Here is a 72089-nt window from a genome sequence, read left to right on the forward strand (position 1 = left end):
ATGAAGGGCTGAGATGTGGAGATGAAGGGCTGAGTTGTGGAGATGAAGGGCTGAGATGTGGAGATGAAGGGCTGAGATGTGGAGATGAAGGGCTGAGAGGTGGAGATGAAGGACTGAGTGGTGGAGATGAAGGGCTGTGGTGTGCAGATGAAGGTGCTGAGGTGTGGAGATGAAGGTGATGAGATGTGGAGATGAAGGGCTGAGATGTGGAGATGATGGTGCTGAGATGTGGAGATGAAGGGCTGAGAGGTGGAGATGAAGGGCTGAGAGGTGGAGATGAAGGGCTGTGATGTGGAGATGAAGGTGCTGAGGTGTGGAGATGAAGGTGATGAGATGTGGAGATGAAGGGCTGAGAGGTGGAGATGAAGGGCTGAGATGTGGAGATGAAGGGCTGTGATGTGGAGATGAAGGGCTGAGATGTAGAGATGAAGGGCTGAGATGTGGAGATGAAGGTGCTGAGATGTGGGGATGAAGGGCTGTGATGTGGAGATGAAGGGCTGATAGGTTGAGATGAAGGGCTGAGATGTGGAGATGAAGGGCTGAGATGTGGAGATGAAGGTGCTGAGATGTGGAGATGAAGGTTCTGAGATGTGGAGATGAAGGGGTGAGATGTGGAGATGAAGGGCTGAGATGTGGAGATGAAGGGCTGAGATGTGGAGATGAAGGGGTGAGATGTGGAGATGAAGGGCTGAGATGTGGAGATGAAGGGCTGAGATGTGGAGATGAAGGGCTGAGATGTGGGGATGAAGGGCTGAGATGTGGAGATGAAGGGCTGAGATGTGGAAATGAAGGGCTGAGAGGTGGAGATGAAGGGCTGAGAGGTGGAGATGAAGGGCTGAGATGTGGAGATGAAGGGCTGAGATGTGGAGATGAAGGTGCTGAGATGTGGAGATGAAGGGCTGAGATGTGGAGATGAAGGGCTGAGATGTGGAGATGAAGGTGTTGAGATGTGGAGATGAAGGGCTGAGATGTGGAGATGAAGGGCTGAGATGTGGAGATGAAGGGCTGAGATGTGGAGATGAAGGTGTTGAGATGTGGAGATGAAGGTGCTGAGATGTGGAGATGAAGGGCTGAGATGTGGAGATGAAGGGCTGAAATGTGGAGATGAAGGGCTGAGATGTGGAGATGAGGTGCTGAGGTGTGGAGATGAAGGTGATGAGATGTGGAGATGAAGGGCTGAGATGTGGAGATGATGGTGCTGAGATGTGGAGATGAAGGGCTGAGAGGTGGAGATGAAGGGCTGAGAGGTGGAGATGAAGGGCTGTGATGTGGAGATGAAGGTGTTGAGGTGTGGAGATGAAGGTGATGAGATGTGGAGATGAAGGGCTGAGAGGTGGAGATGAAGGGCTGAGATGTGGAGATGAAGGGCTGAGATGTGGAGATGAAGGGCTGAGATGTGGAGATGAAGGGCTGAGATGTGGAGATGAAGGGCTGTGATGTGGAGATGAAGGGCTGAGATGTAGAGATGAAGGGCTGAGAGGTGGAGATGAAGGTTCTGAGATGTGGAGATGAAGGGCTGAGATGTGGAGATGAAGGGCTGAGATGTGGAGATGAAGGTGCTGAGATGTGGGGATGAAGGGCTGTGATGTGGAGATGAAGGGCTGAGAGGTGGAGATGAAGGGCTGAGATGTGGAGATGAAGGGCTGAGATGTGGAGATGAAGGTGCTGAGATGTGGAGATGAAGGTTCTGAGATGTGGAGATGAAGGGCTGAGATGTAGAGATGAAGGGCTGAGATGTGGAGATGAAGGTGTTGAGATGTGGAGATGAATGGCTGAGATGTGGAGATGAAGGGCTGAGATGTGGAGATGAAGGGCTGAGATGTGGAGATGAAGGGCTGAGATGTGGAGATGAAGGGCTGAGATGTGGAGATGAAGGGCTGAGAGGTGGAGATGAAGGGCTGAGAGGTGGAGATGAAGGGCTGAGATGTGGAGATGAAGGCCTGAGAGGTGGAGATGAAGGGCTGAGATGTGGAGATGAAGGGCTGAGAGGTGGAGATGAAGGGCTGAGAGGTGGAGACTCTAATGCAGGTCAACAGGAACTCAGATCTCCCCTTTCTAACTTGCCCTCTCCAATCTCTGCTCAGATGATTGTTATGGGAGGAAGCTACCATATGAGTAAAGTAACCCCAACTCCTGGCCATTATTCAGCTTTCCAGGGTGGGCAAGAAACCCACTGGAGGTTAGTAAAGTTCTCCCCTTCAGGAGTTTTACAGGGGAAACAGTGGGACTGGTCTCTTCTGGGTGGTGGTGGAGCCCACGTCGACGCATGGCCCCACTGCTGACAGAGGAAGTGTCTAGAAGCACTGGAGGCTGGGCGAGAAGTGACGTCTTCCCTGGGTCAGTTGCGTCTTGTCCAGGCTGACTCTGAGGCCCAGCCCCGGTCCTCCCCTTCCTGTTGCAGACCCGTGTCTGTGCTGTGCTCTGTGGGGATCCATTCCTGCCTAGCTTAATGAAAGGAGCACCTTCTGAGAGATGTGGCATCTGAAGGCCCCCCCTGTGTGAACGCCAGAGTGTGCTCATGCTAAGAGGACCAGTGGTCACGAGGTGGCATCATCCTTCGGGACCACCCATGTGCATGCAGCCCATCCTTGGTCTGGTCACCATGCAGCTGTGTTGGAACATCGGAGCTCAGCTGAGGCACAGGCTTTGCCCAGTGGGACCGTGGGTGGTCTGGATCTCACAGAACCTCGGAGCTCACGGCACTGTGGGTGGGGTGTTGGCCTGGAAGGTGGAGGAAGCCATACGTCCACCCACGGCTACTGTTGCCGCTGTTTATATCCACCCAGCCTGCCATCTTCACCAATGGTCACCCTGAGAGGAGGCATGGAAAGATCCCTGGACCATTTCCAGGGCAAGGATGCTAATGGTCGGAAACTGCCAGAAGTAGATGTGGAGCTGGCCCAGGAGACCAGCGTCCTGCCTGGATGAGGAAAGGGAGCCAAGAGCCGGGAAGCAACTGGGCCCAGGAACACTAAGGGGACACTGAAAAACTGTCCAGGCTGCAGCCTTCTTGGACCTGAGAAGCAGGGATTTTGCAAAACAAGTGGACTTTCCAAAGGAGCAGGTTTGAAAGACCCTTATTGAAGATCTCCAGGGAGAAGCCCCAGAAGGAAGAGGACCCTCTCCAATGAAGGGGGTGAGGGACGTGGGGCTGGAGACAGTGTCACCTCTGTGAGACAGGAAGGGGTGAGGGACGTGGGGTTGTGACCATGTCACCAATGTGAGAAAGGCAGGACGCCACCACTTGGTGTCAGTCTGCCCGCAGGCCAGCAGGGTACAGGAGCAGAATGGTGGCCCTCTCCCATGCTGTCCAAGCCCTTCTCTGTGTCCCATGCACCTGGTGCAAAGGCAGACCTTGCTGGTGACTACATGGGTTCTCAGGAAGTGGAATGTGTGTGTGTGTGTGTGTGTGTGTGTGCGTGTGTGTGTGTGTGTGAGAGAGAGAGAGAGAGAGATACAGCGTGTGGTGTCTGTGGCATGAGGTGTGTGGTGTGCCCAGTGCATCCACCTGTGTGTGCGTGACCGTGGTGCAGTGCTGGTTGCGCTGTGTGGTGTGTGACAGTGTGTGTGGTCCTGGGAACTCAGTCCTCACCTGACCCATGGAGGTGGAGCCATCCTCTGTCAGCGACTGCAGCAGGGTGTGTGGGAAGATTCAGGGGCACAGACTGAGCCTCAGTTGGCCTCCTGAGGGTTCCCCACAGTGGCAGTTCCAGAAAGGGGCATTCTGGTGGCCATGGTCTCAGGAATCCTTTTCACTACGCGTTAGAAAATGTACGGTTCGCATTCCACCATTTTCTGCTCCCGTCCCACAGATGAGGACTTGGGGAGGCATGGTGAGGTGCCGACAGTCGCCATCAACTCACGGTGGCTCTGTGCCAGAGAAAGGAACGCAAGCTTGTCTATGGTCCCTCCCGTAACCTCGCTGTGCTACGTCCAGTTGCTGTGAAGAAAGATGGTGCAATGAAGGGAAGACCCCAGGCTCTCCCTGCAGCAAGTGAACGCCCTTGACCTGCAGGTGCTGTGGCATCTCCAAACACACGGGGCTCTAATGAGTGGTGTGTCCTGGGCCCCTGCAAGGGTGTTTTGAGACAAGGCTAACTGTCACCTAGTGCCACAGGATTATGACATGGAGCCCAATGCTCACATTCTAAGTTCCCGTCTATATTAACTAGGGATGTGATGGCCTTGTGGTACTGCCCAGTCACCGCTGTACTCAGTGACCAAGGGTTGTGCCTTGTGCACTGCAGTCTTCCGTGCCTCTTATTTCCCCTCTGATGGCTATCCCTGGTGTCCTGTCCACAAGTGGGTGAGGACAGCAGGCAACAGAACCAGAACACAGGGTGCTGTTCTCTTCTGCAGCAGCTCCTGGGGATGGTGTGAGAGGACACGAGCCCACTGGCTGAGATGGCCTTTTAAGGTTACCTTGATTTGTTTCTCCATGTTTCCTTCCTCTCTTCCACCCCAGCCTTCCTCACGCCCAGCCACAGCACAAAGGCACGCACACATACACACATGCACACACACACACACACACCTACCACATACAGGCACATACACACATGAGCACACACACACACACGCACACACATGCACATGCCCACCCACTGCATGCAGGTGCATGTACACACACATGCACACACACCACATGCAGGTGCACATACACAACCATGCCACCCAGGCACACATACGCATGCACACACACACACACATGCACACACACACACCACACACTCCCTTGCAAGGCACACTGAGGGCAGGTTCGATTCTCCAGGATCCCTTTAAGACGTAGAGAAATCTTGGAGAACAGCACCACACACACCCTCCAGCTCAGAGTGTGCCCTGCATCCACCACTAACCAGAAGTTTGGCCTTGGATATGTGACTCGTTGCCTCTGCGCCTCACTTTTCTCCCGTGAGTGGAGGTTGGCTTGCTGCCTGCTTGATTTTCCTTCCAACTCTGTGGAGCCCCTAGGAGCAATGAGTCCTGCGCCTGCAGGGCGTGAGGAGTACTCCTCCGAAGCTCACGCTCCAGCAGCTGGAGATGATTAGTCACAAATATTAGAAAGGTCTGCGGCCAAGCTTTTGGGATGAGATTCTGGCCACGGTATTTCCATGAGCACCGCCAGGCTGATCCACCGTGGAAAAGGCCGATGACTCACCAGAGCCACCCAAGGCTGGGCTGGAGGCCGTGCACGGAGAGGCCAGGACCTCCCCGGGGAAGGGGCATGTGTTTACCATGAAGGACCTGGGACCCCGGGCACAAGTTTCCTGGAAAAGTCAGCCAAGGTGTGAGCCACTCACTAAGCTCAATGCTCAGGATTGGATCTGAAGTTTCACCAGATGCTTTTCAATCAGTTACGTGAGTTACTCAGACACGTGCAGGTCTTGGCTGTCTTCCCAGTTCCCAGCAGTGAGGGGGCCTTCTGATCCACACCCGGGGACAGCCATGAAACAGGCGCAGGCAAGGACAGCAGCCGTGTTGAGGGCCCAGCAGGGGACAGTCCGTCCTGAAAGAAGAGAAACACCCTTTGGATTTGGATTCTTTCCAGCAGTCATTGTTCTTAGATCCCTGGCAGGGGGCAGGGATGTTTCCCCAACTAGGGGGGAATGCCCTCTAACCTGGGTGCCGTGGGAGCTCCCCCCGACACCCTCTAACCCGAGTGTCTCCTCTCAGCTTATCTTGGACTGTATTTATACTAGTAAAAATAGGGAAAAAAATACGAGGCATTCTTTAAGTACACAGGCATCAACTTCTTGCTGTACACCTCTGTTCAACCAAATAGTTCACACTTTTGATGAAAGTATCACATAATATAGGGAGGACATGTGTACGTGTGTGTGCAAGTGCTTCTTTGAGGCTTTGAACATTCTAGTCCCTCCAAAATTCATTTTGACACTTAATGGCCATTGCAATAGACTACAAGATGGGACTTGGGGTGATTAAGTAATGAGGACTTCACCCTAATGAATAGGATCTGTGCACTTCAGAGTCTTCAGAGAGCATGTGGCCCTCCCAGCTCCGCTGCCACACACAGACACCAAGAAAGACATCCTCCGCAAGGGTGGGGGTGGGTCCTCTCCCAACACCCCCCTGCCGGCACCTTGACTGGGGCCTGCAGCCTCAGAACCCACCGAAATGACTTCTTCCCCTAAACACGCTGCCCAGCCTCAGGGGTTTTCTAGGGGCAGCCAAAATGGACGGAGGTGTTTGCATGCATTTTTCTTGAGGAAAGTGAGGAGGGAAAGGGAAGAAGCTGTGTTTGATTACGAATGGCTTTCTGTATCCTAAATAAAGATCTAGATTTTTTTGTGTTAGTTGATTGTCCATAAATTCCATCCCTTAAAGAACAAAAAGAAGTACATCCTAATTTCAGAAATGACTTTTTAGTTCAGTTATGCAATTCTGTGTTGAAAATGCAAAAACATTGTTTCCAATATTCTTTACTTGAGCACAAGCCCGTGATTTTGATACCAAGGAGTCTGCAATAATCATTGGCACCGATTCTTTAGCTTTGGTAAAGAGGGAGCAGCTGGGTAAAGAGCTGGCACGGGTCACATGGTAGCTTGACTTGGTGCCCTTTTCTTGGCAGAAGAGACGTGGCTAATTAAGAGTGTGTCTGCCAGCTTCCTGCAGATCTGGGACGCTTATCAAACCCTTAAATCAACTTCTGAAGGTCTGACTTCTTCGCCGTTGGCTCCATTTTGCTCAGAGAGAGCTCTCCTTCATTAAGGCTACAACCCGGTGTTTGAGCTTCTTCCTTCCAGTTCAATGGCCAACTTCACAGATGTTTCTCTCTAGCCAGGGTATCCCCTGGTTCCTTTTTGGGGGTTGAGTACTGTGGATTGAACCCAGGGGACTTAATCTCTGAGCCACATTCCCAGCCCTTTTTACTTTTTATTTCGAGACAGGGTCTCGCTAAGTTGCTCAGGTCCTCACTAACTTTCTGAGGCTGGCTTTGAACTTGTGATCCTTCTGCCCCAGCCTCCCAAATCGCTGAAATTACAGATGTGTGCTACCATGCCCAACCATTCTAGAAATATCCCATGCCCAAATTGTTGATCTGCCACACACGAGTTGCTGACAAACTGACGTCAGCTGGAATCCCTTTCTCGGGTGGGGAATGAATTCCTACTAACACCTGCCCCCGGCTGGCATCTGGTAGACCATGTTGGCCGTTTGTCCTTGCACAACTGTGAAGTCACCTGACTGGGGCCCGGCCACAGCGTTCCTCTGACACAATGAAGCCGCACTAATGATGTGCTGATATGAACTCTGTTCCCTAAAGCTTTTCTATTCTGTTCTTGCTGTGGGTTATTAGGATGGAGCAGGAAGGGCCCTTGTCAAGTTCTGGCCCCTTGATACTGGACTTCCCAGCCCCAGAACTATGGGTCAATGAGTGATCTTTATAACAGGTGCTACTCCGGGACCAAAACGCTCAGCTATACCAAGTCACCGAGAGCAAACTCAAAGTCTTCACGGTGGCCCTTCAAGAGCACATAAAATTTATGAGATACAAAGAGTCCTAATTTTATAAATACACAAACACACAATTGCAACACCAATGTGTGTTCTCACAGCATCTATTCCAGAATTTAACAGCTATGTTAAAATCATATGACCTCTAACACAGGATAACTGGAAACTCCCCAAATACTTATAGTTAAAGGACACTCCTTCAGGAAACTTGTGTCAAAGTGGAGGTCTCCAGAGAAATCAGAAATCATTTTAACTGAATAAAATGTTCCTTTCTCTTTTCTTTTTAAAGCAATTGTGACAGGATTTTCTCTTTAAATGCTTGGTACTCCTGCAATGATTTCCATCTAGAGTTTTGTTTTTCCTAAGGATTTTTGGCTGCAAACTTGATTGGCAGGTACAAGACTAGTCAGGTTGTCTATTTCATCCTGGGCGAACTTTACTGTGTTCATTGTTTACTTTTTCTACCTTCTCAGAAATGGCTCCTTTCCCCTAGATGTGAAATTCCTTGTAGACAGTTGCTGTCAGTGTTTTACCAACCCCCCTCCCTCGGGGTCAAGAACAATTTTAGAGGAGGAAAAGTTTATTAGGGACTCAGTTTCAGAGGCCTGACTCCACAGATGGCCAGCTCCATTTTTCTGGGCCCGAGGGAGGCAGCATCATGGCAGAAGTGTGTGGACAGAGGAAAGTGTCTAAGGACATGGCACAGGAACCAGAGAGAGTGCTCCACTCAGCAGGGACCAAATAGACACCTCAAAGGCACAGCTGCAGGGACCCACCTCCTCAGCCACACCCTACCTGCCTAGAGCTACCACCAGGTTAATCCATTCAAGTGGATTAGCTCATTGATTAGGTTGAGGCTCTCAGTTCACCTCTGAAATTTCTTTCATTGTCTCACACATGGGCATTTGGGGGACACCCAATATCTAAACCATATCAGTTAATATATTTTGGGGGGGGCAGTGCTGGGGATCTAACCCAGGACCTCGCACCTGCTAGGCCAGCACTCCAGTACCGAGCCGTACCCCAGCCAGTACCCCGGTTCTTATGCCTGTGAGTTTCTCCTGATATTCCCTCTTCACTTCTTGATAGTAGTCGTTTGTTCCATTTCTTTCTTTATTTGTGACTCTGACCAGAAGCTTATCAACTTTATTAATCTTTCAAGAATCAAGGATTTTTTTTTCTGTTTTTCTGTTTTCAAATTCATTCATGATCTTATTTGTATTATTATAACATTGAGATGATTCTTTTTTTTCTGTGAGTTTTGGAGTGTTTTCTCTCTTCTTCTTCTTCTGGCTTCTTGATGCAGAAGTTTAAGATGTGAGTTTGAAATCTTTCTTCTTTTCTCCTGAAACTGTCAAGTGCCATAATCTTCCCCAGGCACTGCTTTACCTAAGTCCCATAAGTTTTGGAAATTTTCCGTTTTATTCAGTTCAAGTATTTTCTACTTCCCCTTGAGACTTCCTCTTTGACCCATGGATTTAGGGGAAGGTTGTCGCTATCCTCCAAGTATGTGGAGATTTTCGGTGATCGCTCTGTTGGAGTCCATACGATTTCAACATAATTGCTGACTTTCTGAACGGCCCCGTGGGAACCCCATGTTCCTCTGAGCTCCGAAGTCCAGTAGTCATACTGTATCCCATTCAATGTCAGCTTTCTGGTCTCAGAGAATCAGAGCCTTCTGGTCTTCGTGAGCACCATTTCTGAACTCAGCCACCCCTGGTCCCTCCAGTGTTTTCTGTGTAAGATTCAACACCTCTGCTGGTTATTTGATGCTGTGCCAAGTTCTGGTATAGCTACTGCTCCCAATTTACTTCATATTCCTTCCTACTAAGGCCTCTGCTCTGTGTGAAATGTCCCTCCGTTCCCCAAAAACAACAGCTCAAAGCAGGAGCCTTGGCCTCTTAGCTATCACACAGGGACTGTGAGCCACCTGGCCTGATGCTCCTTCTCCTGGATCCTCCCTTGCCTGAAACCTACCACTTTTTCAGTGAGTGGTTAATTTTTCCTCTTCCCTTCTGAACTCCTTTTGGCTGTTCATGACCACTCCCCAGTGGAAAATTTAATGGTGCTAAACCAAAGTAAAATTTCCAGTCTACTCAGATGGTATGTTGTCAGCTGCTTGACGATCGTCCATTCTGCATCAGACCGTTCATGATGGTAAGAGAGTTGATGGTCACACATTGTGCATCAGACCATCTGGGAAGAGAGTTCACTGCATGTAGCTCCCCCCTCCCTCCCCAACCCCCATGAAAGCTTCTGCCCTTTTGGCTCTTCTCTGCTCTTGATTTAGTGAGTATTTCCCAGAAAATCTGACATAGCTGGTTCTTTAGCCGGAGTCTTTGTTGGGTAAGAGAGGAGCCTTTCCCAGTTGTGTGTGTGGTGTGCGCACCAGAGTGCAGTTCCAACGGGGAGAAAGGGCCCTGTCTTCTGAAGGTTGGGAGACCACATGCCCTGGCGGCTCCTACCCACCCTTGGGGAGGGCGGATTCCCCACCTGAAGCCCAGGGGTGACCACACCCAGCCCTGCCGTTGGACAGGAGAGACAGAACTTCACAGGACCCACTGCTGGGGTGGAGCACTGCACACTACACAGGACCCCAGGACCGCTGCACCCGAGCAGAGCTGTGGCAATAGGGAGGGGCCTGTCCTGTGGGAGGGTGTGACCGGCTCAGTCACCCTGGAGGGTGGGACCACAGCCAGGGGAGCTCTCCTGTGAGGACGGCATAAGGCCTGGGGCAAGGCTCTGGGCCCTTGGATGCTCCAAGACCCATCAGCCCTGAGTCTGAGAAATGAAGTGGATCAGCTTCATCCACTGCAGGACTTGGCGAGCCCCTGAGGTGACCCCAGGAGGGGACAATGGCACAGCTTCCACAGACAGTTTGTGCACTAGGGTTTAAGGAAGCTGTGGAAATGCTGCCTCAGAAGACAGACATGCAACATGGGGGCTAAAATGGTCACTCACGGCTGCAGGGACGCCCGTTTAGTTCAACGTTGTCATTGGAAGTTTTGTGACGTAACCAAATGCTGTCTGCTTAGACTCAAGGTCTGTTTTCAGAAATGTACCTTCTCTATTAAATGATATGGATGACACGAATACTGTAGGGACAATTTTCTGAGATCACGCTTCACGTATTTCAATTGGATACAACCTGCAAGTAAAATTATGGGGTCCGTTAGAGGAACGAAGACCGTGAGCGTGAAGCTTGGCAGTGACTTCACTGATCTCCTCGCTCACCCAGAGGAAAACCACGCTGATTGCAAGACTCTGCAAGTGTTCAGGGTAACTGGGGCCATCGTCATGTAGAAAACGGCTCATCCACCCCACGGGGCTGTCAGTTTGAGTGATCTTAACACACACAGGGGTTGCCCACCGACCCCATGAAGCCGTGTGGCACCTTTATTCTGCCCTCACGCTGAACAGGTGCACATCATGGGGGAAAGGACCTATGGGGCACAGAATCCGCGAAGGCTCTCACGGCTGGCGGATCCTTCGCTGGCTCCTTCCTGTGTCCCTTCTCGCTGCCTCGCTCCTTCCTGCCTTTGCAAGTCAGCTCCTCCACATCCGCCCCAGGCCACCTCTCTCCCCTTTTAGGACCGCTGGGTCCTGGCCTGGCCCCTTGGTCCTGGCCTGCTTTAAGGCGCCAGTCCTAGTTTCCTTTGTCCATACAGTTTCTGGGCACTTCAGAGAGATCCTCAGCAACATTCTACGGCAGACTGAAACACATCCTTCTTTCTGCTGAGAATTTTGTTTCAGAAACTCACTTGTGGAATATAATTGCAGCCAATAGTATATCAGTTAGTGTATGGATATTAGGCACCTGTGTGTCAGATGAAACAGTTCATGGGTTAAAAAACGAGCACACAAACAACTGGAGTCTACAGCCATTGGTGAGCTTCGGGACTCACAAGAGCATCTTGCTTTATCATGCCTTTTCCATAATTGTTGTAGGGACAAACGAGGCAAGGCACCGAAGACAGCAGGAAACAGTTTTATTTGGCTGCAGCCAGGTTCAGAGGGTACAGCCTTTGCTGTAATCAATCAGTTCTCTGAGTTTTATACCCAGCATGTAAGGGGAGGGGCTCAGAAGTTCATAGTCTGCAGAAGTTCATATAAAAGCAGCTTTTTCTTTTCTTCATTTCTTCAAAGTACTATACTGGATACGTTTGTGAAAACTAGTAAGGGGTGTCCAGCACCTGGAGTGCAGGTATCTTCTCGGCCAGTGGCCAAGTAGAATAGGGGACATGAAAATAGGAAGTTTATCTACAATGGACTCTTTTGCTGACAGTCCCAAAATCAGCCATGGTGAAGAGGGCTTTTCTGTGGAGAAAGAGGGTACCCACTTCATAATAAGGTCATGGAATTTGCCAGAACTGAAATCCACTTAGTATCTTAGTTGATGATAAAGAAGAGGCCAAAATTATTTTTCCTTTAATAAAGTTATTTGATGCCTCAAGCCACAAACAGTAAATTACTATCTTATGACTTAAAAAATTAATATGAACTTAACCCACATTAGGAAAACATGGACATCCCAGCAGAACTGGGACCACCCTGCGGAGCCAGAGCAGGAGGGCGGGGCGGGAGGAAAGAGCAGGACGAGGTGTTGGGAACCCGGGGTGGATCTAGAGGCAGACGCGCCCGGTGAGTCATGCTGGCCGTGTCTGGGCCCTGGGAGACCCTCCTGGCCTCCTGGACTCTCCCAGGAACTTGGCAGAAGCTCCACTCTGTCTGAGGGAGTCTCCAGTCCCTGACCACAGGCAGGAGAGCACACACCATCCGAGGAACAGGCCAGTGGGAAGCCCTGGACCAGGACAGACAGATCAGGGTTCTCAGAACCTCCAGCCCTGCTGCCCAAAGCTGTGCAGAGGACACCTCTGGCCACAGGTGGGCCTCAGTGCTGCCCCAGTGGAGATGGACCCGGGGGCCCACGAGTCGCTCCAGACAAGCTGTCCCTGTGCCAGGTCCCACCCGCTGACCTCCAAGCAGGTGCCTGACCGTCCTGCTTCTTGTTCTTCACTGTTAGACGGGTCACAGATGTGGGAGGGACATGGAAGCCATTACCTGGACCACAGGACACACGCCATGGGTCCCCTCCAGTTGTCTCAGTACCTAGTACTCATCCCGTCCCCAAGCCCCTTGAGGCACTGCTGGGATGGGATGAAAGGGTGTGGACAGGGAGCCAGGCCCTGGAGGAGCCTGCCCATGTCCAGGGAGGAGAGACCCCAGGGGCTCTGCTCTTCTTCACCTTCACTGAGGTGATTCGTGACAACATTCAGCCCCACTAAACATTTTTAGGGTAGAATTGTTTGTTCTAATTGTGTATTAAAATGACTTTGTATCAGGATTAGGCTGTGGAATCATTTTAGAGTTAGTTTTCCCTAAAAACTAAAAACTAGGTTTTGCTTAGAAAGACATTAGAGCAATTGGAAAATCTCCTGAGGTTGCAGCCAAGTCAGCCTCAGGTATATCTGCATCAAGATGCGGGCCTTGACCTGAGCCTCCACGGTCCCTGGTCACATGGAGCCTGATGTTTTATGGTAGAGCAATGAGACTCGGTGCCCTTTCCTTCCTGAAAGAAGGACGTGTGATGTATCCAACATTTAAGATGAGTCTTGTCTCCTTGATGGTGGGGTGAACTGTGAAAGCCTGTTTTCTTTAAATTCTTCTATGTTAAAATAGACGTTACTTTTTGATTTCTTTCTGTGATTTTTTTCCTCATATATCTCAACACATGAGCAGCTTCTGTGTTTAAACGGTAGAACAGAGTTGTTTTAGTATTATTCTACAAATAAAACCTTGTGTTTATGAAGTACGTGAAACACTTCATATCAGAATCTCATCATTTTAATTTTGACAGCTACATGTAGCCAGTTGCTGCCAATTTTCTTTTAGAACTAGAAACAACATGGAACCCCACACACTTAGAAGGACAAAAAAAGTCCATCTAAGTTGAGACTCATGAAGCTTTTTACAGTGGATTTCAAAATCTAGGCATTGGACAACGTAAGTTTATATGCCTATTATAATATGACTTGAAAAGAACGAGAATATGAATTCAAGTTGTTAGATGAGTAACCTCAACAGGCATTCTGAAGAATAGCCATCTGCCATTTTTAACCTTTTTCTGTCATTTAGGAGCCTGAAATTCAATTTTTTGTTTTTCTTTCAATACAATATTTTATTTCACTGCATTGACTTTGGAAAAGCATTTGCTTATTCATTTGCCTGTTTGTCTACTTATTTATATTTTTAAAAACCACTTATAAGTACAGTGGCTTCTGTGGGTGAGCGTTGTGTCAGGGGCTTTGGCCACCAAGGTTCTCAGCCCTGTAGAAAACTGCAGAGGAAGGGGGACGGGACCGAGACAGAAGCAGGACAACCACCAACAGCAGGTGGACCCCAGGACTGCCAGACTTTGCAGTGCCATCCCCAGATTAAGTGAAGCCACTTTTACAGCTGCTTTCTTGACACTTTTCTGATCTTTAAATTTTAAAATTCTTGGGATTGTGTTTAAGCATTTGCTGTCATTATATACCTACCTCTGTGTTTTCCAGAATCAATAGGATGGAAATAGGGTGGGTGTGTGTATGTGTGGGTGTGTGTATGTGTGCACATGTGTGTATGCATGTGTGTGTGTGTATATGCTCATGTGTGTGGGCATGAGTGTGTGTGCGTGCATGAGTGTGTGTGTGTGCATGCATGTGTGATTGCTGCTGGTTCCTGGAAGCCATGCATGGTGTGGGAATGGAGACCATGCCAACATGGAGATCCAGGCAGAGCAAGAGAAGAAAGGATTCTGGGTGGGGGGACGAGAACTTAAGTGCCTCACAATCGGTTCCCCAGGACCTGAGACTACTCAATGCTTGCACAGGGCTGTACAAAACTCCAGGTCCTCCTGTCTTCATAAAGCTCAATGAATTCTCACTAAGTTGTGGTTCTCTCATGTCCCTGACACAATCAGAACATTCGTTCAAGCTAGAAAAAAATGTTTTTAAAAACCAAGTGTGTGAACTTTCAATCCTCGCCCGAGGTCTCCCAGGGCTGACTCCCGTGATGTCCACAGTGCAGAATCCTACAGCTGTTAAATGCCCGGGGCTTCGCCAAAGTCCATGTGAACTTGTACAACTGTGGATAGTTTCTGCCAATAGATAGTTTCTACCTATAGAACAGTGAGCTTCACAATTACTAATTATGATTATTTTCTAGCTAAGCGTTCTTATCCTTTTGTAAACAGCATGGTTCTAGCATGTTCTTTCAGTGTTCGTCATGCACACAGGTTCCCTTTTCACTGAGGTCACATTTTGGTGTGCCACTATGACATATACATTGGTGGTGGTGGGGATCGAACCTGGAGCCTTGTGCATACGAGGTGGGTGCTCTACCAACTGAGCTACATCCTGCCCATACATTCTTACCTTTGCACCCAAGTCTAATGCTGCTCTTTGAAAACCTACCCTTCAGCTCTCAGAGGCTCACAGGACCCCAGGCAGGCTTACCAGAGTCAAGTGAGGCTGCTTCAGTGTGGCCTCAGTCCCCAAAGTGAACCTCAGCATGGCCTCTGTCTGTGGCCTGAACTTCAGTGTACCCTCCGTCTGTGGCTTGAACCTCAGTGTGGCCTCCGTCTGTGGCCAGAATGGCCTCCATCTATGGCCTGAACCTCAGCATGGCCTCCATCTATAGTCTGAACCTCAGCTTAGTCTCCATCAGGATGTGAACCTCCTCTTGTTTCTCAGGTTATCGAGAAGTAGAGTAGCTGAGCCTTGCTTGGCTTTTCAGAACATAAAATTTTGTTTAGAAAAATGAGATTGGAGTGGATATAGACAGTTGTAAATGATTTGAAGAAGGACAATTTTCTTGTGCTTCAAGTCAAGTCTCAATGATTCAATCAAACACATCACAATTTTGTAAAAAATTTGCTCATTTTTTTTAAAAAAAAGATGTAACTTTTTAAAATGTATTTTTAATTTGTTGATGGACCTTTGATTTATTTATATGCAGTGCTGATAATTGAACCCAAGGCCTTACACATGCCAGGCAGGTGCTCTACCACTGAGCCATAGCCACAGTGCCATTTTTGATGCATTTATTTGTAGGAAAGGGAATATTCTTGTGAAACTTACTACCAAATATTTTTATATTAAAACATGTGTCAGGGTTTTTAGTCCTCATTCCCTCCTGACCTGCGGGAGAGATGGGGAGAGCACGCCCCAACTAGGACGAGCCAAGAAAGGAGAGGGCCAACTGACCGCCCGCACCCAGCACTCCCTCGCAGGAGGACAATCAGATGCTTCAGGGAGACCAGTCAAGGCAGGAGCTCGTTCTTTGAGGAAGAACACACAGCTAATATAATGTACAGGAGCCAATCAGGATAAAGGTCAGCAGCATGGGGAGAGTTCACATGTACACCCATTCTACAGGCCGCCATGGGAGACATGAGCTGTCCACGAGGGTGGAAGGGTTCTGAGCCTCTCCTAGAGGTGGTCCGATTTTTTGTCACAACCCACGGTAACACCTTCTGGCTGATCGCTAGGCGCTATCTTAGCCATGTGTGGCCTCAAGACCAGGAAGTGAGCATCAGTCTGCAAGTCAGGTTCCCTTTTCTCTATCATAGGTTTCTATTTCTCTGATGTGACGTGCCCTACAAACATGAACTTGGCTTTTTCTCTGCTGAGATGATAAATTTATCTTAGAATTCTTAAGAGGTAAGATAAATTTTTTTCTTTTCTTTTTCTTTTTTTTTTTTTTTTACCTTTTCTGTCCTGGTTGACAGGAGAGATTCTATGCTTTATTGGAGTAATTGTCCCTTGGTGGCCCTTTGAGGCATTGACCAGTTTTGTGTCTAAGAAGGACCCCTATCCTACTATAAATGCTGTGGCTTCTCAAGTGCTTTTCAGATGGTTCATGGCATCTCACTGACTCCCTCTTTCATTAATGAGAAATAAAACCTTTGATGACGCATGCTCATTTCGCATTTGCCTGAGACCCCTGGATTTCCCATTTTTGAAGGCTGTACGTTAACATTTTATGGCTAATGAAGAATTGATGCGTTGACTGAGAAGGAATTACATTCTGGATTTCCTGCATTCGAAGCAGGTCCCAGCCTGAGCCAGGTTCAGATCATGCCCTGCACTGGGCAAAGGGCAGGTGGGAAGACGGTCCAGCAGCCTGAGCAGCAGGGCCACCCAGCCTCTGCTGTGGCCATACAAAGGGGGACGACAGCCATGGAAGCCACGGGTGGCACCTTGTGCAGAACACAGGTCACTCATCAAGTGACAGGAGACATTGTGAGTGAGGTCACATCATATACTCTCAGGACTGCCAGACACACTCAAATGAATTTTATGGGGCTGGAAGTTTCCTAAGGGTGTGTGAAGGTGGACCAGACAAATGCTGCTTCTAAAATGTACTCCTAGATTGATGAACTCAAAAAGGGATTAGAGGGAGCAAGATTTTGTAATCAATCCCTTGACATGAATTATAGCAAAATGTGCCAAGTGTCCCCTCAGGGGCACTGACGTAAGAATTGGGACCTGGTCGTAGGGTGCCTCTTGGCTGGAAGGTGTGTGGAATCTCTGCAGAGACGGGGTATTCCCATGGGTTTGGTTTACCCCCGGCAAGTCTTTCTCACTCACTGAATGACTGTAAGGCTTTCGCAGTACTCTGAGATCCAGCTTCTCATCTGTGCAAGATGGAGCCAACTTCCCAGGATTTTACAGGATCCCACAAATACCCACGAGCTTGTCCCATGCCACCTGAAACGTGGTGGTAGCCAGTGCTGACTTCTCACTTACAACAAGCTCGGGACTGTTGTAGGTGTTCTTTACGCACAACCTGCTCAATCCTCATGACAGCCGTGAGGATGTGACGGTCTCCTCTCCGTGTTGGAGACGAGGGGACTCACCTGAAGTCCTGCCCTTCTTTCCTGGTGAACCAGGATCTGAACTGTCAACCTGTCTGCAGGTCCTGCAGTTCCACATCTCACTGTGCTGCGATGACAGGACTGCCCCTCAGCACCTCCTGACGACCTCTGAGACATAACGGTGCTATTTCTGCTGGTGTCCTGTCCACAAGGGAATATGGTGGGGACAGTAGATATTGCTATCTGAGGGACAGCAGAGTCACGCTTGGCTCTCGGAGCTAGGACCTCATCAAGAGGGTTTTGTGATCTTAAACCTTCTGCCATTGGGATTATGTCAGTAGGCTTTACAGCGTTCCCTGATATAAAGCTGCATAAAATTGAATGGGGCCTTTTTTTTAACAAAAATTGCACATATTTATTATACAAATGGTGGGCTTCACTGTGCCTTGGCGCAGTCTCCCCACTGACGTACATTTGCTTTATAATCTTGTGCACGCAGTGGGAGGTGTGGAAGCCTGATCCCATATTTCGTGGATTTAGAAAAATACTTCTCCTGAATTCCTATCTTAACATGGGCATTTTCTTTTGGAGCGAGGGATCCAGTTTGGGGATCACAGGGTGACTTAGTCGAAGGGCCTATCACATGACTGCCAAATGTTGGAGTCACAGCCCTCGGTCCAGCTGCCCAGCGTAGAGCTCAGGAATGTGTGTGGGTCTGGCTGCGTTGGCCTGGGGAGCCTCAGAATGGAGGCGGGAGTCGGTCCCTGCTTTCCTGCTAAGGAACGTGTGTGCCTCCAGCAGCTGAGGTGAGTGGGGTGCGTTGGCCCAGGTGAGCTGGCCTTTGGCATGTCACCACACAGGACTAATGCAAGAAGCATCATCTGAAGGGGACACAAGAAGCCACAGGGCTGCAGTTCTCCTGACCTCAGAACTCACTTCTAATTTAGCTTATGCCACTTAGGAGCCACAAGGGCACTCTATCCCCATCATCTGCTGAGGGCAATACGTAGAAATTATAAGGGGAAAGGAGATGCTGAGGCAGAGGGGAGCAGGCTCTACAGAGTTGCCCTTGGTGCATCAGAAGCACCCTCCTGTCAGACGTGTGCATGCAGCAGATTCAGCCCATAATCGATGCTGTTTTGAATTATTAATAATCGATTTACCCAGAAACAGCAAAGCATCCACTTTGATACCAAGCTTCAGGCTGGCACGCCAGGCCCACGTTTCCTCGGACGACCACTTCAAATTCTCCCCACACACCCGCGGTCACCACAGAACACAGTCCCACCTTCTGCCATCCCTGTGTAAGTAGAGGGCACTCCAGAAAAGACTGCATAATTTCACAGTTTTTTACTTTATTATTGTCAAATTACCAACTATATCCTGGGGCTCTGTGTGTAGCTCAGTTACAGGGCACACGCTTAGTGCACCCACAGTCCCAGTTGATGGTCTGCTCTTTATCTCTTTAGGGACGTGTGTGGTGCTGGGAACTGAACCCAGGGGCTTGCTGAGGCCAGGCGAGGCCTCTGCCCCTGAGACACACCCCAGCCAGCTACTTTCTTTCTCTATTCAAACAAAATCCACCACACAATTCCCATGAGGGGACTCCTTGTTCATCCACCCCACCGTGATCTGCAGCACGGCCAGCCCCAGCTTGTGTATCTGTTTACACCAATGGAGCAACAGCCATTTCTGGGTTGGGGTCTGGAGAGTTTCATATAAACAGAAACCACCAAACTCCCTGTACCTGTGTCCAGTTACACCCTAGCCACCCATGGATCAAAATTTCAGATTTCCCATACCCTCACTTGCATCAAATTATCAAACTTTGGCTTCTTGAATGTTCTTATCACTTCCCAAGTAGTCTTCCTGTGGGAACACAGAGCCCTTGTTCCTACCAGGTTCCTGATCTTTAAGACTGAATTGTTGATTTTCCTGACCTGCCCTGACACAGTCTCTTATCTCTTTTCCAGGAGATTCTTACTAGAATTCCATTTTTGTGTTATAATTGCTCTTTGTGTCAGAAACAGAGTTACTGTTGGCAAAAGTGAGATCAGGAACATTCACATGGACACATTTTCCTTTGCAAAAATCTCTCTTCTAATTGTGTTAGCTACTCATCACTGTGGCACCATACCTGAGAAAATCAACTTATGAGAGGAAAGACACATGATTTCAGAGGTTTCTGTCCATCGCCGTTTTCCCAAAAGCTCTGGGTAGGTGGAGGTACAACATGGCCGGAGAACCTGCTCACCTCATGATCGGTGGAACGTGAGAGTGATAGGAGGGACCAGGGTCAAAAACCCGCCTCCAGGGCACATCCCAGAGGCCCCACTTCCCCACCTCTTAAAGGTTTCACCATCTCCCTAACCCTAACCCTAACCTACCCCTATCCCCCCTAACCCCCTAGCCCTAACCCTAACCCAGGCTGGGTCCAAGCCTTGGACACACAGGCCTTCCCTCCACATCCAGACAACAGCCGGGCTGAACAGAAGGGTGTATAGGGAAACAGCACCTGGAACAGGCTGCGGAAAACCCCGGCAGTGGCACTGGGTGGTTCAGACCTCTTCACCTCAAATCAGTGGTGCCCTGGGACCATGGAGGATAGATTTCTGTCCATCCTTAAAAATCTGGTACGACAACTGTCGATGTACACTGTTTAGACAAGTTAAAACAACGAGCTTGAATTGTTCACAACGGTGTTTGCAGCACAGAAGTAAATTGCAATACTGTGGTTTTTAAAAGCGTTGAAGCTGTAGAAACACGATAGGCCTTAAAACGGCCCTCGTGTGCTCTCTGGGATGAGGAAGTGGCTGCAGTGGAATCTACTAATGGACTTTTGACATGAAATAGAAAAGAATTAGTCTGAGCTCTGCGTGTGATTGTGATTGGTCACACAGACGCTCCCTGCAGAAGTGTCCTGCCAAAGATGATGAGCGCTTGGTCTGTGGCTACCAACATCCTATGCATCAAAGTCACCAAGATGCTTTTTAAAATAGAGAAGCTGCTGCCTGTCCCTAAAGGCTGCAGCTGGGCTTCTCCCGGGTGGAGCCCCGACACCTGCCGTGGCTGGAAGTCAAGGTCTGTGAGCAGCTAGCTTCTGACCCTTGGCTGTCATTAGTCCATTGCGGAATGGAATCGGCACACACATAATGAAGCTCCTCGGGGTTCTTCCCAGGCCAGCTGCTCCCAACTCACCGTGAAGAGTCCGGTGTCCCTTTAAGAATCCAGACCTGGAACCCTAGTCCCTCTGACTCACCTGAGTTCCCTGCCTCTGAAACCCAACAGTCGAGCCCTGTGGTTACATAATGATGACACTTTTAATGACGTCTATTGCATCTGTTCCTCTCTTTCCAACGCTATCATGAATCACGTCCTCCAACTCCAGCCTCTCGATGACCTGTCAGCAGTGATGCTCGCTGCGGGGTCAGATCCTAAAGGTTCAGTTTTCAGCTCTTCACTCTCCTGCTCTGAATCGTTGACTGGTTTCATGGAACTGAATTTCCACCACAAAGTGTGAGCTCTCCATTCTGATGCCTGAGGCCCAGTGCAGCGTCTCACGGGTGGCCTTCCGGGTCTCCTTTTCCACCGGCTTTTCACAAATGTCCTTTGCTTTGGCGGGTAAGACTTGTGTGGCCCTCAAACGTAGTCTCCACTTACTGTCACCACAGCTGTACTCCTGCCACCTTGGACTCGTCCCATGGCCCCACAAATGCTGACCCACAAAGGCCCACCTCATAGGCCCTCCCACATGTATGCTTCCTTCATTCCTCGAACCAGACAGGAAGCTCCACCAAACGGGAGCTTATGTTTTCCTTACCACTTGCCCAGCTGGACATCCAGCAGGTGATAACAAGAAGTTTTCTTACTCCTCTAACAGTCTATGGCTCCTCACTGTCTGCATGGCCACACTGGAAATCATGATCTCATTATTGTCATCCACCCTAGATTTCTAGTCTAGCTCCTCAGAAGAGATGCAGAAAGGCAGAGGTGAACCCACAATTTCCAGTGCACATGAACATTGTGATTAATGTCTGATATTTGTCTCACTCCTTCCCTCATTGAGTAAAAGGCATGTGACTTGAATAAGTGACTTAAGATAAGGAGATAAACCTGCCTTATTCTCTTTTCCAATGACTATTACCCAATATTAACAATTAATGATGAGAGTGGATTGAGAGAGGCTTCTGGTAAGGTCTTTCTAGACATAAGATATGCTCCTGGTCCCATGCTATCCCCTGCCTGGGGCTATTCATACACATGGAAGTATGAAGAATCGATTTTCTATCTACCTTATATCATGAAAGGGACAGATTTATGATGATGTCAAGGCTATGGTAGACAGAGGGACAGAAAGCATTTTATTTCTTTTTCTTGTCCAATTGCACTGGCTAGACTCTCTAGTGCAATGTGGCATAAAACGATGTAAGCAGACAACTTAGGAGAAAGTCATCCAGTCTTTTACCCTCATGCATGACATTCACTGTGGGTTTTTCATAGGTTCCTTTGATCAGTTTGAGGCAATTCACTTTGATTTCTAGTTTGCTGAAAGTGTGAATCAGAAATAGATATTAGAATTTTTCAAATTCTTTTTTCTGCATATATTGAATGAATAATGTGGCTTTAATTTTTTAGTTTGTTAACACAGAGAATTATTTCACTTGATTTTCAGATATTAAACTGAACTTGCATTCCTGAGATAAATCCCATTTAATTATGTTGTATTATCATTTTATATAGATAAAATTTAATTTTCTGGAATATTTTTTAGAACCTTTAATCTATGTACCTAGGAGATACTGGTCTGTATTTCCCCTTGGGGTAAATGTGTTTGTTTGTTTTGTTATCATAGGAATGCTGGCTTCATATGATAACTTGGAAACACTCCTTACTTTTCAATTTTCTGAAATACTTTTGTAAAATTAGACCTTCAATATTTTAAATGGTTGGTAGATTATACATCTGTCCCTATGTATTTCATTGTGAAATGTTTTCAGTTCAAATTTTTTTATTGGTTGTTCAAAACATTACAAAGCTCTTGACATATCATATTTCATACATTAGATCCAAGTGGGTTATGAACTCCCATTTTTACCTCATTTTAAATTTTTGTAGATAGATGGATAGATAGACAGACATAGGTATTCTTGTTGAGTAAATACCATCTTTGGAAAGATTGGGTTTGCAAGGAATTTGTCCATTTTGTATGATTTTTTAACTGTACTGGCATATATTTGTTCAGAATATCTCCTTACTTTCTCTTAATGCTACTGTTCTTATTCTTTTACTAATAGTAGAATCTGAAGTGATAATATCACTCTGACTACAGATAATGGGAATTTGCATTTCCTCCATTTATTTATGAATAATGAATTAAAGCTGATTGATTTATTTCACCTTTTTATCACATTAACTTCTGATTTTATTACCTTCTTATTTTTGTTGTTTTCTATTTATTTCTTCTTCATTTTTCATCTCTATTAGTTTTCTATTGCTGCACAGCAAGTTACCTCAAAGTTACTAGCTTAAGATAACAGAGGTACCTTCTGGGGGTTTCTGTGCTCAGGGTCTCACGGGGCTGGAACCCAGGTGTTCTCTGGGTTGGGAGCCCATTGGAGGCCAGATCTAAAATTTCGGGTGGTTGACAGAATTCAGTTTCTTGTAGCTGTGGTCCCGTTTTCCTGGTGGCTATTGGCAGGTCACTCAGCTCCTGGATTCCACCTGTCTCCCTGGTGGCTCATGGCCGCTTGCTTTCTTCTTCCAGGCTAACAGGAGCAGCTTTCCAATATGTCAGCATCTTGTAGGGGCTCACCTGAGAAAGCCAGGCCCACACAGGGTGATCTTCCTCTTGATTAACTTCCCATTGGTTGGCTCAGATCCTAATCACCCTTGACAAAGTCCTGTTGCTGCATAAAAATGGCAGGACAATTTTTGAGGTGACATCCTGTCATACTCAGAGATCCTTCACACATTCAAGAGGAGAGTTTTATACAGGGTGCGCGAACCAAGCAGCAGGGACTTTACAGAGCATCATATTCCACATGCCACATGATCACTTCCTTTTATTACCATTTGGACCTAATTTGAATTTCTTTTTTTTTTTTTTTTTGCTTTCTTCAGGTGGAAGTTGGGGTCACTCATTTGAGACCTCCACCCTTCCCAACACCATAATATGCCCATATCTGCTTTGCCATTCCCCACAAGCGAAGGCGTCTTGCATTTTCAACTTCTTTTGGCTCAAAATATTTTCAAATTGTTCTTTTGGTTTCTTCTTTGACCCTTGACTCATTTACAAGGGTATCGTTTCATTTCCCCAATTTGGAGGTTTTACAGAGATCTTTCTGTCATTGATTTTTTTACTCAATCCCATTATGGGCCCTGAGTATTCTTTGCACAGCTTGGATCTGTTGATCTGGTTTCACTGAGACTTATTTCACGACACAAACCATCGTTTGTCTTGGTAAAGGTCCTGAGGTTCTTGTGTGCTTGAAAAGAATGTGCATTCAGCTCTCCTTGGCCAGAGGGATCCACAGTGCCAACTGGGCCAGGCTGATTGATGGTGTCTAAGTCTTCTCCATGCAGCCTGATTTCTACCTGTTTGTTCCATCAGTTTTTCCATCAGGGGGCAGATGATTGTGGATCTGTCCATTTCTCCTTGAAGATATGAGTGACTGCTTCTTGTATTTTGAAGCTCTGGTGTTAGGTACATAAACACTGAGGATTGTGGTGTGCTCTTGATGAACTGGCCTTTTGGTTTTAATTCAACATCTGTTATAAAACAGACCCTGTGTCTCATCCCTCTATGTGATGGTGGCTGGTGAGGTTGTTGCTGCCGGGGGTGGGTAGGAGGGGGGGCTCTGGGGGCGACCTCTTGGACCCCAGTACCACCAAGTGTGAGCTCTCTGAAGATCCCTAAGAATCAGAAGCTGGAGACTTTGGGCAAATCTCCAATGTAAACAAAAAGGAAGAAGAAAAGGAAGAATTTGGTGGCACAAAAGTGTAAAAGCACAGAGGACAGAACATCTGTCAGACAGATGTGGCAGAGGAGATCAGGAAAATCCAAAGCAGGAGAGCAGCACAGTCTGCTATCCTTGGCTCTGAATATAGAAGGGGCCATAAGCCAAGGAATGGTGGCCTCTGGAAGCCACTAAAGGCCCATGGTGGACGGCCAGTAAAGGGCCAGCCAGGATTCACAACCACCCTCCTTCCCTACTCCCAGCAGGCTGCCCTCTGCCTTCTGTAATACTGCCTAGAAGCACCTGTGGAGACAGGGCTTATAGGGTCTCTGAATCTTCCTTTCAATTTTTCAGGGAAACAGAAGTCTCTAAGGAATTTTAAAAATATATCTTACGGCTCTTTTAAATGGGCACAGACAGGTTTTTTAAATATGCATATATAATATAAAAGTTTTGCATTTTCGTAATTTCACAATAGTCTATATATTGGCTCAAAAGGCTGTTAATAAGAGATGCTCTCACATTAGGCCTGCTGTTCACAACACACTTGAAATTTTCCAAGTGACCTTCAGCAGAGAGTCCAGATTTCCCAAGCAGCACCGTTAGCTCCATCCTGTTGGACCACTTTTACTAGTCTTGTCTCCCAAAATTTAAGATCTCCCTAGGTAATTATCTAAAGGTCTGGGAGACCTCGTCTGGTACATTTGGAGTAACACTCTCGTGACATGCTAACTCTGAATCACAGAACCGGATTGCTTCCTGGAACATCAGCATCTGACCAAAAATCACAATCACAGTGAAACTCTCCTAGATTCTGTGACCTCTAAAATGTCTCCACGAGAAAGATGCCTGTGTGTTAGGTCCATTGCTTGGTCCAAGGCTCCTTTCCTCAATCAGATACAGACCACTTGGAAAGGGGTAGGACTGCCGGGCAGTGACCAGCACAGTGAGTTCCTGGTGGAATGGTCAAGGTTTTTCCAACTGGTAATAAAAACCGGGGACACTGTTTCAAAACCTAGTAATGAAAACATTAGCTTGCAGATGATTATTTTTTTAATAAAATTTATTTGAAATAATTAAATAAATTAGGTATGAGTGCTAATATATTTTTTAGCTGAACTTACTTGTATCCAGCACTAAACTTTCGAAGGACATCTATATTTTCCCAAGGAAAAGTCACCCCCCTCCTTTCCATCTGGCCAGACGGAGGAGTGACCCTGATGCACACGAGGCTGGGATGTGGCGGTAGTCGCCAGCTGGGTCACACTTCCAGCTCCAGGGTAAGTCCCGCCTGGGGATTCCAGCAGCATCGAGCCCTTTGTCTGGATGTCTTTCCTTTGTGTCTTTTGCCTCAGGATGGAGAGAGAGAAAACTCTGCCTGGACTGGCTTCACTGGCTTCTGGCAACAGAGTGTGGAGCTCTGAAAAAGAATAAGACTTGAGCTCTGAAGCTGGATCCCGTGGAACATGGACCAACATGGGCACTAAAGGGAAGGCCACAGAGTGGGACTGGGCTGCAGAGAGGCAGGGCTGCTGCTGGTGCTCCCCCACCCACAGCCCCACCAGAGCAGACAGGAGACCCAGAGATGCTGGGCAGGGCAGGAAGGGGAGCCGGGTCCGCCTGCTCAGGAGAGGGGCCTCTGGGAGGTGACACCATGTAATCACATTTGGTTTTCCTAGGGTTTCTCCGACATTTTCAAGGGATTTGTGAGGTCAAAACCACTTCGATACCCAAAATGAAATGCCATATGCACTTTTCACCATGTTCACATTTTTTTTTAAAGGGAAATAAAAAATGCTAAGCTCTGAATACAATCTCAAGGCCATGGAAGAACTGTGCGAGTCACTGCGATTCCTGTGGCACAGGCGGTTCTAAAAAGACTCCTGTTTGACTTAAGCCCATCATGGACAGAACTGCTCGTCCACGTGACCATATTGCATTTTAGCCCTGACGTATGTCCTTTTCTCCTATCTGCAGAAGCTCCCATGCGATGGCTGCGGTGAACATCAAGGCAACCACTAGTGACAGACATCAGTGACTCAGACTTGAGTTTCAGCCAAAAATTTTCTCGAGATAGGTAGTGAGTCTGTCCGTTTAAAGAAAGTAACTGAAGGCATTTATTGCCAATGCCCAAATTAAAAACTTTCAAGTGAATGTTAGATTTTGTGAAAACTTTTAAGAGCTCCTGTGAGTCTGACCACCTCCCATTTTTAAAGAATTTATGGTGAGGTTTGTAGTGAAGTAGCAACTGCAAATTTTAATATTGTTCAATGAGACGGATCCACATTCACGAGACTGTAGGAACCTTGGAATCCATGTTTTCCCAACACTGAAAGCACGTTGCAGCCTCCTGGGCCTGGGTGAGGGGTCTGCTCATCTGCAAGCAGAGCTGAGAAGTTGACGCAGCAAGAACGTCCCTCCGATACTGCTGCAGATCCTTCAGCGAAGCCGAACTCTGTGAAATGACTGTCAGGATTGGGTGTGCTGTCAAATAAGAATACCTACCATAGTCTGGAACATTGATTAAAATAATCACTTATCTTCCTAAATATAACATCTCTCTCTGTGAGTTGGATTTTCTTCATTTATTTCATCCTGAACAACCGTCCACCCTCCGCATCCTTGGCTTCCAAGTCCATCGATTTGACCAACCAGTGGTTGAAAATATTTGATAAAAACCACCTCGGCCTATGTACAGACTTCCTCCTTATTCATTATTTCCTGAACAATACAGTAGAACAAATATTCACATTGCATTAGGTAATGTGGAGAATCTAGGATGATGTAAGGTGACGGGAAAGTGTGTGGAGGCTACACAAATGCCTCACCAGTTCCTACCAGGGCTTCAGCGTCTGCAGGGGTTTGCATTGGCCAGGGGGCCTGGAACCAATGCCCACGGTACCAAGGGGCACTTGTAGCTATGGAAGGTGGACGTAGGTGTGGACCCAGCCATTGCTAACTAGGCTTGGTGGCTGAGCAGAGAGGGTGCACTTGGGGAAGGGGTGGTCTTGTGGAGAGAGGAACAGCTAGGCTTCAGAGAGGAACTATCTAGAGAAACAAGGTCCAGACTGAGAAACAGCAAGAGCCTGCCTGGCGATGGCGGGTTCCGCCTGTGTGCTAACTGCCGATCACTGCGTGCAAGTGAGGAGATGACTCAGCCTGGGGAAAGAGCCCCCAGAGGAAAGGAAGCTGGAGCCTGCACCAGGTGGAACATCTTCTGTCCCTGGTGCCCCAGGGAGGAGCACATCATAACTCATGGGGTGTCAGGGAGCGCTCAGAAGCCCACACAGAATGCTTGCCAGTGTTAACCAGGTTCTGAGCCATGAAGTAAATCCCCCCAGTTTAAAAGGATCCAAGCCATACAAAATAAGTTCTCTGTCCACAGTGAAAATAATTTAAAGGTCAGCAACAGAAAAATACTGGAAAATCCCCCAATATTTAGAAATTAAGAAGCTCATGGAAAGAAGGGTGGGGGTGGGGAAGAAAATAGAAAGTATTTTGAATCAAATGAAAATGGACATCTATTCAGACTGGAAGGAAAAGGAGAGCACCCAAAGCAAAGCTGAATTGGGAATGAGAGGAACTGACATGATTATGCAGGTGTGGAGAACAACAAGGGAGACTTCCAGACAGCTTCCTGACAGCAGGTCAGCAACGAGGAGGAGAGGGACAGCCCCTGAAAGGGCACACCAACGTAGCTGGCTCAAGAAGAAACTGGAGAGTGAATGTTATTCGTTTAATAATGCAGTCGAAAAGAAAGCCCCGGCTCCGCTGTCCTCACTAACTGCCGTGCACTGGAGGGAGAAATAACAGCAAGGATCGACACATTCCTCCAGAAAAGAGTAACTTAGAGGGTATTTCCCAGCTCATTCCACGAGGCTGGCTTTACTTTCATTCAAACACCAACCAAAGGTATAGAAACAGAGGACATCTAGAGACAAATGTCCCTCCTAAACAAAAATGCAAGCAGAAATCTATCAAGATCTTAGTGAATAGAATGCAACCATTTGTAAAATGATAGTGCATAACATTAAAGAATGAGATACGTGGAAATTAACCTGAAAAATATTTCCAAGACTTACTCATTAAACACCAGAAAACATTGAGAAAAACTAAAGACATAGATATATGTGAAGATCTACAAGTTTGATGATCAAGATTCAATGTGATTAAAAATGTGAGTTACTTTCATATCGGTCTATAAATTCAATGTAATTTTTGCCAGAGTCACAAAATCCATATTTGTAGTAATAAAAAGGTTGATTTTGGAGATGGATAATAATATGCTAAGTGAAATAAGCTAATTATAAAAAACCAAAGGCGATTGTTTTCTCTGATACGCAGATGCCAATTCACACTCAGGTGGGGGGCACTGTGGAAGAACAGTTATTTTGGATGAGGTAGAGGGTAGGGGGAGGGGGCATGGGGGGAGGAAGGAGAGTAGAATGAATGGACATTATTACCCTGTGTACATATATGACTACTCAACTAGTGGGATTCTACATCATGTACAACCAGAAGAATGAGAAGTTATGCTCCATTTAGGTATGTGTCAAAGTGCATTCTACTGTCATGTATAACTAATTAGAACAAATTAAAAAAAAATAAAGAGCTTGCTGGGAGCTGTGGTGCAAGCCTGTATTCCCAGTGGCTCTGGAGTTTGAGGCAGGAAGATCTAGACTTCAAAGCCAACCTTGGCAACTGAAGCCCTAAGCAACTTAGCAAAACCCTGTCTGTAAATAAAAAAAAATTTTTAAAGGCCTAATTTTAAAATTTATTTGAAAAAGAAAAATATCTAGGATAAACAAACAAATGTAAAAGAAGTACAGAATTCAAGATTTCGATTTACTGACTTCTGATCTCATTTCAAAGCTACAGTAATCAATTCAGTATGTGATAGATTTGTGACACAGAATATTGATGTAGGACAGATGAGGCTGGACACTGAGGAATTTTCAGGAAGCAGGTTTATTTCATCTGCTGTGATCCAAAGGGGCTAAGCCTAAAAATCTCTGGACCCTGAGTCTGGAAATTCTTTAGACTTTATACTCAGTGAGGTGGTTCCATGTCAGTGGGTGGGAACTTAACAGTTACTCTCGGTCCCATATTCTTAGGCTAGACAGAGGTTTTACACGTTTTAACCAAGTAAACAGAGGTAGTATCTTCTGCATAGCAACAAGCTCTCTTTGAGACAGACTACCACATCTTTTGTCTGGAAATCTGGCACCTACGAGTAAGAAGAAGCTTCAAACCACAGTACTCTCTGCAGAAATCCCACTGACATTCTGTTGATGTTTTTTGTAAAATGTCTTCTTTCTGACAAGAAGAGAAACTTAACAATGGCAGGGGTCTTTGGGGTGGGGACACCTGGTCTACTTCAATACAGACTCTTGAAATATATATATATATATATATATATATATATATATATATATATATATATTCATATATATACATTCATGTATATTCATATATAGAGAGATGTGCTGTCAATTTATTTTTTATCAAAGGCACAAATGCAATTTGAGGGAAAAATAATAATTTTATTTCATAAACATTGATGAAATAATTGAGTGTCTATGCGCAAAAAAGTATAATTTAAAACCCACACCTTAAAACAAATATTAACTCCAATGAACGATAGACCTCAATATAGAGCCTAAAGCTAAAACCTTTAAGAAAAGACAGAGAACAAGGTCCTTGTGACACTAGCTTGGGCAGAGGTTTCATGCACATGTGTCAGTATCCTTCTCGGGTTGGTACACAGGAGCAGAATGGCTGACTCTAAGCAATGACCGGATCCGAGTATAAACACGGAATCTCACATGGCACAGCTGGTGTCCATTCTGCTGCTGAATGCATTGGTCATTCTGAGTGTCAGGCCACAGCCTCCGATGGTGCTCTGCAGGTCTCCAGAGGATCCCTTCAAGTCCCCAGCTGAGGGCACTAATGACAGGAGGAAACCCCAGAGTGGACTAGGACAGTCCAAGTGTGTGATTCCAGGAAGTGGCCGTCCAAGCGGTGCAGCACCCACTCACACAGGTCAGGAGCCACCCCTCTGCCAGGACCTGAGTGGAAAACTGCAGAAAGCATTGACAGTCTGTTCCCCAGGTTTTCTTTTATCCCCAAATATCCCCGACTAGGTGCTGGAGAGGACTCCAGCTCAGAGTTACCAATAGGCAGAGGGAAAAACTAAAAAGCCTGCTCTCTCCAGCCAAATGGCCAGGAAAGGGCGGCATCGCTGGACGGCCTCTCCTGGCCCTTCCCCAGCAGAAGAAGGATAGCCAGGGAGCCAAGCCCAGCATCTGTGAGCCAAGGCATAGGAAGCCGGCTTCCCAGCACACCCCTCCTGCCCCAGGAGCAAAAAGTGGCCCAGATAGAAGTCCTTCTCCTCCAGCTGCACAGACATCAGCTGGCCCTGGGGTGGCAGCAGCAGGATTGGGTCCTGCCAGCCCCGAGCAGCCTAGAGGGCTGCTCTCTCCACTGGCATCCTGCACCCACCCAGAGGAACAGGCCAGGGAAGGGGATTCTTTCTCTGCAGGAAGAACCTGCAGGGATGGAATGGGGGCTTCATGAGGCCAGGGAGGGACAGCTGAGGGGACGTACCGCAAGGACACCCCTGAAAGCCAAGTTATCACTCGAAACAACCGGCTCAACCCGACAGAGGAAAGGCATGCCAGAAGAGGAAGCATCCAACAGGATCTAGGTCTCCCAGGAAAAAGTTGGGAAAGTCCAGCATACAATGGAAAAACATTTGTTTAAAAAAAATAAAGAAAATCTCAACATCTCTTTAAAAAGCCTGGATTTTTAAAAAATCACAATAGTAACAATCAGATATTAGAATTACCTGAAAATGAGTTTAATACAGCAGCTACAAAAATGTTTCCATAAGCAATTAAAAATAAAAATATCAGCAAAGAAATACAAGCTATGAAAGAACCCAGTGGAAATCAATTAAGTGGGAAATACAATACCCAAAAGGTAACAACAGCCGCAGCCTACCGGATGAGTTTTAAAGTCCACTGGAGATGGCAGAAGATAGTCCAGAACTTGAGGACAGATCAATGTGTGATTTACTGTCAAACAAGAGGGAGAAAACAGAAAAAAAATTAGAGGCTTCCAGGTATCTGTGGGCAGTAACACAAGGTCTAACAGAAGTCATACAGTCTGAATTCCAGAAGGCAAGACCAAGAATACAAGGCTGGGAACCCATCGAAATAAGTAATGGCAGGAAACTTCCAAATTAGGCCAAAAGGATAAACTATAGGTGACCTGTGTATTCAGGGAAAATATAAACTATAGGTGACCTGCAGATTCAGGGAAAGTATAAACTATAGGTGACCTTCGGATTCAGGGAAGTATAAACTATAGGTGACCTGCGGACTCAGGGAAAGTATAAAATTTAGGTGACCTACAGATTCAGGGAAAGTATAAACTATAGGTGACCTGCGGACTCAGGGAAAGTATAAACTATAGGTGACCTGCAGACTCAGGGAAAGCATAAAATTTAGGTGACCTGCAGATTCAGGGAAAGCATAAACTGTAGGTGACCTGAGGACTCAGGGAAAGTATAAAATTTAGGTGACCTGCAGATTCAGGGAAAGTATAAACTATAGGTGGCCTGCAGATTCAGGGAAAGTATAAACTGTAGGTGACCTGCAGATTCAAAAAGCTGGGGCAGCCACAACAGGACACAGAGAAGTTCACACGAAAATTAAAATTGACCCAGAAAACTTCCAAAAGAAGCCAGAGAATGGCATGTTACCTGTAGGGGAGACCACATCCACTAGAGACAGGGCTCACCAGAGACCACAGAGGCCAGAAAGCAGTACCCGCAGCATTTCCAGTGCTGAGAGTACGTGCTGGAGTCGACCCTCAGAGGTCCGCCTGCTGGAGCCTTGGTCCCCGGGGTGATGGTGTTGGGGTGGGACCTCAATGGGTGGGGCCTGCTGGAAGGCAGTGAGGCCGTGGGGTACCTCCCTTGCAGGAATTCCCGCAGGCCTAGGAAGGTAAGCTTGTTCTCACAAGACTGGATCATCGAGCAAGTCTACCTCACACACTCGGCCCCTTCTGTGTGCGGCCTCTGTCCTTCCCACTTCCACACCCTGTAGTCACCTAGCCAAGAGGACCTGCACCAGAGGCCAAACAGAAGGGGCCACAAATCTTGGACTTTCAGCTTCCCAAACTATGAGCTACACACACCTCTTGTTGTTGTAAACACCCAGTTTCAGGTATTTTGTTATAGCAACATCAGATGAACACATACATCAATGAAGGGAAACAAAGATGTCCTAAGACAAAGGAAAAGAAGAACTTTTCTCTAACAGGCCTCGCCTTAGATCACGGCCCAAACCAACAGCATTGGGTTGGCTCCAGTGGAACAAGGCTCCACCTGAGGGCAGACACACACATTAAAGCACAGTGAAATACCCATCAAGACAGCCGGTCTTCCTGGAGCACAGACCAAACCTCATGAGCTCAAGCAAGCCTTAACTTCTACTGCATGGTGAACTAGCCCTGGCCTCCACACAGGCAGGGAAACGGCGGCTGATACTCTAGACCCCTGTACTGCAGACGCAGGAGATAAGGAATGTGGTTTAGAAGGGCGTCTTCTGAAGAAGAAGACATCCTAAGGGAGTTGGTTTCCAGCTCCAGGGGAGCACGGCAGGAATGAGCAGTGGGTGTCAGGCAGAGCTGCCCTCTAGAAAAGCAGGCAGGACGGAGGCACAGCGCAGGCGGCCCTCACTGGATCTTCTGGTTTTGTCCCAGGTTTCCTTATGGACAGAGATGCCTGGGGACCTCAGAGTGCATCTGGCCCCCATGTCCAAGTGGGGTGAAGGACACTATGGAGCTTGCAGTGGCCCTCCGTGGAGAGGGTTATCAGCGTGTCTGAGTGCTGACAGTGAGGGCCGGAGGGGGACGGGGCGGCTACCTTGGGGACAGCCTTCCACACACAGGGTTCCCAGCCAGCCATTCTCAGTTTCCTGTCAGAGTGGACGATCTGCAATACAAACTCCATGACAGCTTTTCAGGTTCAGGGGTTGTTACCACCCTAAACCTAGATGTAGAATGAACTTCACAAAACAATGTTTTAAAAAACACAAATATCATTTTACCCATCAGAAATCATTGCACATACATGTTAATGATAGAAATGTATTTAAATATAATCTATGAGCATGCACCTATTCCTTATGGTAAGCCTGAAGGAGACGCCCGTCTCCGTGGCACTCATAGATAAGGGCCACCCCTTTCTACAACATGGGTATTAGCAGGCCAGAGAAACTCACAGTCAGGCACTGCAGGAAACCAGGCTCTGCCAAGGCTGGGCTTTACACCATTGCTCTGACGTCTTTGTTAAATAACAGGAGGCTCGGTGAGGCCCTGGGTCATCCTCAATACCAGGAGACCAACCAAGGACGGACCACCATAATGCCCTTGCCTTAGCCCCAGGCAGAGGATGAGGGCTGACGGACTCCCTCTGGTCTTCTGGGGCCATGGAAGTTGAGCTTTAGAGTCCCGGCACTCAAAGCCTCCTTCTTTATACCTTTATAACTTCATTATAATGTGATTTCCTTCATTTCCAAAGCGGTCAAGAGAAGCAGTACCTCCTCCTTCTATAATTATCTCCCCAGTGCAAACATTTCAGTGGGAGAAGTTGCACTTTCCTCACACCCAGGACTTTCTGCAGAGTCCACACTCTCGATGACAAGGGTGTCTTCTCTCAGGAGCCCGGAGCTTAGGCAGCCTGAGGCCTGCAGCAGGGACAGCCTCAGCTGGCACTCAAACCCAGTGCCCTCCTCCTCCAAGGCTCTGCCGGCAGTCGGGCCTCTCTAGTTCTGTTTCTCTCACGGTATTTTTCCCCAAAGGGAGATATAAATCCCACCACTTTTTTTTTTTTTTCACTCTCTTGCTTGACATTTTTGGGTATCCAGAGCAACCGTGAGGCCTTGTGTGTGATGGTGTGTGACCATGTGGCAAAGCACAAGTCAGACCTTGCAGGTTGAGTTCTAAGGGAGAACGGTAGCTGCCAACAAGACACAGGTTTCTTTTCCATGGTGGAAGGATCCTGTGGCAGACGAGGCCCTGCTGTGGCGGCGGAGGGTCCACATGCCTGGAATCACAGCCCAAAGTTGATGAGCAGACGCCACTCCTATGTCACTAAGGTGTTTTTCTCATTTAAAATGCTGTTTATGTTATCCTCTGGACTTTGGTTAAGAGATGGGGACACTGATATCCACCACAGGCTCCTTCCTACCTTCAGATACGTGGGCCCACACTGTTCGTGATTTATTCATGAGAAAGAGGCTCTTCCTCCTGCTAATCCATCAAAATAGGATCTTTAAAATGAGTAAAGTCAGTGAAAACAGAGTTGCATGGTGGCATTCCATGGTGATTCATGGTGCACAAACCGAGAAAGGATTCTAAGTGCGTTCTTAAAAGCTAAACCCTTCTGAGGATTTGTGGGGGGTTGGGGGAGGGAGTTCAAGCCCCTTTCAGAGAATCCACTAAAATTATGTTCAGGGGATTTTCTTACTAAATCCTTAAAATTATGACATTTAGTTACCACAAATTATTTTGGAATAAAAGTTGATATAATAAATATGACCGTGCTGTGACATTTTTTTAAGCCCCCAACTTTTTTCACATATGAACTATGATGACAGGCAGAAACTCCACCAGCCAAATTCTCTGTCATCCTGGCTGAAGCTGCAAGAGCAGAGCCAGCAACTGCCAGTTGACATTCGGTCTGACCTACGTGGCTCTGCTCCCCGTAGACGGTGTCCTTTCTGGTCAGAAGCTGGAACCTAGTCCAACAGTAAGAGATCTACTATATTTTGAACATTACAAAAGTAATTTATCTTGATTCTATCAACTGTATATAAAGTCTTTTTTTTCCTGACCCTATTTCCCTTCTCATGTCCAAGGAACAATAAAGTGAAGTTTTAAGGCTGATAAAATTTCAGTTTTCATGCTGACTATATTTGTTTCATAAAAACAGAGCGGCTCCATATGGTGAGCAGTGGACGCCTCACTCTGTGTATCAGATGCCCTGGATGGGATGACCCAGAGACGCTGTCCTGGCACAGGTCTGGAACGTATATGCCAGATTTCACAGGCTCCAATGCTCGGTTAGCGCCTGGCTTCCAGGGGCAAGTGACCAGCCCCCATGGACATTTGTTGGACGTACGGTTCACTGCTGATCATCATACTCCCTTTGAGAGCTCGCACACCATCTTATTCTGATCAGTGCTACATCATTTTTACCTGGAATGGTGCCTGGCAGAGTGTGTGCTCAAGACATATTTGTTGACTGATGAAATATTTGGTGAATGAGTGCATGACCTGCTGGACAAACCATGTCTTGGAGCATCTGAAATGCCGACCCGATGCATTGCCACCTAGCTCAGCTTCCAGTGAGCCTGGGTTCTCATACAGATACCACAGGAATAATGCTGACATCTACCTCATAAAGCTCTTGTGACAGCTGATAAGATACGTGGGGAGTTCACAACGCAGTACCCAGCACGGAGTAAGCACTCAAGCCAGACCCCCGTTATGGAAGTCTTAGTGTGTTTGGGTTGCTACAACAAAATACGATAAACCAAGTGGCTTATAAACAACAGAAATTCACTTCTCACGATTCTGGAGGCCGAGAAGTCCAGGATCCAGGAACTAGCAGATCCAGGTCTGATGAGGGTTTGTTTTCTGGTTCATGAAGTGTCATGCTTTTGCTTTAATCTCACATGGAGGACGAGGTGAGGGGTCTCTCTGGTCTCTTCTATCAGGTGAGGGTCTATCTGGACTCTTCTATCAGGGGTCTAATTCCATTCTTTGGAGCTTTATCCCCAATTATTATCCTTAATAGCTATTAAACTCAGGATTTCCTATAAATCTTAGTATAAACCAATTATGGGATTATATTAACTTTTTGGACACCAAAGAATAATAAATATTTTAATACTGCTTCCCACAATATTGTACATGTAAGATATTCTCATCAGGGAAGAAAACAAGTGAGCAAACCAGCAGCTAGCCACCTGAAGTGTTCCTCACAGTGCACCCATCTCTCTGCTTGCTGCCAAGTCAGCGGAGCATTTCTTAGATGACTGAGAGTTTGGGCTGTCACATCACTGTGATAATTCTCCTTGCCCCACGACCAAAAGTGAATTGAAGGCTCCACAGATCTGAACTCTGTGTGGATTTGCTGACGTTGCAGAGGTCTGTGTAAAACATTGGCATGGACTGAGAAACTCTTATCGAACAAGGGCAATATATTTTTATGTATTGACTTTTGCGTGATTCAATTTGCAATAAGTAGAAGAGTAACCTTTATAAACGGCCCTCTGAACTTAAAAGCAAGTTTGCATTTTGTGGTTCACTTTTCTTTTACTGTATGACTTCCAAAATGATGACCCAGCTTATTGGATCTCTTGAAACCTTTTAGCCAATAATGAAAATGAATGGTTTTCCAAATGCTTAGAATCACAATCCAAAATTTGGATGGAGACTTTTGGGAAGGCAGACCCTATGAATTTATGGTTTAAAGAAAGCTGGGTAAGGGATAAATTATACTTTCATTGTTTATATAAAAAGGCAGTAAACATTTAACTTTAAACCCACTTATTTTTAAATGTTTTTAAGTTGAAAAACATAATTGTACATATTTTGGGAACACAATGTGGATTTTTTTATACATAAAAAGTATGTGAGGTGATGAGTTTACTAATCACCTTGATTAAATCTGCCATTCTAAGTCAGGTCTAGAGAGGTAATTTCCATAGCAAGTAGCCTGCATCAATCATTCAAAGCAGATCAGTGTTTTTGTTTTGTTTTGCTGATCCTTTTTGCCACGTGTAAAAATTTATACACAGCATCACAGAGGATTAAGCATTGTCCAGTGTTCTGGGCCCACATTTCCTCGGAACTAAATTATAAATTATGTTAGAAATGATGAGTCCTGATCTTAGGCTTCAGCTCGGTTACTTTCTTTTCATTTCATTAGTTCACTCTGACCCATCACAGATTTATGTGGAAATTGTGGAACTTTCCTACTGAAGTTTATCATTTTTATAGCTAAGGAAGTGGTTCTTTTTTATACAACAGCATTTTAGTCCAAAATTAATCAAATGCATCATACTCTGTTTTAAACTAACTTTTTGACTATATAGCACTTCTAGATGGATTTCTTTATGAAAACAGTGCAAATAAAAAGTCATATAATGATTTTTGCTTTGATATACTATCAAAGGTCTTTTTAATTTGGCAACTTGATGTAGAAATATGTCCTTCCTACTTTCCATTTAGAATGTTTCTGGAAAGTTCCAGTGTGGTGATTAATAACCTGAATTGCTGAGATGTTTTAGCGTTTGCTAGTTTTTAGTGAAAACCATATTAACAACCTCTCTTGCCATTTATTATCTGAATTTCTTTTAGACTTTTATTTTCTGTGCTAGGGATGGAAACCAGGGTCTCCATATCCAGGCAAGTGCTGTATACTGAACTTTGCCCCCAGCTCATCTTTCAATCATTCTTAAGACCAAAAGCTCGACAATGAACCCTTCAAAAGTTATCAATTAACTGTTAGTTTTTAAACACCTATTTTGTTGTGGGGGATGCTGTTCAGGGTTGTGTACAAGACCCCTCACCTCCCTAGAATTAAAGCTCTCTTTAGCTGGTTGTGTGGCTGCATAGCCCTAAAAAATTGTAATGTATCAACGTTTATTAATTCCATTATTGTTCTCCTCAAAAAGGCTAAAGTGGATCTAATAGTCTGTCAGTTAAGTATTGCATATCTGTCTCTGAACATTTGGTATCAAGAATTATTTGGCAGAGACTAAAATGTGGCCAAAAACTAAATCATGCCTGTGAGTCAAAGAGCAGGATCAGAGACTACCGCAAAGTGGTTTCATAGTCTGATTGACTTCAAGTCACACATTTCCTGAGTCTCACAAGTTCTACCATCTATCACCTAATGAAATTTTAAAGTTCCTTTCTGCAGTTTTAAGAGTTTCATAGCCATTCCTCAGGAGTCCAACACTTACTAGTTTATAAAGTATCATCCAGACACATGGAGCATCGTGGAGTCCTCCGCTGCCATGTCCTGAACTGAAGGACCATGAGCCAGGTGCTCCCTGAGCTTCAGCATTCAAGGTGTCTTTGGTCCACATGTCCTGCCTTGGAGCCAGGTGCCCCCTCAGCTTAACATTCAAGGTGTAATTGGTCCACGGTGACGAGTCATTGCATTATTTTAACATGTTTTCCTATCACCCTCCTAGTCCCAATTCTTGTCCTTTTAAGTACACAAAGACTCAGAGATCTTAGAAATATAAGTACAGTCGACCCTCCTCATCCATGGATTCATCATCCACAGATTACACTAACTATGAATGGAAAATATTTTACCCAAATCTCAACTGTGATGAACACGCACAGACTTTTCTTCTTGCCACTGTTCCCTGAACAATACAGTATAACTGGTATTTACACACACTCTAGTAGGAATTACAAGTAAGCTAGAGACAACTTAAGTCTATAGGAGTGTATACATATATTCTATGCAAATGAATTTTGTCATTCTATGAAAGAGACTTGAGCATCTGTGGATTGTGGTAGCCACAATGGGACCTGGGACTAATCCCCTGTAGTTCTGAGGGACAACTACAACTGAATTTCATGTCACATCTGATATTCTTCCCAATCACCTAACCCATTCTCTTTTGTATTATGCATTGATTCACACATGACATGGACTGTGAACTGAAACTCACCAACCAGTCCCTGTTTGTAAGGCTCTATTAGAAGATAAGAGAAAGCTAAGCCCTCACCTTGGTGTGCTGGGTCTCATACCACAGTATTGGCTTGAATGGCAGCTGAGCAGAATGTTTGCCTGAGTCATTTCCAATAATGTGCATGGGTTCAATGGCACAGGGAGAGAGTAGCAGTGAAGGTATGATGCGTGATGAGGGGTCAGGAGGAGAATTCTGCTCAGTAAGCACAGAGCCGTCTGCCATTGCCTCCAGCTCTAGAGGGCTCCATCTGTTAATGACTCACACCTGAAAAATTCCATCTAATGGAATAGAAAATGTTAGCAAGTAACCACATCCCACAGAGCAAGGATACACATCAGTTGCTACAGTTTTGTTCTGGTTTTAGATGTATATGTGTAGTCTGAAAGGCAAATGCATTTCTTACCTGGAGCTGTGGTTTAAAGATCTGCAGGAGATTACTCTACAACACAACTCCCATTTCCAAATGGTTGGAGATTGTTCTCAAAACACACATCCTCCACCTGGGCTTGTGTTTAACAGGCTCTGAACTGATGCCAGAATATAACTGAATTCGACTAGACACTTGTGCAGAACGTGCAGCAGGAGTGGGATGAAGAGTGGTCCTGACCCTAACCCTACAGACCAGAGTCTCGATGAGCCAGGCCTCGGGGAGACTCCCTTTGCTTGCACTGATTTTGTCTCCAAGGCAGACTCTCCTTGCAAAGCACCCTGGTCTGAGTAGATGAAGGTGGTTAGTGGAACAGGTTGGATGAAAGCCCAGCCTTTCCCAACAAGAAATGAGCAACAGCTCTGCAAGACTGAGATTGGTAAGCAGAAAACCCCTGAGAGGTGCTGACTTCTAAGAACTGGCAACACTCCTCACCAGTCCTTTGAAGGAAGGCCTCTTGAGCTGGGGTCCCTGCAGATCAATGCAGCCTGATTCAGAGTGGGTGTTTGACAGGCATCCTGATATTTGGGATCTTAAATACATTCTTTGACTGTCCAGCCTCCTCTGTCACCCAGTGTTATGCAAACTGCTGTGGGGGGGGTCCCTGAGAGGGGTGCCTATGAAAGAGAGAATTGCATGAAGCATATAAGAAGCACTACAAATCTTGTTTCTTCTAATATAAAATAACAATAGGCCCTGAGAGTAAATTTTCCAATGCCAGAATAAAATTGACAAATTCCTCTTAAGACTCCATTGTACCCATTGATTCATTTTTTTTCTTTTTTCATACATTTTATTAACCAAGTGGACAGTATGGAAAAGGATCTGTGCCAGCGGTCAGCAGAGAACAGGCAGGGAGGGTCCTGGCCCTCCTCAAGCTGAGAGTCTAATGGGAACAAAAGGCACCAGATAGATAATTACGAATAATAAATTAATTGCTGAGTGCAGGGAGGAGAAGCACATGCACTTCTAACTTAAGAGCCAGTCCTTCAGCGAAAGGCTCACCAGGCTCCTGCCAGGAGGGCAGGCTCGGGGGGTGGGGTGGCGGGGGGTGGAGACAAGAGGCTTCCACCTCCAGCACTCCCAGCCCCTGGTCCCCCCAGTCCAGGCCCAGCTTGAAGCTCCCAGCCCAAGGAGCCCACAGATGGCTGCTGGGCTTCAGGCTGGAGGCCCTGTCGGGGGAGGGAAGCCTTTCAAACATCTGTCACTCAGGCCCAGATCACGAGGCTGTGAGCTGAGGAGGTGGGGGTGTTTATTTCCCCCCTAATATCCAATGTTGGAACCTGTGGCCATTTGCTAGATGTTTACCGTTTTAGATTGTGGTGAGATTCAAAGGTGCTATAATTTCATGTGTAATGGCTTGGAGGACAATAAAGGAGTTGGCCTAACATTGATATAACTGACACCCATCTCTTCCTATCCTGGGCTTCAAGCACAATAACTGAAATATCACTAAACCTGTGGAACACACATCATTCTGCTGGTTGGCCTCTCTGAGAGGCTCCAGGTAGATGATTCTCCAGAGGACGGTGGCACCCGTGGATTGCTGACCTCTGTACAAGCTCGGGGAAGACCTTTGCCAACTTATTTTTTCTTTGAAGTAAAGCATGTATTTATAAATGTCTTGAAATTTAGTGACATCCCTATTCAATTACTCCTGTATTCTAATACGAATTAGTGAATGAAATTGAGAAAGACTTTCTTAAAAATGAAATTGCTTTTCCAAAATTGAGCAAATCTTGATGAAAAATGAACCTGAGGTTTGGAACCTTTGACTTACTTCTATTTCTGAAATGTAAAGTGATCTCCAGAGGAAGGAAGAGCACATAGCTGTGGCTAAACTCTGTGGGCCCTGAGGCCAGGGAGCCCACCATGGGGGTATCGGGACCGCCAACTCCGCCTGCCTTCCCAGCTGGACTTTTGGCTTAGAGGTGCAGCACTCCCCGCAAACCCAGGGCAGCTGTGAACCTGGTGGGTTCACGATCAATCATGGTGTCACGGGCTCTCACACCCAGTCACGTCACCAGCTGGAGGTTCGAGCACCCACATCTGTCCCCTGTCTCGCAGGGATGACCAGCAATTCCTTCTGTGTTGAGCAGTGACTTTCTGGTGGGCAAAGCCCATGGCCATCTGGTGCCTTCAAGGCTTTCCGGGGCTCTTTGTGGCCACTTGTTCTTCAACAACACACAGGTGCAGCGGCAGGCGGACTTTGTCCTGCAGGTGAGTCGCACTTCTCTTCAGGACTGTGGGCTACAGGGACAGAAAGGAGGTCTCCAAGAGAAAACATAAGCAGTGGCAGTTCTGAGGGAAATGCGTTCACCTCTCTCCTCCCCTGTGTCCACTCCCACGGCTCCACTGCCACCTTGCCCTATATCCCAAGGCCCCCGAGGCCCTCAGGACCTCTCTCTCAGCAGCACCTCGGACGTCCCAGCACAATCCTGCTCTGTTGTCTCTCTGGAGGCCAGTGTTGGGCCAGAGCCACCGGAGGGCCTCTCCTGTAGGTACCCATCAGGGCTGGCATCCCCGGGCAGTGCCCATCCCCAGCCGCATGGCTGTACTCTACCCCACGACTCTGACTTCAGTGGGGCATCCCTGCAGGTGCTTGTCCACAGGGGAGTGCTGGGAAGAGACCAAACGTATCCCAGGTGCCCAGGAGCTACGGGGCACTGGTAAGTTCTCCTCTCCTGAGCCGGCCAGCCTCTGTGCTGGGGCCAGTGGCTCCTGCAAGGGGCTGAGGCCCTGGAGACCCACAAAAGACTGCATTTAATGGAGCCTGTGATGTCCTACCTCTGGGAGGGCCCATCCAACCGACCCAGGTCTCTTTCTCACTTTCCAAAATCCTAAGCAAACATTCTCTCACGCTCTGTAAATTTAAAAGCTTGTCATGAGACAGGTTCAGCCAGCTCCCTGGCCACTGTGCCACAAGGGTGGTGGTGGTTCCTGCCCTCATCGTCCTCCCCAGAGCCCAGCCTGGGCCACTGCCCATGGCACTCCCAGCAGGCTCAGTTCCATTGTCCTTGCACTTGCCCTGGTTTCTACAGACTAATCAGAATCCCAGGGAAGGGTGGAGGACCAAGAAGCCCCAGCTCCTGGACCACCGTGTCCTCAGGGATTCTCTGCAGTAAGAATGAGGTGGGCTGGGACAGCTCCCCAGGGCCCCTGGACCTTCACCAATTCCTTCATGAGAAGTCGCAGGAAAAATCTGACGTGGAGTTAATCCTCCTCCACGAGGTCTTGCTGCCAGTCACCTTACTACCACCCCAAGACTCCTGAGCCCTCCTCACCCAGCGGCTCCATCTTTCACTCCAGGCCCTCCAGCCTCACAGACGCCCATCTCTCTTCCCAGTTTTAACTGAAATCCTCTCTACGCCTGTCTCCAGGACCCAGCCCACTACACCTTGTTGCTAGAGAACCAGAGTCACAGCTGCCCTTCCTCTCTGGATGGCCCTTCAGCTCCCAGTCAGCCAGAGAAGTCAGACTCTCCCAACGGACTCTGGCTGCAATCGGCCAGTGCAGGACACAGCCGACCACCAGTGACAGATCTGCTTTTGCTGCCCGAGGAGTCCCCGTCTGTCTCCACTGACTGCGAGGTTTCTCTGTGTCCCGCTCCTTGGCCTTGGCCTCTTGGGTAGACTTCCCCTCCTCTTGGTCCCCTCCTGATGAGTATCAGACCCACTGCAGCCTCGCAGAAGTCAGTGGGAAGGGCTCTGGCAAGTGTTACCCCTCGACATTTGCTCTCATGTGCTTCCGGTGGACGGGCCAGGGGGTCTGGGTTCCAGAGAGTCACGATTCTGCCACTCCCTGTGCATGGCTGTGGCATGGCTGGGACCCCTGTCTTGGAAAAGCCTCGTCTGCCCGCTGGGACAATGGGCACTGTTATGATTAAATGGAACAACACAAGCATGATTCTGGCCACAAGAAGTGCCCCCAAAGGATGCTTTTCAGTGTCCACACTCCAGAAGTGCCTCGAAGCCCTCCCTCCTCCTCCATTCACATCCATTCCTTTGACCACTCTGTTGAGTGCCTGCTAGGTGCTGAGCACCCTACTATGTTATGGTACCTGGCAGGCACAGGACACTGTCCTCTGCTGAAGGAGCCTGCAACTGAGTAGGGGGACAGCGAGAAAGAGGCTGCTGTGAGTGGGTAGTGAGCTCCACACCAAGCTCACAGGAAGGCACCTGCCTTCCTTACCCAGCTGCAGGTGTCAATGGAAAGGACTCTGTAGGTGTCACCGAGGCTGCAGGCCTGGAGGAAGGGGCAGGTCTGCCTGTGGCTCTGCGGGCTTGCTCACTTGGCACCCCTTCAGTCCTTCTTGGGGGCTGTCCAGTTCTCCATTTCCAGGCTGTACTGCCTGTTGGAAGCTCCAGGGGAACTGCCTGACCCGGACACTGAAGAGGTTATTTCAGGTCCGAGTTCCAAGGAAAACGCCTTGTAACTGCATGGCTCTCTCGAGCTGTGCTGGACTCTGTACCGCCTTCTGATGTGTTTTGCAGGAGCCATGGGACCAGGGATGGTCTGAGTCGTGTGGCATCGCTTCAGACGGTGATCTGGAGAGTCCTGGAGGGAGGAGAGAGGCTTTGCCAGGTCATCATGGAATTTACCAAGTGGCACAGCCTGAGGAATAGACTTGCCAGGAGACACTTCATAATGACCATTCTGGATTAGGAGGCGCTGGCTAACTGGGGCCAGCTTGTAAATCATGAGCTGCTTTCACAGGTGGAAGAAGTTATGAAGGAGCCTGTGTTCCCTCGCTGCCCCTCAAGGTCTCAAAGGCTTGCATGGTGGGAACAGCGTTTCTGAGCCCTGCACCTCTTCTTTGTTCTAACATGACCAGAGTGTGACTTTGGTTTTGCATTTGATGTACTGTGTGATTTTTTAGGGACAAGAACAGGGGGAAAAAGGTGACAATGTGGCTTTCTGTACTATGCAAATAACCTTAATATACTTTAGATATTTCTTCATGTCCATCTTCCTAGGGCTGCTCTCTCTATGGCCTCTGTGTGTATCCAGGGCCTTGAGGGGAGAGGAAGGCCAGAGGGCTTGGCCTCACACTGCAGTATCTATGGTGTCATGCATGGCACTGTGGCTCAGCAGCATGCACACTGAGCGGTGTGGAGGTGCCTCAAAGCCCGACCAGTGGAACTACACCCTGGCCCAACGACTTCAGGACAGGTTACTTATCAGAAGGAAATGAACCAGCAGACAGCCCCGCCAACACCACCACACTGGATCCAGAGACAACTGACAGCATCTCTAAACAGGTCACCCAACACTACCATTGCCCCCCCCCCACTGACCTGACACTCCATTGCTGAAAGCAGCCACCTCCATCTTTGGACACCTTCGACGCCATCTTTAGTTGGGGCAACTCCCAGCTTGGAACACCAGCTGGGCAGATACAGATAGTCCCAAATCCCTCATCTCTTCTGCAGCCACTAACTCTGCACAGTGACTGCCCAATGCAAAACAGTTCTCCAAGAGAGGTGTGCAGCCCCCAGAGTACAACCCACCAGACCTACAGAGAGAAAGTCCCCAATTAGGACTTAGAAAGGGAGGGGGTGAGTGAGATACAGTTTAGAGACTATATTAGAGACCAGGAACTGTGAGGTCTACAGGCGATATAAGGAGATAAGGCCAGGTGCCCACATCACAGGAGATCCTGGGGGTGAAGTTTCCCATTGGGGACCAGCTAGTACCATACTCCACTTTCAGGTGCCCTGCACCCAAGATCAACCCTCCCACTCCGGTAACCTTCACCATCCTGAGGGTGGAGACACCAGCAAACAACAGACAACCCACCTACTGGATGAGAAGGGAAGCAGGAAAGACTCTGAACTCCAACCAAAACAATCCTTGTTTCTACCTTCGAGATTTTTTTTTCTTTTTTCTCCCTCTCAAGTCTCCCACCCTCACATCCCCAACATTTGTGAAACCAAGTACTTTGCATGAATTAGGCTACTGAGGACTGGGATGTCGGAATAGTGTATTACACTTGTGGTGTATATTATTTATCTCCTATTTTTACATTTTTATTTTTCTTAACATTTACATGTGTTTGTTTTATGTATTCTACTGTCTTCCCACTTGTCTACCCAAAATCACTTCCTCTCTCTTCTCCTGCTACTGACCATCTTCTTTAGATTCCTCTTCCACCCTTCCTAAGATCTAATAACTCTATATCCTCACCTCCTACCTCCTCAAAACCTCATCCTACACCTCACCCCAGTTACTTGTCCACCATCAGAAACTGTAGACCCTTTTGCAAACCTAGTGTTCATATTGTAGATAATAATTGAACTCTTCATTTCTGTATATTGTGACCAAACTATAAATGTCTTAATAGCAACTATTTGGTTTAAGGCTGTATAATGTCTGTATTGGGATCTGTTAACATTGTCCTTCACCTCAGAGGAGAGGTATTGGAACCCTGCAGGGACACTATAAGCCTATAGGGTAAAAGTGGTAACGCCTTGGATACACAGTGCTAGAAGGGAAGACACAGGAACAACAGGAAAAAACAAGGGAAGAAAGTGCCCCAAACAAATCAATATACTGCATTATTAAAATCCATGGCTACCACAGCAGAAGAAATGGCAGAGAAGGAGTTCAGTATGTACATAATTAAAATGTTCTGTGAATTAAAGGATGATATAAGACAGCAAATACAAGCAGCAAAAGATAATTTTGATAAAGAGCTACATAAGCAAATATAGAAAGCAAAAGATTACTTCAATAAGGAGATAGAAATTCTAAAAAACAAACAAACAAACAGAAATCCTGAAATGAAAGAAACAATAAACCAAATTAAAAGCTCAATAGAAAGCATCACCAACAGATTAGACCTTTTGGAAGAAAGGACCTCAGACAATGAAGACAAAATATATACTCTTTAAAAGAATATAGATCCCACAGTGAAGATGGTAAGAAATCATGAGTAGAACACTCAAGAAATATGGGATAACATAAAAAGACCAAACTTAAAAGTTATTGGAACAGAGGAAGGCATACAGTTCCAAACCAAAGGAATGAGCAATGTATTCAATGAAATAATGTCAGAAATCTTCCCAAACATGAAGAATGAATTGAAAAACCAAATACAAGAGGCTTACAGGACACCAAATGTTCAAAATCACAACAGGTCCACACCAAGGCACATTATAAGGAAAATGCCTAGCATACAGAATAAGGAGAGAATTTTAAAAGCCACAAGAGCGAATCCTACTTGGATCTCTGCAGATTTTTCAACCCAAACCCTGAAAGCTAGAAGATCCTGGAATCAAGCTCTGTAAGAAAATGGATGCCAACCAAGAATTTTATATCCAGCAAAACTAAGCTTTAGATTTGATGATAAAATAAAAACCTTCCATGAAAAACAAAAGTTAAATGAATTTACAGCCAGAAAGCCTGCACTACAGAACATCCTCAGCTAAATATTCTACGAAGAGGAAATGGAAAACAGCAATGCAAATCAGTAGAGGGAGGGATTACTCTAAAGGAAAAGCCAATCAAAGGAGAAACCAAGTCAAGTTAAATATGAAAACTAAACAAAAATGACTGGGAATACAAATCATGTCTCAATAATAACCCTGAGTGTTAATGGCCTAAACTCACCAATCAAAAGACATAGATGGGAAGACTGTCATGAGCTTTGTAATGTTTTGAACAACCAATAAAAAAATGACCAAACAATATGCTGCCTCCAGGAGACTCATTTCATAGGAAAAGACATCTATAGACTGAAGGTGAAGGGTTGGGGAAAAAATCATACCACTCACATGGATTGTGGAAACAAGCAAGTGTTTCTGTCCTCATATCAAATAAAGTAGACTTCAAGCTAAAGTTAATAAAAGGGAAAAATAAGGACTCTGCATGCTGCTCAAGGGAACCATATACCAACAAGACATAGCAATTATAAATATATATATACCCCAAACAATGGAGGATCAAACAAACACTTCTCAAGTTCCAGAGTCATATAGACCACAACACAATAATTCTGGGTGACTTTAACATATCTCTTTCACTATGGGATAGATCTTACAAACAAAAGCTGACCAAAGAAACTATAGAATTCAATAACATAATCAATAACTTAGACATAACTGACATATATAGACTATTTCATCCCTCAACGAGTGAATACACTTTTTTTCTCAGCAGCACATAGATCTTTCTCTAAAATAGACCATGTGTTATGCCGCAAAGCTATTCTTAGCAAATGCAAAAAAAAAAAAATACTACCCTGCATTGTATCAGATCATAATGGAATGAAATTAGAAATCAATGATAAAATATAAAAAATAAAAAATAAAAGCTACTCTAAAAAAATTAAAGGAATATGGATAGGAAAAGAAGATCTCAAACTAGACTAAATAATATGCTATTGAATGAACAATAGGTTGCAAAAAACATCAAAGAGGAGATTTAAAAATTCTTAGAGGTGAATGAGAACATAGATACAATGTATCAAAATCTCTGGGACACTATGAAGGCAGTACTAAGAGGAAAGTTCATTGCATGGAGTTCATTCCTTAAAAGAAGAAAAAGTCACCAAATAAATGACTTAACATTACATCTCAAAGCCCTGGAAAAAGAACAAATCAACACCAAAAGCAGCAGAAGACAGGAAACAATTAAAATCAGAGTTGAAATCAATGAAATTGAAACAAAAGAAACAATTGAAAAAACTGACAAAACAAAAAGTTGGTTTTTTGAAAAAATAAATAAAGTTGATAAACCCTTAGTCATGCTAATAAAGAAAAGGAGAAAGAAAACTCAAATTACTAACATCCATAAATGAAAAAGGAAATATCACAACAGATGCTACGGAAATACAGAAAATAATTAGAAATTATTTTGAAAATTTGTACTCCAATAAAATAGAAAACATCAAAGGTATCCACAAATTTCTTGAGTCACGTGATTTGCCCAAACTGAATCAGGATGATACATACAAGTTAAATAGATCAATTTCAAGCACTGAAATAGAAGACACCATCAGAAGCCTACCAACCAAGAGGAATTGAATAGTAGGAAATTGGATTTGTATAATAATAAATGTATTTCCCAAAAAAAAGCCCAGGATCAGATGGATACACAGCTGAGTTCTACAGGACCTTCAAAGAAGAACTAATACCAATACTCCTCGAATTATTTCATGAAATAGAAAAAGAGAGAACATTTCTAAACTCATTCTATGAGGCCAATATCACTTTGATTCCAAAACCAGACAAAGACACATCAAAGAAAGAAATTTCAGACCAATATCTCTAGTGGACATAGATGCAAAAATTCCCCATAAAATTCTGGCAAATTGAATACAAAAACATGTCAAAAAGATAGTGCTCCATGATCATCCCAGGGATGCAAGTTTGGTTCAACATACGGAAATCAATAAATGTAATTCATCACACCAATAGACTTAAAGATAAGAATCATATGATTGTCTCAATAGATGCAGAAAAAAGCATCTGACAAAATATGACATCCCTTTATGTTCAAAACACTAGAAAAACTAGGGATAACAGGAATATATCTCAACATCATAAAGGTTATCTATGCTAAGCCCCAAATCAACATCATTCTAAATGGAGAAAAATTGAAGGCATTCCCTGTAAAAACTGGAACAAGACAAGGATGCCCTCTTTCAGCACTTCTATTTAACATAGTTCTTGAAACTCTAGCCAGAGCAATTAGACAGACTAAAGAAATTAAAGAGATATGGTTAGGAAAAGAGGAACTCAAATTAGCACTATTATATGCCAACAATATGATTATATACATAGAAGACCCAAAAAAGTCCACCAGAAAACTTCTAGAACTAATAAATGAATTCAGCAAAGTAGCAGGATATAAAATCAACACCCATAAATCAAAGGCATTTCTGTATCTTAGTGACAAATCCTCTGAGAGAGAAAATAGAAAACCACCCCATTTAGAATAGCCTCAAAAACAAACAAACAAAAAAAAAAAACTTGGGAATCAATAAAAGAGGTGAAAGACCTCCACAATGAAAACTCCATAACACAAGAAAGAAATTCAAAAAGACCTCAGATGATGGAAAGATCTCCCTTGTTCTTAGATAGGGAGAACTAATATTGTCAAAACGACCATACTACCAAAAGAACTATACAGATTTAGTGCAATTCCAATCAAAATCCCAATATCATTTCTCACAGAAATATAAAAAGCATTCATTAAATTTATCTGGAAAAATAAGAGACCCAGGATAGCTAAAGCAATCCTTAGCAAGAAGAGTGAAGCAGGTGGCGTCACTATACCAGACCTTAAACTATACTACAGAGCAATAGTAACAAAACAGCATGGTATGGGCACCAAAACAGACTGGTAGACCAATGGTACAGAATAGAGGACACAGAGACTAACCCACAAAGTTACAATTATCTTATATTAGACAAAGGTGCCAAGAACATGCATTGGAGAAAAGATAGCCTCTTCAACAAATGGTGCTGGGAAAACTGGAAAGCTATATACAACAAAATGAAACTAAATGGTGTCCATCTCCTTGGTCTATACCCAAAAGATTTAAAAACAGCATACTACAGGGACACAGCCACATCAATGTTTATAGCAGCATAATTCACAATAGCTAATCTGTAGAGCCAACCTAGGTGTCCTTCTGTAGGACGGGGAGAGGCCCCACAACCCGAGCCTTGCTCCTCACAGGCCTCCCACGAACATTTCTCTCTCTGACCATTGTCTCTTCGTACGGCTTCTCTCACTCTTTTTGGCCCTGTTTTCATCTTAAAAGGTGCTTGCAGTGGATCCATGAGATCCAAACACAACATATGTGCCTATGAAATTTTGCAGCAAATCCATTATGTTGTACAATTATTATGCACTAACAACTGTAAATAGTAATAACAAAAGACTCAGCTGAGAGTCTGAATTTGAACATTGAGAGCTCAATGAGCCTTTTGTAATTCATTTTATTTCAATTTTTGGTTCTGGGGATTGAACCCAGGGGTGCTTACCCACTGAGCCACGTCTCTAGCCCTCCTTTATTTTTTTATTTTGAGCAAGATCTCTAGTTTGGCCCTACTTTTTCTTCCATTAGGCATTGAGAGCTACAAATTGGGAAGAAAGGGAGGGGAAAGTGGAGGAGGGACACGGTGATGCAGAATGAGTGACCACTGCCCAGGGGGACTTCCAAGCCTGCAAGCCTGCTTTCTGTGCTCACCTGGATTTCCATGTTCATGATAATGTGATATGATAATGTTTTCATGATAATAGTGCTTTCACTGCTATTGGAGTTTTGTCTTTTCTTAGGGAAAAGGGGGAAGAGAAAACACTCTGCTACTTTCCCTCCTCGCTACCAAATAGTATAATACAATTACAAAATTGGAAAAATATGGTGTTAAATGCCATAACTCTGTAATCACAAAAGCCTAGCAGCAGGTGCATGAGTTATGCTGGCACAGAAGCATGCACGGGTCTCGCAGCTCTGCGAAGCCTATGAGAATATGAGAATCTTGTCCATTTAATAAAGGGTTACATTTTATGTGTTAAAATTCATAATTGTTATTATTCTTATTAGTGTTCCAGATCCCCAAGGCGGCCAGGGCAGGTCCCTCCACGCTGTCTCCAGGCCGTGTGGCTGCCCCCCCTGCAAACCTCTGAGCTTTTCTTCCTAGAATAAGGTATCTAAGCTCCCCAGTACTTCCCACCTGCAACCCAGGGGCTCCCAGTCCTCTGGTCTGGGTTCCTTGCAGTGGGACATGGTTCTTGGAGAGACAGTGGGTGGAGGGATGCTGACTGCCCTTCAGGCATCGCTGCTGCTGGAACCCATCAGTGGAGAGCCCACATGAGGGTTTTTAAAATCACATGGTAACCATCGATGTGTCCAAGTCAAGTCTGGCATTATGACGTGTCTTAAATCATTTTATTTTATATTGAATTTCCCTTTTTATCTTACACTAGAACTTTCTTAACATTCATATTTCTTCTTATTATGTAAACCTACAATAATCATTAATTTCAAGATTGTAATACCAGTATTGCTACTACCTATAACCTACTAACTATATTCTCACAAAGGAGGTACAGTACGGGGATTGTGTTTAAAGATTTTTATAATAATTATTTCCTCTGTGTCTATGGAAATTTTATCTGGAATTAAGTTCATCAATGTTCAGCTTCAGGATTTTTTTTTCCTCTTCATGTAACTTCATTTTTAAAAATAATAAAACATTTTTCATGTTCCATTTACATTTCTTTTTTTTTAAAGAGAGAGATTGAGAGAGAGAGAGAGAGAGGATTTTAATATTTATTTTTTAGTTTTCAGCAGACACAACATCTTTGTATGTGGCGCTGAGGATCGAACCCAGGCCACACGCATGCCAGGCAAGCGCGCTACCGCTTGAGCCACATCCCCAGACCCCCCATTTACATTTCAAAGTCATATAAAATGTCCTCTTAGAGGATTCTCACGCCCATCCTATGATCTCCAACCATTCTTTCCAAAACTCATAAGTACCTGTTGTCCTTGCCTTTCTGTTATTCATCTGCATTTTCTTAAACATAAATAAGCAAGTACAAACACACGTTAATTACTCTCCGTGATTATTAACAGTCCTGTGCTTTTGTTCATTGTTAAGCTGAACTCCTTCATTGTTTATTAGAATATAATCTTAATATCATTCTGAAATGAAAACGTTAATAATCTTTATCTATTGAAACTTATTCTCATAACCTTATATGGGTTAAAAACCCAAACTGTATCAAATCCTCTTCCGCCTCTACCTGGCTTCCCTCCTCTGCCTACTAATGAAGGCATCTCACGTCTCCAAGGAGACAGAAGAGCTGGTGGTGCCTTCCCTGACCTCTGTGGATGGAGCCACCTCCTCCAACTGGTCCCTCAAATTTCCACCTTCTCTGTAAAATCTCCCGTCACCTCTGCTTGCCTGGGGTGGGGGCGACTCCCACACAGAGCATGCTCCGACAGGCCCTCACCTTTGTTCCCTGTGAGTCACTTTGGTTACTACTTGGACGTGATGAGCAACTTCCATACAGAGGAAAGCACCATTGCGTGGCATTTCTGCTCCTGGTGTTTTTCATTTAGTAACGTGAGATTTTTTCCTATTAGTACTTAAAAGCCTTCCTCATTCATTTATTTCCCCCCAGCTGTGCAGTATTCTCTCCTCATTCGAGTGGCCAAAACCAAATCAAGAAGCACAAAGACAGAAGAGGCATGGGAAGTTAAAAACAGTCACATCCTCACGGGTCTCTGGGATGGGCACCCACATAAGGTGAAGGAGAGGACTGCAGAATGGCAGGGCCTGGCTCTTGCTCGGGGACCAGCCGGCATCACAGGAGCCTGCCCCTGAGATCCCCTGTGGGAAGTGGAGCCCAGCCACCTGTGCAGAAAAGTGGGGGCTGAGCTTGTGGAGCACCTCCCCGGGCGTGCCCCAGTGGCTGAGCGTGTGGAGGACCTTGTGGAACCACGACGCACAGAAAAGACCACTGACGGGGCTGGGTTCCATCCTCAGCACCACATAAAATAAATAAATAAAATAAAGGTATTGTGTCCAATGACAACTAAAAAAAGAAAAAGACCACTGACTTCCATTTAAACCAAATTAAAGCAGCTTATATTGTGTACGCAAAAGAGAGCGGCTGCCTCACCCAGAAAAACAGGGCAGCAGCAGGTCCGATTACAGGGAAGTTTTTATGATACAAAAAGCGGGCGTCTTGGGAACTCAGAGCTGACAGGGTTCAGGCAAGAGAAACACAAGGGCAGATCGCAGGTTACTGATCTGCATGGCTTAACATCTCAAGGAAGGGAGCCGACGCAGACTCCAACATCAGGGTTGATGAGGAGCAGCTGGGATTTCAGGGAGGGTGGTTATCTGGTCAAGAAGAGCCGGGCACCGGTAAGCTCAAAGCACAGGCAGGAATCCCAAGCAAGTTTTTAAAACATCAAATTATGGTCAGGCCAAATATAAATCTTAGCATTTTACAATAAAACAGAAATGAACTTTTCATGATTTTGTGATGAGATGACTCCCAATCTTAAGATGGGAGTCCTGGAATGGGGAGGGGGAAATGGTTCATCAACGTACCTCAGTGGGGCCCAGCAGCTGAGCATGTGGAGGAACTACCTTGGGTTGGGCCCAGTGGCTAAGCATGTGGCAGATCTACCTGGGGGTGGGCCCAGTGGCTGAGCGTGTAGAGAATCTACCTTGGATTTGGCCCAGTGGCTGAGCCCGTGGAGGACCTACCTGGGTGTGGGCCTACTAATGAAGGCATCTCATGTCTCCAATGAGCACAGAAGAGCTGGTGGTGCCTTCCCTGACCTCTGTGGATAGAGCCTCCTCCTCCAATCAGTCCCTCAAATTTCCATCTTCTCTATAAAATCCCCGGTCACCTCTGTGACTGTAGCCCTGCTTGCCTGGGGTGGGGGCGACTTCCACACAGAGCATGCTCCGGAGCAGGCTGCCCCCTGACTCGACCAAGCTGACTTCTCCCAAACACTACTCTTGCATGCCTCAAGATAGTTCTGCGTGTTTTTCTCAATTACTCTAATATGGTGAATTACACTAATAGGTTTTCAACTACAAAACCATTCTGCAATTAAGAAATAATCCTGCAAACCATGTGGAGGTTTTTAATTACAAACACCACCCCTTTACTAGAAAATTGAAATCATCCTTATTCTTTGTAAATGTTTTCAAATATTCTTCTCCCTCATTGACTAAAGGTTTTTCTTTATGGTGTCTTCTTTGCTTCGTGAATCATTTAGGATTGTGTTCATTTCCAACTATTTGGGGGATCTTTCCAGATGTCTTCCTCTTATGATTCTTAATGTAATTGGCTAGGATCAGAAAATATGCTCTAAGTAATTTCAATCTATTTGAATCAATCAGGTCCTATTTTATGATTCACAGCATAATCTTAGTGGTTGTTACATGAGAATTTGAAAAAAAATGTGAATTCTGCAGTTGTTTAGAATCTTCTATAATTGTCAATGAATCCCCTGTTCTACAATGCCTTGAGTTTTCTTGTTGTACTGTTCTTTAATTGTAAGTGAATGTTCCTCCTGATCCTTGGTGATATTTCTTATTCTGATTTCTAATCTGCTTGATACTTTCTTCTAAGTGATGTTTTTATGGTCTATTTTTATGTCTGTTTACTTTTAACCTCTATGAGTCTTCTTATTTAAAATACACTACATATAAATAGTATGTGGGTCTCATTTTTTTGTTCAGTCTGACAATACTTGCTTCATAATGAAAATTCAGAAACCATTTACATTTCATTGAATCATCCATATAGCTGAGTTTAAAATTTACCATCTCATTGTCTGTTCTCTTTTCTACTTTTCTTGAGTATTTTTTAAAAATGTAATGCATTTTTAAGATTTAATTTTTTACCCAATCCTGGAAAATTAGCTAGATGTTTATGTTTTATTTTCTATTGGAACATGCTGGGTTATAATATGAGTTTTTAACTCACCAAAGCTCACCTTTAAATATTATTATACTATTCTTGTATAATTTTATGGTCTATATAGGAGGTGTCCCTCAAAACCTCATGTATGGGACATTTCAGAGGTGAAATGATTAGATTATGAGAGCTGTGACCTAATCAATCGACCCACTGGTAGGAATTAACTGGGTGGTAACTGTACCAGATAGGGCGTGCCTGGAGGAGTGATCACTGGGGGCGGCCTTTGGGGTTTATATTTTGTCCCTGGTGAGCGGAGCTCCCTCTCACTCTGCTTCCTGGTGCCATGCGTCCAATGGCTTCCCTCCACCATACCCTTCCACCATGATGTTCTGCTTCCACTTGGACCTAGAGCAATGGAGTTGGCTGGCCATGGACTGTACTTCTGAAGTTATGAACCAAATAAATGCTTCCTCCTCTGAATTGTTCTTGACTGGTGTTTTGGCCACAATAATGAAAAGCTGGCGAAAACACCCAACAAGAAAATCTTACAGTCGTACATTTTTATTTTTCCTCTTATTTGTATTGTTGCTCTCATAATTTAATTTTATATAGGTGGTATAGGCCAGAACGCAGTTTGTTTGCTTTAAAGAGTTAATTAAATTTTTAAAAATTGATATATAATTTACATTTCATAAAATTCACCTCTTTTGTAGTGTGTAATTTAACAGTTTTGAGTGTATCCACATGGTTGGGCAATGGCCACTGTCATCCAATTTTAGAACGTTTCACCAGAAGAAACACGATCACACATTTGGAATCAGTTCTCGTTCATCCCTCATCCCAGCTGTTGGACACCACTGTTCTATGTTTTGACTCTGTGGACTGGCCCATGCTGGACATTTCATGAAGCAGAATCACACATATTTGGCACAATCCATCTGGTGTTTTTCAGGTTCATTCACCATGGAGCATGTATCAGTACCTCATTCTTTTATGGTTGAGTGACATCTCATTGCACGCGAATATTTGTCATTTGGCTTTTCTAGTCATAAAGTGATGGACACATGGATTGCTTCCCACCAGGTGAGAACACTGCAGATATTATGGACTATTTAATGCTGCCATGAATACTCATGTACAAGTTTCTGTGTGGAGGTAGGCTTTCTGTCCTCTTGGACATATACCTCAAAGTGAAATTGCTGCATCTTAAGTAACCCTCTGCTTAATGTAAGGGAGTGCCAGACAGTTTTCCAAAACAGCTACTGCAACCCTTTCCCAGCAGTGATGAGCAAGAGCTCATGTTTCTTCACACCATCTCCATATTTATTACAGTTCCTCTTTTTAAATGTAGCCATCCTATGGGGTATGAAGTGGTATCTCATTGTGGTTTTGAATTACACTTTCCAAATCACGTTGATAATTTTCTCATGTGCTTACTGACGATACTTCTTTGGAAAAAAATGTTTATTAAGATCTGATGTGGTTTTTCAATTTGGCTGTATGTTTTTGTGATTATTGAGTTGGAAGAAATCTTTTTTTAAAACATTTTTTTTACAGAGAATGGGAGAGAGAGAGAGAATTTTTTAATATTTATTATTATTTTTTTTTAGTTCCCGGCAGACACAACATCTTTGTTTGTATGTGGTGCTGAGGATGGAACCCAGGCCGCACGCATGCCAGGTGAGCGCGCTACCGCTTGAGCCACATCCCCAGCCCAGAAATCTTTATCCATTCTGTACACAGCACCTTATCAGATATATGATTTGAAATTATTTTCTGTGGGTACTCTTTTCACTTTCTTGAATATGGTCTTTTAAAAGTGAATATTTTTTTTTAATTTTAAGAAACTCTAATGTACCTTTTTTTAAAAAAAAATTTAGTTTTTTGTTTCATTCTAGGAAGTTGTCACCACATCTAATATCACAAATGTTCACATTCATGTTTCTTGCAAGAGTTAAGCTTTGATGTTTCAGCTGTGGTCTGTTCTGAGCTAATTTCTGTATGTGGTGTGAGGCAAGGGTCTTGCTTCATTTTCTGCATGTTCACATACAGCAGTATGTTTTACCATCGTTTGTTGAAAAGATTATTCTTTTCCCTATTGATTATAATTATTGACACTTTGTCAATAATTATAATCAATTGACTATAAATGTAAGGTTTAATCTCTGGGCTTTCTGATTGAGTGCACTGATCTATGGGCTGTCCCTGTCCCAATAAAGAACCGTCCAATGAATGAGTCCACTCCGGCAGCTACTGCAGGCCAGTGCTGGGGAGTCATGCTGGGGAGTGTGAGCTCTCCAAATTTGCTTTTCTTTTTCAAGATTGTTTGGCTACTCCAGATCCCTGGCATTTCTATTTGAATTTTGGGATTATTTTGTCAATTTCAGCAACAAGGGCAGCTGGATTAATGATAACAATTTGCTAAAGCAGTAATTCAATTTGGGGAACACTGCCATTTAACAATGTGAAGGCATCTACCCTTTGAACACTGGGTGACTTTGGGTCTTCTTTAATCTTTCCATGACATTGTAAGTTTTCAGATTATAAATTCAACATGTCTTTTGTTCATTTTTTTCCTAAGCACTATGTTCTTTGACATGCTATTATAAATGACATTGTTTATTCTTAAATTTATTTGCATTCTCTTCATGTCTCGTGTATAAAAATACAGTTGTCTTATTTTTACATATAGATCTGGTACTAACTGACTAGTTCTTATAATTTCTTAATGTACTCCTTTGGATGTTCTGCATATAAGCTCACATCATCTGCAATACAGAGTTTTATTTCTTCCTGTGGTCTCCAGGGGTCCTTCATATCTTTTTCTTCCTTCATTACCTTGGCTGTAATCTCCAAGTGAATGCTGCATATAAGGCAGCTGTGATACACATTGGCCATCAAATACAGAAAGGAGAGTAGAATAAGCATAGAAAGCAGCACTTGTGGTGAGACCCCCAAATCCTTGTGTTTTTTTCTCCTGACCTTAGGAAAGTGTAATGTCACTTGTAGTATTTTCATAGAGCAGCTTAGTAAGAGAGAAGTGTCTTTCTCCTTTTGCTTTTTGAGTATTTCTGTCATGAAAGGCTGCTGGACTTTGTCAGATGGCTTCTTTGCACCTATTAATATGATCGAGTGTTTTTTGTCCTTTATTGCATTCAGTACCACGTGCATTGTTTTGTGTATGCTGAGCTGACCTTGCATTCATGGGATAAATTCCACTTGGTCATGTCATATAATCCTTTCAGTATCCTGTTAGATAGACTCAGTTTATGGAATTTTAATGAGGACTTTTGCATCTGTATTTTTTTAGGAATGTGGTCTGTCGTTTTCTCATGGTTGCCTTTGGCTGGATCTCATGTCAGGATAATCTTCTTTAAGTTCATTCAGGAAGTGATACAGAAAAAGTTGCATGACCCCACTCTGCTGCCAGGAAGTACTGTCCTACTGCACGCCCAAACAAAGAAGTCAAATGTACAGGGCAGCAGATCGTCTCAGGCTCATGGGTCTGGCTTGCACAGCAAAGACATCACAGGTTTTAAATTATGTAGATCTTAGTTCAGGTGCCACTGATCCTCCTTAATGCATGTGAGACTTGGGACATTTCCCCCTCCCTTATCTGGCTTCTCCTGTGATCTATAAGGTGGGATGGTGGTGTTTGTGGTGTCGAGTTTACGATATGAATGAGTTAGAATGTACTACAGCCCTCTGCAGATTCTGCCCCTGGTGCTGATCAGCGGCTCTGCTCTTACCACCCCGTGGTCAGCGTTGGAAGAGACTCCCTCATTGCCACTTAGGGTGTGAGGATAGCTGCAGAGACATCATTGATATCCACCAAGGCTGGGACTGGCAACAGGAATTCCTCTCTCTCTCTCCACACTAAATGGAGATAAGAATCTGTGTTCATCAGCCTGGTGCAGGGGAGGCCATGAGATCTGGGAATTTCTTTGCTCAAATATTTTGTCTTCTCTTCTTATTTTTCTACCTCACCAGGCTCAGTTCCTGTGTTGTTAGTAGAGAGCAAGGAATAAGTTTAAAAAGGCATAAATAGTGCTACTTACAACATCCATGCTTCTGCAGGGGACTCTTGACTCCCTCCTGTCTCGTCCCTCCCACTGCAATCTGGGCATTGTAACCAGCCTGGAATTTCTTAGAGCTTCCTGGGTTCAGTGTATGGACCCAAGAAGAATTATGGCACAGGCTTACAAAGGGGAAGGACAAAGCGGACGGGCCATCTCTGCCGCACACTCCCCTCCTGGTCAGTCCTGTGGGGGCCCCTCTTCACATGGCCTTGAATTTCTCCGTAGTCGATGCTGGCCATTAGCCCGCTCTGCAACTACAGCCCTGGTGGGTTTGCTGGGAGAAGGTGAAGTCAGACATGTTTACTAGAGCAGGTGAGAGGGAATAAGCCCTCCTCCAAGGACTTTGTTTCAGTTCTACCTGTGTTTTTAAAATCCACCCATACTGCCCCTCCAATCAAGAGTCTAAACTCTGCCTTCTAAGATACTTAAGTATGAGGAAGTCTTTTGTGAAGACAGAATAGCCCATTGAAGCACAGGATTTAACGATTTTAGAGTGAGCAAATTCTCTGTTTTCTGCTTTCTCCTTGGCAGACATCCTCCTAATTTGAGTCTATTGTGATTTACCAGATGAGGAATGTCTTTTGGGCAGGAATGTTTTTTGAGGGGAGTTCCAATAAGTGTTATTTCTTCTTCGTGGATTATAAGACTAAATCCATCCCCTTTGTCTTCTCTTCCCATTTGCAATCATCTCCTTGCTTTTGAGAGGCCTGTTCTAAGATGTCACTGAGAGTGAGTCTCAGCTGCCCACATGGTCTCCACAACTTGGTGCTATGAGTGGGGCCACCAAGCCTGGTGTGACAGACATGAATGGACACACACGTAAGTACAACTTAAAATAGTGCTTGAACATGCTTCAAGTGAGTTTCTCTGAGGCTCATGTGCTAGAAGGGGGGCCCCCAGCCTGGTGGTGCTGAGTGGTGGGCAGGGGTTCGGTCATTGAGGGTGCTGCCTCTTGAAGGGGACAGCAGAGTTCTCCACCTCCTCTCTTGCTCTCCTCCTTCTGCACACATAGCCTTGTAAAACCTCCTTCAGATATACAGACAGGTGTCCCTCACCAGAGCCAACACACTGTGCGTACTCCCAGCCTCCAAAACTGTGAGCTGCAAGAACCTCTTTTCCTTACACAGCCTCAGATATTTAACTATTGTAAATGGTTTAAAATAAATAGTGCTAAGAGCTATGAAGCAAAAGAGTAGTTAGGGGAGTTGGGTAGTTACAGAAAGATTATTTCACGAGATTACCCAGGGTAAGATTAAAGAATGAGAGGACTACCAGAAAAAAGGAGCTTTCTGGGGAAAGAAACTACGTGTCTAAAGAAAAAGAAGGGGGCGGGGAGGAGGAAGAGGAGAAAAAGAGGAGGGGAGGAAGAAGAGGAAGAGGAAGGAAATAACTCTGTTTTCAGGAGGAGGGAAATCAAGACCATTTGTCTGGTGATATAGCCATATGTCCAAGGCATTCAATCAATATCAATGTTCACATCTAGTTCTTTTTAACACACACACACACACACAAATATGAGAAACTAACGCTTGCTCTTGTTGGTCAGGATGGTGACTACCCTGGAAGGGGACGCCAAGCCACATTCAGGCCACCTCATCTAGCAGGATTAGCTGCCACACATCCAACCAGAATGGCCCAACATGGCGTCTCACTCTTTCCAGAGGGTCTGTGCAGACCCCATGGAAGACCTATCCAACATGGGCATGGAGACCTGCCAAGAGGACTTCCAGCACATGTGGGGAGAACAGTTTAGTGGCCCATCATTTCCTGCAGTGTGTCCTGGAATATTGTGCTGGGGAGTGGAGATTCCCACACTGCACCAACCACTTGTGGGGATTGGAACACGTCTCTGCCATTCATCACTGTGTGCCCAGAGCCGGAGACAGTGCCTAACATGTGGTGAGTGCTCAGAAGAGTTGGTGGGTAAGTTGAAGGTAGGATATGGGCTGGGGGAGAGAAGGAGGAGGACTTGTCCAGCCATTGTACTTTGAGAGTCGAGGAAACCTGGTAGATTCTATTAAACGTCTTGTTGGATGGTTGATTCCTTATTTTGTTTTGCTTATTAGTTATTTTATTGGTGGGTTGTGTAAAGGTTTAGTAGAAGTGGGGGAAGGTGTTTTAATGAGAAGAAAGAAAGTCTTCCAAAATGTATGTCCTGGGAGAGGCCTTGGTGCTTCCTGCTACCTGGTCACTGAGCCGAGCAGAAGGCCAGCGTGTCCCTGTTCCGGCTGGCTCACCTCCACCCCTGATGTGCTCAGAGAACTGCAGCCCAGTGGTGCCTGCCCTCCTTGCATGAAGAAGGGCCTCCTCTCTAGGGAGTCAGGAGCCCCCCGACTTATTCAGGGCAGCTCACGTCAATGACTGACCAAGAAAGACGCCGAAGCCCGCCCACCCTCACTAGCTTTCTTCCCCGTCCACTTGCTTCCTGACCCCTCTTCTCCTGGGAGCCTCCCTCAGCCGTCACTGTGCAATCACCCCCACTCAGACCCTGCTTCTAGGGAGCCCCAGGCGGCCAGCCCTCACTGTTCTTGACTTGCATTTCCTCTGGCAGGCTGGCCCCACCAGATGCTCACACTTTCCAGGCACTACAGCCAGGGCCCACCTGTCTACCACACTGCCCTTGGGTATCAGGACAATGGACAAGAGAGTTTTTTCTCTTGGAGTGACCTTGTTCATGGGAGCCAATATGGGCAGTGCGTGCATCTCACCTCCTTTCCAGCTGCTAAGGGTTTGTTCTGTCCCTGGAAAATATGGCTTCTCCCTTTCCACGTTTTTCTTTTTGACTGGCATGTTCTTCCTTTGGATCTGATGATGTCTTCACTTGGGATAGTCAGCGCACGTTGGCTTGTGTCTTATTTTATGTATTAAAGGTGACGTTGCCTATCTCTGACTCTGTTGGCTTTATGGTAATTTTATAACCTACCTCTCAATGTGCAGGCACACCCCAGGCATCCCCATGTCAGTGCTGGGTGCGGGGAGTTCACATTTATGCACACAAAATCCAGGAATAGCTTTGAACTTCACTGGTTGCCCATTTCATTCCTGAGAGTAAAACTGTATAAAGACTTTCATTGGTTAAGAAGGAAAAGAGGAAGATTTTTCTTACAATAACTCACCTGAAAGGTAGACTATATTCAAGATACCTAGAATCTGGACTTTGATACTCGGCATCTGGGGTTTGAGTGACAGTTGACGTTTGCACGCAAGATGTGCTGGCTTTCGAGGAGAGGACATTTCAACCTTTGGCTCACAGTGAAGTGGTAAGCTAGAAACTTCTGTCTGGCTTCATTCCTACAACTCCCAGGAATGATTTGCAAACTAATGAGATAATGTCTGAGAAGCACTTTGAGCTCTTAGGAGACAGGAACCAGATAAATGCAAGGTATTGTTGTTATCACGGCTACATTCTGCTTAACTTTCACACTTATGGTAAAAAAGATGATGCTGTGGCTTTCTTTCCTGGAGTCCTTTACTTTACAGGTGGCCAGATCCTTGTTCCTCATCAGTACTGAGTTTACTGTTCTCGGTGGTCACACTTCTCCTTCTTTATTTTAAGGGAAACAAAAACACAAGGTTGTAGGTAAGCCGCTTAGGTCACACAGTTTCTGAGCACACCAACAACTGGGACCTGAAAGTAGACCTGCAGATGCCCACGTTCTCAGGGTTCCAGGGCGGAGGGGGAGAAATGGCTTACTGATGTCACTGATCTCATTGTGAGGAGGATCTGGAAGGAAGTCGGTGAGGCTGAATGACTTTGTGGAGTAATTCCAGCTGCACAGGTGTGTTTGTAAACACTGCTGCAGAAAAGTGACATGGGGGCAGATGCCGTGTAGCCCTCAAGGGTCAGGTTCAGCCAGGAAATGGGTGCTGAGCTTGGCCCAAGCCCTACAGATGTGGTCAGTTCCTGTTGGAAACACATCATGCCTGCTGTCCTGCAGGTGAGTAGAAAGGACTCCTTCAGGGGTCTGCCCACCTGCCGGCTGGGCTTAGTTCTGTCCCACACTGGCTGTGAGACCTGGACCAAATTGTCAACCTCCAGGTGTCACCTGAGCTGGGAATGAGAAGAAAAGTAGTTTGGAAGCAAGGAGGAAAGAAGATAACCTTTTAACCTAAAGTCTGCTTCTCAAAATGTACCTGGAGCACACTAAGTTCTCCATGAATACACCACTCCCTTGCCCTCTTCCAGCCCTGAAAAAAGATGTGGGGCTAGGGGCAGATCCATCTTGCACGCGGAAGTCACGATGAAGAAGAAAGTCAGTGGCTCACACCGACGGGAAGAAAAGACCAAAGGACAGTCATCCCTCAGTTCCCTCCAGGGATCAACATCAAGGCACACACATCCTCAGCCCACCAAATCCCTGGATCCTCCAGTTCCTGTATGAAATGACTTAGTGCTTTCACATGAGCTATACACATCCGCCTGCACATGTCAAACTTCTCTAGATTACTTACTGCACCTAATCAATGTAAAAGGTGTGTAAATAGCAATTACAAATTTGTTCAAATTCAGTGACAAAGCCAGGTGCTGCGGCACACCCCTCAATCCCAGTGGCTCGGGAGGCTGAGGCAGGAGGATCGTGAGTTCAAAGCCAGCCTCAGCAAAAAGCATGGCACTAAGTAACTCAGAGAGACCCTGTCTCTAATAAAATGCAAAATAAGGCTGGGGATGTAGGTCAGTGATCGGGTGCCCACGTTCAATCCCTAGTAGCCCACCCCACAAAAGAATTCAGTGACAAGATGTTAGTATGTGTTTAGTATGAATACATTTTCTTTCCAAATGGTTTCAGTCCATGTTTGCTTGAATCAGTGGATGTGAAAGTTACAGATACACAAACCCATGGTGGTTTGAGATGCTGGAGGTACAGCTGCTCAAGTCAAGGATGCCCATCTGAACACTGGGCAGGTGAGAAACATTCATTTTTGCTCAATGAAGCCACTATAATTTCACCAGCTCTCATAAGAATTCAACAAAAATTCAACATTATTAAGAAGTTTTTGAAATATGACTCATTAATGATGATCCTCGCCCTAAGTTTTCAGTGAGTTTATTAGTTGATGATAGTTTATATATATATATATATATATATATATATATATATATATATATATATACACACACACACACACACACACACACACACACCAATGCATATAAGACATAATATACATATACCTGTTTCCTCATATAGATAAAAGGCATACTATCTATGTATAACTTGTAACTTGGTAATATATAATTACTCACATTGAATCACATGCACAAAAATATTTTTTGAATCTATGTGATGCAAACAAGTTTGAAGACTATTTTTAAGAATTTTTATCTTTTATTTAATGTAAATTTCCATCATAGCAACATTTATAATCTGTTATACTATGTTTTATATTTTGTTTACCTATTTTGATTAGAGTATTATAATTATACATAGTATTTAGGCTCATTTTGAAAAAATTCTGGGTCTCTTATTTTTCCAAGTGAATTTAAGGACCATTTTTTTTCTAGTTCTGAGAAGAATGTCATTGATATTTTGATGGAGATTGTGTTGAATCTGTATTATTCTTTTAATGATATGGCCATTTTAACAATATTAATTCTGCCTATCCATGAACATGGGAGGTCTTTCCATCTTCTGAGGTCTTCTTTTTTAAAATTTTTCTTTAGTTGTAGATGAAAACAATACCTTTATTTTATTTATTTATTTTTATGTGGTGCTGAGGATCAAACCTAGTGTGCAAGGCAAGCGCTCTACCACTGAGCCATAACCCCAGCCCCTGAGGTCATTTTAATTTCTTTCTTCCGTGTTCTACAGTTTTCATTGAGGAGATCTATCACCTCCTTGGTTAGATTAATTCCCAAAATTTTTGAGGTTATTGTGAAAGGGATGTTTTCCTTATTTTTTTTTCAGCTGAATTGCCTTTGGAGTATAGGGAAGCTATTGATGTATGAATGTTGATTCTTAAATCCTGCTACTTTACTAAATTCATTTATTAGCTCTAGAAGTCTTCATGGAATTTCTTAGGTCTTCTAAATATAGGATAATGTCATCAGCAAACACTGACAGTTTGACTTCTTTTCCTATTTGTATCACTTTAATTTTCTTTTCTTGCATGATTGCTTTGGTTAGAGTTTTAAGAACTGTAATGCATATAATTGGTAATAGTAGAAATCCTTGTCTTGTTCTTGACTTCAGAGAATAAGCTTTCATTTTTTTCCCCTCTACTCAGTATGAAATTGGCTTTGGGTTTGTAATAAGTAGGCTTTATAATGTTGAGGTAAGTTCCTTCTAGCCCTAGTTTCTGCAGGTTTTTACCATGAATGATTGCTGTATTTTATCAAAGGATTTTTCTTTATCTATTGAGATTGTCATATATTTTTTATTCTTAGTTCTATTTCTGTGGTGAATTACATTTATTGACTTGTGAATGTCAAACCTACCTTGCATTCCTGGGGATCAAGCCCACTTGGTCATGGTGTAATATATTCTTAATGTTTTTAATGTGATTTGCTAATATTTGATTAAGAATTTTTGCATCTATGTTTATTAGAGATATTGGTCTATAGTTTTCTTTCCTAGATGTGTCTTTGTTTGGTTTTAGTATCCCGGTGATACTAGCTTCATAGAATGTATTTGGGAGTGTTCCCTCCCTTTCCATTTCATGGAATAATTTGAGAAGGACTGGGAATAGTTCTTCTTTAAAGATCTGGTAGAATTCAGTTGAGAAATCCAACTAGTCATGGGATTTTGTGGTTGATAGGCTTTTAATTGCTGTTTCAATTTCATTACTTGATATTGATTTGTTTAAGTTTCCTGTATATTCCTGGATCATTTGGGGCAGGTCATATGTGTGTAAAAATTTGTCAATGATTTTGCAGTTTATCAGAGTATAAATTTTCAAAACAGTTTTCAGTTATCCTCTGGATTTCAGGAGTGTCTGTGGTAATATCTCCTTTTTCATCTCTAATTTTGTTGATTGGGTCTCCTCTCTTTAGTTAGTTTGGCAAGCAGTTTATCAACCTTATTTATCTTTTTGAAGAACCAACTCTGAGTTGCTTGGATTCTGTGTATTACTTTTGATTATCAATTTTGTTAATTTTGGCTCTGATCAGTTTTTATTTCCTGTCTTCTATTGAGTTTCAGGTTAGTTTGTTCTTTCTTTCCAAAAGCGTTGAGGTGGAGCATTACCTTACTTATTTGGAATCTCTCTATTTTCTTGATGTAAGCACTTAAACAATAGATTTTATTAAATATTTTTTTTCATACTGTCCCCCAAATTTTGATATATTATTGTTTTCATCTGTTTCTAAGAATTTCTTAAATTCTCTCATTTTTTCTTTGATCCATTCTTCATTTAAAAGAATATTGTTAAATCTTCATGTATTTATATTTTTATTGCTGTGGAATTCCTTTCATTTCATTATGATCTGATAGGATGGGGTTATATCAGATCTTTTGTATTTGCTAAGATTTACATTGTGGCCTAGAATGTTGTCTATTTTGGAAAAAGGTCCATGAGCTTCTGAGAATGTAAATAGAGCTGTGTTGGGGTTAAATATTCTGTGGATGTCTGTTAGGTCCCCTTGACTTACAGTATTATTTAGCTTGGATTCATCTTCATTGATTTGTGCTTTGATGCCCTGTCTATTGGTGATAGGGGTGTGCTGAAATTATCCAATATTATTGTATTAGGGTCTATATGGGAGTTAATATCAGCTAGTATTTTTTAAATGTAATTCTGTGCACTGACATTTGGGGCATATATATTTACTATCATTATATCTTCTTATTGAATCATTTTCTTTACTGGGATTAATGGCTTTCTTTGTCTCTTCTGATTAATTTTTTTTGAAATCTGCTTTGTCAGGTAGGAGAACAGTTACTCCTCCTTGTTTTTGGAGTCAGTTTATGAAGAATACTTTTTCGCATCCTTTTACCTTTAGCCAGTTGGTGTCTTTGCCTATGAGTCTCTTGTAAACAGCACATAGTCAGATCTTGTTTTTGATTTAACCCATGTCTTTTGTTTGGGGAGTTGAGTCCATTAACATTCCACATCAGTACAGACATGTGTCTGTGCATTCCTGCCATTTTGAATCGTTTGCTATATTTAATACTGTCTTACTCATTTAGTGGACCACTCTTCTTTTGGTCTTGCTCTATTTGGGAGACTTGGGATTTGTGTTTGGGTTCCTCTGTGTGCAGTTTATCTTGGAGTATTCCCCGTATTGCAGGCTTGGTGGTCATGAACTCTTTCAGTCTATTCTTGTCATGGACAGTTTTTATTTCCCTCTTGAATTTAAAACTGAGCTTTGATGGGCATAATAATCTTGGCTGGTATATCTCATTCCAGGCACTCCTTGATTTTAGGGTCTGAGCAGAGAAATCAGAAGTGAGCCTTATGGGTTTGCTTCTAAATGTGACCTGATATTTCTCTCTTTCAGATTTTAACATTCTTTCTTTATTTCTGTTAGACATTTTGATTATGATGTGTCTTGGAATACTTTTCTGGTTAAGTCAATAGGGAGTCCTACTGTATGCAAATGTTTATTTCAGTTCTGAAATGGGAAAAGTTTTCTATAACTATCTCACCGAAAATGTTCTTTATGCCTTTTGCCTGTATCTCCATATTCTCTTCTTGGGCAGTGATTCTCAGGTTTGGCCTCTGCATGTTGTGGCAGAGTTGCTGTATGTTCTGATCTGTTCTATTATTTTTCCACTTAATTGTATTCTGTGTACTCAAATTCATGTCTCCTGTTTTCAAAGCCTGAGGTTCTGTCTTCTAATACTGAAGGTTTATATTCTATGCTGTCAAATCTGTTGCAGATGCTTTTAAGTGAAGTTTTAATTTGATCCATTGTGTCTTTCCTTTCCAGGAATTCCAATTGGTTTCTATCCCACATTTCTATTTGCTCTCGTAATTCACTCCTTGGATCTTCTTTTGGTTCATTGAACATTTTAATACTCAGATTTTCATAATATTTCTCTGGAATGTCATCCACTTCTGTATCTGTGAGGTCCTTTGGTGGAGGGCTGTGACTTTGGTGGGGAGATCTCTTTGCCTGTTTCCTCAGGTTATAGAGGTTCAGGACTCGGGGGGTCACCGAGACGGAGGCCCCCTCCTTCTCCATGCTCCTGTACTTCAGGGGCAGTGTGACCCCGGGGAAGGGCGAGCCCCGCTTTCCCCAGGGTGCCGGCAGGGCTGCCACAGGGCGGCTTCACAGGAGCCAGTGGCCCTGCCCACGCCCAGAGGGCTTCCCTCCTGTGGGAGTTATTTTTGCCCTCACTGATTCCCTTCCCTTACTGCTCTGTGCCTGTGCGCGTCACCCTTCCTCTCTAATCCACCTTTCCTGCTTCCCTCCAGCCACAGGCTCCTTTATGCACCTGCTCAGCTGCAGCCCTTGGCCCCGCCCCCTGCCCTCGGCTCCGCCCCCTGCCCTCACTGCCTCCTGTGTTCCTCACCGTCCATTCCTGATTGGCAGGTATTTACATAGGGCTGAAGGTAGTACCTCATTGGTCAGGTCTCAACAGGAAAATGACATCTTCCCAGGCCTTTATCTTGGCAGCTGGGGACAGGAACTTTCCCAGGCAAGAGCAGCAAAGTTTAGCTTGTGGTCGACCAAGCTATCAGATTCCAGTTGTGAATTTTAGTCCCTTTAGCCACTTGTGACACTTTTTTCAGTTCTCCTTAAAGATCACACTGTGTTCCTTAGAGTCCCAAACTGGAAACACTCTAAAGGGCCATCAGCAGGAGAAAATAAATTATTTTTTTTAAGTTTTTACAGAATGGAATAACATTACAAAGCAATAAGAAAGCAAGACCCGTGGTGCACACGTCAACACGGATGAGTTTCACTTACATGATGCTATGAGAGTGAGTACCTAAAGCAATGCCAGATTGTTCATATGAACTTCAAAAATGAGCAAAACTAAGTGATGAGGACCTCCTTTAAATGTACACTTTAAGGACACTGCTATACATCAAATGTCACTGCACTTTATTGACACCATTGTATTTATGTATGTCAATAAAAACATTTTAAAAATGATCTTTGAACTAATGTTTTGCAAGATAAGTCCACAGGACAATAGAGCATGTGCAGCAGCAGAAGTGATACTGCAATAGGTACTCCTTGTAGCTGCATGACCATGTGGCATTCCAGATGTGCATGCTTACAGAACTCCAGTGGACCCATGATGCTTGGGAGTTGAGGGAAAACAGGTTACCAACGACTGAGTAAGATGGAGAAGCAGTGGCAGCCCAGCTTCAGGACACAAACTTGTCCCTCTGAACCAGAAATCTCTTCAAATGTAGAAAGAAGGTAGTGGGTTCCTAAGGACCACAAAGGAGTGAAGAACGCTATCATAGCCTGCCTTACCTGTGTCCAGTGTTAGCCACTTGGGAGGAAAACAATGACTGTGGAAGGAAAGAGGGGAAGGACACCCATAGTCCCTTTCCATTTCAGTTGCTTCTCACTTATCAGTAAATCAAAGGCAGAATATCAGTAGAAAGAAGTCAAGAAGTAAAATAAAAACTATTGAGTTAGTTTCATGCAGTGTTTCAACCATTTTGCTGAGAACATAACACACATGAATGTACAAGCCACAAAATAGAAACTGTACTTCAACAATTTTGCCTGAGTTAAAAGTTCTTGTGTTTGCACTTAAAACTAGATTTGCAGCATATAAAGATTTATGGTAAAATTTATGCTAAAAATTTAAGTATTGTTATTTTTTCATTACCCAGAACAACATCAAATGGCAAATAAAAATGGTAAGGCAATTTGATAGGAGAGAGACAGACAGGGACAGATAGACGGTCCATGACACAAAGGGAAAAGTTTTATATTTTGTGGCTTATAGCTTCATTTTAGTTCCTGCATTTTGATCAAGGAGCTAGTGTTTTCCTTTTGCACTGGGGCCCATGAACTGTAGCTGGCCCTGGACTCATCCTAGGTGGGAGATCAACTATCTTGGGACATCTCAAAAAGTCGTCCTGTTTTGAGAGTTAGATTTTGAAAGACACATTTACCTTTAAATTTGTTGCACATTGTTTTTTGAAATGCTTAGTTTGCTCAACTGTGTTAGTGGAATTTAAGAAAGGGCATTCTCCCTAGATAACAAATGGGGGACATGACCCTAGGGCCATGCCACAGTGCAATACAGGCAAAAAGGGCTTGGGGACCCCTTTCAACCCAGGGATTCTGACCTGGGAAGTCCTTCTGCAGACTTGGGGAAAGGAGACTGATGCCTTATGTTTATTTTAGTAAGAGGGGCCATTTGCACACATCCCAATACAAACAAGCAAAACACTTATTTGAAGGACCTAAAAGAATCTTGGAATACCCTGTGATGTTTATATCATCACCCAGCAAGCCAGACACTGGCCTTGGAGAAGAAGTGTCGGACTTCTTAGTCAAGAGGCTCATCAACGGCTGTCGTGACTGTTTGGAGAGTGTGGCAGAGCATTCACTCAGAACCACACTGCTTTCCTTCTGCACAAGTAAAGGGACAACGTAAAAACCACTCTAGGCCCAAATGGGAGTTGCTCAAGGAGGCTTAAAAGAAAGTAACTAAACACAGATAATGCTACAGTTGTAAAAGAACACAAAACACAGACAGCTGAAGGTTCTTATTTTAGCATCACATCAGCAAGAAGTTGCTCCAGCTGAAGTGACCCCAGTCTCTTGACTTTCTGTAAGTGGTCTCTGCTTCTCATGTCTCTGCAGTGACCAGCAGCATTGCAAAGATGGAATACCATGGTGGGAGGGGCAGGTAAACTCCCGTGACAGCTGTCCTTATTCCTGTGATATGCCTGCCTCTGTTGAGTATTCTGCTTGGGCTTAATAAGTGGTAGAAAACAGGCAACGCATAGAAACTGTATCATCCAACAAATTAAGATGCACAGGATCACAGCTGATGGAATCTGGACATTCTTTACGAGGCCATGTCCTCTGCTGCTTCCAGGATGCTGCCTGTTCTTGCTGGGAATGATATTCCTTCCCACCTAGACTGACTGACTTACTTACTCAACTATAATATTAGACAATGGTTGCTACAGGCCCCATCCTGACTTACTGGGGATATAGCACTGGAGAAGCCTTGGACCTCCTGGAGCTGACATTCCCTGAAATCCACATCCTCTCTGGAAGCACCATCTTCCCAAGGCATTTGTCTTCCTCTAGTTCCCTGGAAGAGCTCAGATTAACTTTTATCACTCTTCTGTGATGTTTAATGCTTCTTTATAGTTCTTTGCACAACTTCCTATTTACTTAATTATTTACACTGATGCAAACAGTCTGACTTTCCTGGTGAATGGCCACTTTACAAGGGCAGCGCTGTGTTGGTTCCACCCCGCTGCTGTATTTCTGAGCCTCTCGGCCTGTCATTGGCTGCCTCCGATGTTTGTGGATTGTGCTGGATTGCAGGCTTCCTGCTGAGAGTACTTGCATGTTTTTAAATACACTTTTAGCCAAAAGGTGGCACTGCAGGAAAATGAACCAAGCCAGAGACTAGCTGCCTGCAGCTGTGGATTCTGATCCACTGGTCCTAGTTATTGGCTAATGTGAACAGCTAGGAATAGAGAATTCCCCACCTCATACACACTCATGTGCTTACACACATCTGAAATCCCTTGAGAAGACCAATACAGGAAAATCACCTAGACTTACTAATACATTAACATTGCCATGATCATGGAAGAAATCCTGGTGGTGTGACTTACTGGCATTTTAATTAATCTGAAACGCGTGTTTATTAATAAATAAATATCTAAGAAGATATTTCTTATTTCATTGGTTACAGTTAAAGAAAAGTATTGCTATATTTTTTGTTTAGTAACTTGCTTTGAATTATTACTACATTTCACTGCAAAATTATTCCCCCAATTCCAGTTCCCTTCTGCAAAACTCTTCCCAGAATTTGATAGCCTCTCTGGACAAAATCATGTTAAAACCAGCAACCTCTTCAAAGATTTCAGGAGCAAATACACAGAAAGCAGATAGAAAACCCAAGATAAAAATCTGCCGTGATGTTGGTTATAAATAATGAACAGTGGTTTCCATACTTTACTGTTGCCACCTGGGTGCCTGCAGTGCCC

The sequence above is a fragment of the Urocitellus parryii genome, unplaced genomic scaffold, assembly GCF_045843805.1.
Source record: "Urocitellus parryii isolate mUroPar1 unplaced genomic scaffold, mUroPar1.hap1 Scaffold_319, whole genome shotgun sequence".
Taxonomy (NCBI): Eukaryota; Metazoa; Chordata; class Mammalia; order Rodentia; family Sciuridae; genus Urocitellus; species Urocitellus parryii.